Source organism: Hetaerina americana, unplaced genomic scaffold, assembly GCF_022747635.1.
Source record: "Hetaerina americana unplaced genomic scaffold, ioHetAmer1.1.p SCAF_7, whole genome shotgun sequence".
Classification (NCBI taxonomy): Eukaryota; Metazoa; Arthropoda; class Insecta; order Odonata; family Calopterygidae; genus Hetaerina; species Hetaerina americana.
Window position 1 is genome coordinate 80,486,031 of NW_027287316.1, and position 72,089 is coordinate 80,558,119.

General features: G+C 38.0%; 3 protein-coding genes and 1 long non-coding RNA gene across 5 annotated transcripts in view; 3 read left to right on the forward strand and 1 right to left on the reverse strand.

Moving 5' to 3' along the window:
* Positions 1 to 316: 316 nt before the first annotated feature.
* muc (dihydrolipoamide S-acetyltransferase muc) lies at positions 317 to 16,939 on the reverse strand. The gene is made up of 9 exons (XM_071595824.1): positions 16,752 to 16,939; positions 15,839 to 16,017; positions 13,415 to 13,551; positions 12,376 to 12,645; positions 11,046 to 11,228; positions 9,313 to 9,545; positions 6,833 to 6,995; positions 4,028 to 4,167; positions 317 to 2,888 (listed from the first exon to the last, which is right to left on the reverse strand). Exons 1-9 carry the CDS (start codon positions 16,871 to 16,873, stop codon positions 2,759 to 2,761), a joined length of 1,557 nt encoding a protein of 518 aa, XP_071451925.1. The 5' UTR covers positions 16,874 to 16,939; the 3' UTR covers positions 317 to 2,758.
* Positions 16,940 to 19,937: 2,998 nt separating this feature from the next.
* LOC139696390 (radial spoke head 1 homolog) lies at positions 19,938 to 28,574 on the forward strand. 2 transcript variants are annotated; one of them, XR_011702613.1, is made up of 3 exons: positions 19,938 to 20,095; positions 22,760 to 22,906; positions 27,603 to 28,570. XR_011702613.1 is itself a non-coding variant. In XM_071595137.1 (3 exons), the coding sequence occupies exons 1-3, from the start codon at positions 22,127 to 22,129 to the stop codon at positions 27,959 to 27,961; spliced, it is 693 nt and encodes a 230-aa protein (XP_071451238.1). In that variant the 5' UTR covers positions 22,021 to 22,126; the 3' UTR covers positions 27,962 to 28,574. The 2 variants fall into 2 exon arrangements, 1 of the variants encoding a protein (XP_071451238.1); XM_071595137.1 differs by lacking the exon at positions 19,938 to 20,095 and adding an exon at positions 22,021 to 22,313 and having other exon boundaries at positions 27,603 to 28,574.
* An 11,526-nt stretch (positions 28,575 to 40,100) lies between these two features.
* LOC139696391 (uncharacterized) lies at positions 40,101 to 46,372 on the forward strand. Its single transcript, XR_011702614.1, has 3 exons — positions 40,101 to 40,164; positions 44,592 to 44,670; positions 45,567 to 46,372. It is a non-coding gene; the product is annotated as an uncharacterized lncRNA (long non-coding RNA).
* Positions 46,373 to 54,009: 7,637 nt separating this feature from the next.
* The window catches only part of LOC139696884 (coiled-coil domain-containing protein 39-like), a 35,479-nt gene continuing 17,399 nt past the window's right edge, over positions 54,010 to 72,089 (forward strand). Inside the window, exons 1-11 of the mRNA XM_071595765.1 lie at positions 54,010 to 54,108; positions 57,986 to 58,105; positions 60,399 to 60,545; positions 63,681 to 63,839; positions 65,176 to 65,397; positions 67,527 to 67,718; positions 68,173 to 68,388; positions 68,676 to 68,891; positions 69,518 to 69,682; positions 69,816 to 70,070; positions 70,632 to 70,771. Coding sequence (XP_071451866.1) covers positions 54,010 to 54,108; positions 57,986 to 58,105; positions 60,399 to 60,545; positions 63,681 to 63,839; positions 65,176 to 65,397; positions 67,527 to 67,718; positions 68,173 to 68,388; positions 68,676 to 68,891; positions 69,518 to 69,682; positions 69,816 to 70,070; positions 70,632 to 70,771 — 1,931 coding nt within the window. The remainder of the gene's footprint in view (positions 54,109 to 57,985; positions 58,106 to 60,398; positions 60,546 to 63,680; positions 63,840 to 65,175; positions 65,398 to 67,526; positions 67,719 to 68,172; positions 68,389 to 68,675; positions 68,892 to 69,517; positions 69,683 to 69,815; positions 70,071 to 70,631; positions 70,772 to 72,089) is intronic.

The window sequence follows — 72,089 nt, forward strand, 5'->3', positions numbered from 1 at the left end:
ATTCAAACAGATTGGTTTAATGTAAACATATTATTATTCTAAATTATTGAACTGCTGATAAATTTCTTCCGGTAAATGAGAAAAACAGTGAACAATTTTGTAATTTACAGTAATGCACTGGTGATGGGTATTCATTGTTTGTGTGCACAAATAAAAGATTATTTCAAAACAGTACTTTTATATACATTTCTACTACAATATAGTTCCAAGTTGCTTACTTGGGCCTTCCATTGCACCCAATCAACTGCAACCCAGGAATAAATAATGACTACGAATACACAAGACATTCGTTTGAAAAAAATAGGCAATTTGAAAATTCTTTACATCTATAAACTTTAACGAGCAATTTGTTTTTAGGACATTAGGCATACCATACATCTTTCAACACTTCCCCGGAGATAACATCATGATGTTCATACACCAATAAAATAACAATTTCCGTTTCTTCCATATAATCTCTTTGGGCTTATTTTGTGATGTGACATTTCAGTCTTCCACATTCCATCAGTAATGAACTTAGACTTCAAAAACAGATGACTATTTTAATTTCACCAAACATTGTAATTCACTGTAACACAAGAGGGGTTTGATAGGGTTAATTTTAAAATAAAAATTAAGTGGAATTTATAAGAAAAATATTTCTATAGTAAAAAAAATGGCCATGATGATCAAATGAAGCTCCTCGTAATACTGTCATGATTTGAGTAGTTTTTTTTAATTAATAAACTTGACTTTCAATAAATTATTGAGATGAATGAATTAAGAAACAAATTATTCCATCTCACTCAGCTGTCCTATGCATTAAAATTAATAAAACTAGGTGTCACAAAAAACACTAAAAAATATTTTAAATACCACCTGAGAGCAGTTACCTCCCTTACGTCTCTCCCTGCATTAGGCAAGGTTGAATTTTCCATCGATTCTACTATGGATGCAATGATTATGAATACACACTTCCTTCACTTGCAAAGGCTTTCCCTAATCAATAGCCGGTCATTTTCACTGACCTCTGGCAGCTGGATGTCTTAAGCCATACAGTTTAAAGGAAAGAGACAATACCAAAAGGTTTTCAAAACTCATGTCCTACAGAGATCCAGTTTTACTCAAACTCAAGAAAGGAGTCTCAGATTTGAGACTGGCTTCAGAAACAGTAATAATCAGAAATTGTACACAGAGTATGATTTTATCCACACAACATATGTTCAACTCTTGGATCCAAAGAAATCACATTCTACACAGCAGGACGGGTGGCATAAATAAAATCTATTCCTAAATTTTGCCTTCATTAACAAAATTAATTTCTTCATGCTGACGGGGGATTGAGGAATAAGAGAAACAATTGGGTATGACATATCTCTGAGACATGAATAAAATTTTAAATTCTACCGAGTTACTTATGTGGAAATGCCCTTTCTTCGGTTGACTGTTGGAAAAGAGTAAACGAAGCTTTTAATATGGCAGTGGTACAACTTGTTTCAGTAAGATTTTACATATCTTAGAAAACTTCCAAATTCATCAAACATGAACAATGATGAAACAACTTCCACCCCTTTTCCTCAGAATAAAATCATTAAGACTTCAACCCAAAATTCAATTAATAGCATATTCCCAACAACGAGCGAGCTCTTTAGTGATAGCTCACATCCAACGAGACACTTTTACATCACTAAGATGAAGTGCCAATGATAAATAAATGAAAAGGAAAAATCAACATTCTCATACCATTTTATACAAAGGGCAAGCACTTTAAGGATAGCTCACATCCTTTCCATTTTGCCATGACTAAAATTGGGCATAAATGATAAATAAATTTAAAATAATTAACACAGTCTGCATATAAAAAAATCAACCCATTTGTGGAAATTTTGCCAAAAACAGTTAAACAAGGTTCATTTGTCAACAAAAAAAAAACACAAATGGATTCAAAATCTACCATTCCAAATGATGATCACAGGGAAGGGTACAAGTCATCTTTGACAAAACCTGACCACCTTTAATAGATACTTCATTCCATAAACTTTCATCCCTAATTTGGGTACTCCATTGAAATTGACATTGTCACTTTTATAAGTTGCAGAACACTTAGGAGTCGCAACTGAGTCTTAGAAAATTCACTTTGTATTCATACTCGCATGGCAATGGTGAATTAACAAAACAACGTAATTACAACAACATAATTTAATGACAACACAACCTGCTATGATCAAAGTGTACTCTTTTATGTGCTTAATGGATTCTCAGGATGTGAATTAAAGGATGCTTTACATCTTTCTCTCAGGGGAAGGATGACTGGCTTTCTGCACAATGAATAACTTGGCATTTAGGGAATTGCATCTTTCTTTCAGGGGAAGGGTGACTTGACTTTCAGCAAAATGCTGTATCCACTCCTCTCAGTCAACTGATTTCAAATTTTCTGCATGCCCAATCAAGCTGGGCTCCTCTAAAATGTGCATAGCCCTTCAACAATTGCGGGTGAAGTTGTCTACGGATGCATAGAGAGAGCCAACTGTCCAAGTGAACTGTCAGCTGACACCAAAAGGACCTTGATCCCTCAGACATAAACATTTCACCTCTGGAGATGGCGAGCATGGGCCCGCACACCCCTCCCTACCCTCAGAGCACCAGAACCAATTCCCAAAAAGCGCACCACACTCAAAACAGCTCCTCCGAGTGAACAAACAAGGAAGCCACTGGGGTCTCCTCTCTCCCTTGCTCTGACGCCACTGGCCAGTCAGCCAGGGAAGGGTGAGCTCGCTCATTAGAGGAGCATGGTGTGTGGCTTCTCGAGCAGTGAGCGGAATGCTGCAAGCCACTGCGCTCCCACTGCCCCATCTACCACCCTGTGGTCACAGCTCAGCGTCACGCTTAGCACCTGTGAAACCTTGTGCCTGCAAGAGAAACAACAGCCATCACACAGGCATGCGTAGTACACCAACAATTGCTGTAGCAATGAGAGGACGTGTCCTCCCACGGACATTCACAGTGGTGACAACTACCACTGATCAAATAGTGGCACCTAATTCTGAACAACTGGAAAGATTATAATTGAAAAAAATACATATAATGGCTATCAATCATCAAAAATACTAATGAAAAAATTGCGGCTTTCAGAAAATAATCGAACACAATGTGCTCTTTCCAACTTTCACGGGCCTAAAAAGTTTCCACTAGCTACTACATAATTTCCTGATTAAAAATGAGGGGAAACTAGCATCTACAAGATTCGGACACAAATGTAGGGCACCTGCTAGGAAGTTTCAAATTGACAATTCAATAATAAGCTCAGTAGAAAAGAGGAAACAGCACTCCATAAACGGGAACACTCACCAAAATCAACAAAAAGCTAGTTTTAATTACTATCTCATTTTGCTGTAATGTTCAACATGCATGACAACACTATCGCAACTGCAATAATAATTGAAATTAAAATATTCACACAGGGGCAATAAATCCTAATTATTTTCAATTTACCATCCCTAACAAATGCTTTTATCATGTAAAAATTTACATTATGGGGTATTATTATTGTCTTAAGACTTAATAAGTAGTCAGCCACCAAAAAGCATTGCCAGCCAAATAAATACTGATAGCACAACAAGTGATAATAGCAGGAAAAGTTGAAAATCTTTCTATTTTCCCTCAAGGACGTCAATAGTTTGGAAATCATAGTTTTTTTTTAGGCTCCGCATGAGATACTATATTTTTACTTGCCTCTCTTCCCTTTTCATCTTAGTTAAATGATTTCCATATTAGTGCGTTATACTCATTGAAAATTGAAAGCTATTATTTCTGAGCTTCAATACTATGTTATGCTCCATTATTAGTATTAGGAAGTTTTTTTTAAACCATTGCATTGTTGCTTTGGCATGTTTTCTCATTAACCAACAGAAGGTATTACCAAAGAAAGCTCCTTTATTCCTAAAATTATTTTTGCTTTAATTAATATGATAATTAATTTAATCTAGATGGACAGGAAGCAATTGAAGAGGACGAATACAAGTAGTATTCGAACTCGTGGTCCACTCACCCACTCTCAGCAGATTCATCCGGGATAAGCCTCTTTTCGGTGCTGCCAACAGCCAAAATGCACGCCTGTGGAGGGTTGATGATGGCAGAGAAGTTTTTCACCCCAAACATCCCGAGGTTGGATATGGAGAAGGTGCCACCCTGCAGAGCAAATGGAAAGTTTAGCCGCAATGGACAACCTAACGGTGTGTAAAGCACAAAGATTTGTAGCACTGAGATTGACGACAGTCACCCAACGTCAATATAATACCAAGCCAAAGTCTTGGCATTTGCATTGTCTCATCAAATATTGCCCTAAGCTACCAAGGATTAATTGATCAAAAAGACAATTTTTCCATTACAATTCTGGAGACAATCAGCAATATATCACATAATTGAATATTTTCAGGGCGAATCTCATTGACTTGAGGATGAACCAAGGCTAATTAAATGAAAAAAACTGGTTTTTACAATTTTGTCACTATTTAAAATAAACTGTGCAAATATCCGTTAAAGCATATGTTCTACTCTGCTGATAAATATCTGCAACTATAATTTGGAGTTGTGTATTTTCTATGATGTGCCCTATATTTGTGCAATAAATCCTTGGACAAAAACTAAATTAAATTGATTGATATCAACTTCACAGCTTCCAAAAAATTTCCTGTATGCTTCCAAGATTTTTATAATTGCATTTTTATGTTCTCATACCACACCTTCTATTGGAAATTTAACATTGAAAACACATTTTTGTGCATCATTCTGTTGAGAAACATAAAGGCACTGAATTCTAACACTAGTTTATTCCCAGGTGGCTTTAAAATCAAAAATTGAAATACCTATTATTAGCTTGCAGTCACTTAGTCTCTAAATTAACAACATTGCTGGCCATTTTAGTACTTCAACATTCGCATAATTTGTATCCACCCATGATGACCAAAGAGCCCTTGCTGTGCCATACGACCAAATAAATCTGATAAAAATTCAATGCTGTCATCATAACAAGGATCCAACCCCACCCTTTCTCAGTCTAACTTATACATTTAATCTGTCAATGGGAAAACACTTTTAAACTGGGAAGCTTACAAAAATACCATTTGTGCCAATGTTACCAATTTAATGTTGCATTTTTCTTTTTTAATTAAAACCAGAAATAATCTCCCGAGCTACAGAATTATTCTAATTTTACAAAGAATGATAAATGCAGAAATTTCACAGCATAAAAATCATTCACATTAACCAGGATACAAACTGAGATCCCCTCAATGCCTAGCCAAGTGCTCTCACCAATTAAGCTACAGTGGCATCCTCTTAACACTTTGGATTTCAACGGGGCTTAAAGGAACAAGGTCTCGTGATGAAATATCACACGTACAATATCTCAAGCAATCATAAATGTGTGCACTGTGCCACAGTCTACGAAGTTTTATGCCAGCGTTTAAACCAAAGGGTGCTTTTCTTTGGCAAATTTAAAGAGTTACAAGGAGATGCAAGAGACAGTTACTTTAACAGAGACAACCACTGATGAGCACTGAAATGCACTCGTATGAAAATCGAGGGGAAATGCGTTTAGTCTCGCTCAAGGCAAATGATTTTTTAACTGTGGAATTCCTGCGTTTCAATGCACATCAACAGATGACTCGAAAGTAACCGTCATACCATCCCCTACAATTCTTTGAATTCGAACATGCAATCTGTGCTAGGGCTTATGTTAAGGCCCTCTGGATGCAGAAATCTTTTTAAAATCTAAGTCTCTTAACACTGGCATCAAAATACAGGATCAATGTCATTTAAAACTGGAGCAGTCTCCACTAAGTTGTTTGACCCAAATCCACATTTCATATAGCTTTTGTTGGTGCTTATCTTCGGTTGCTATTGATTTTTCTTTGATACTACGGAAATAAATCAACACATTATGGAGTAGAAAGTGAGGGAAGTTGGTCATGTGTGGTTTCGGGAGTAGAAAGAAAGATATTAATCATTTGGTAATAGTTTCACTTGGTAAAACCCAACACTAAGCCACCACTGAGACTGATCTAAAAACACACAAGACCATGAGATACCACTATGAATCATGATTTCGGGCAGCTGACATTGTACCCGTCCAGGGTGGCACAACAAATTCTGTGGAATTCCCATTCTTTTCGACATTTACCAACGTTAATACTATTGTCCTCTTTCCTAATTTTTCCCACAAGTGTTCAAAAACAGATTGTGGGTTTTTTTATGAGGAACATAACTTCACAGTGACACTGATATCACTTAAGACCACATATAGCTTCAGCTTTTGCCAAGGCCTGCACGCACAATGGCCTATGTATGGCTAGCATGAACTGTTCTAACAACTAGAAGGAACATCATACTCAAGGTGAATTACAATGTCATACTCCAGACTCAAATATTAAATTCCATTCTTTATCAAATAAATCTGGCCATTCTCCTCATCTTTCCTCACATTTTTGAAGAAACAGCAAGGTCTAAACTTTTCTGAATCTCCCCTAATAGAGGGGCAGCCACTCAACTGGTTTGAGTCCACACTGCATGATTCAACAAAATGTCCTGTCATCTCAAAGCAGTTGAAAAATACATTTTCAAAATCTGTATCAAAAGATAAGTATCCCCACTACTCCACCAAGGGGCAGGTATCCTCATACACAATCACATTCAGGAGTTAGATTATTAACCTTATTGTAAAGGGTACCAACAATGAGCCTACATCGTGTAAAAAAGATCCTTTGACTACCAGCAAACATTTGAACATTTAAAGTGGTCTTAAGGTATCAAAAATATTCTCCATGTGTAGCCCTTCAATATTATTTGTGGTCACCTGGAATTCATTTGGCTGGAGTTTCCCAGCCCTTGCCTTTGCTGCTAGTGTCTGCACATCCCTGCAGATGTCAGCTAGGCCCTTTCTCTCCGCACCGAACACAATGGGTGTGATAAGGCCTCGGGGGGTCGATACTGCTACACTTATGTCCACGGTGTGAAACCTGGAAACAAAACAGTTGCCCTTCTGGAGAGGGAGTGTGGGCGCCAACACTGAAGGTCATGCCATTTTATTTCTTCCACGTTAACTGATTGAATATTGTCTTTTAATGTTTACCATGGAAACGGGCATTCATAGGTGATTGAAGCTTCACAAAATTACCTTTTGGAATGACAATGTTCAAGAAAACCATGCTTACTTAAGAAAAGCGTGTTACAATGAAAGTTAAAGAGCATATTGTGTAGCAAAGTATAACTAAAACTCTTCTTATGCTTACTTACACTCTTAAAAATTTTTAAGTCCTAGATTAAAAATGATAGGACTTCAACATATTAGGCATTGAAATTGAACTACTACATAGTTATAAAAAGTGTTTGTGATCCCTCATTTGGACAGTGAAACTATAATACTGCTTCATCTGCACATTAAGACATTAAACATAGTGACCTGGCAAGTGTACCATTATCTATTATGCTATGAATTTCAAATTCATTTAACTATATAAATGTATATATGTGTATATGTATATATATATATATATATATATATATATATATATATATATATATATATATATATATATATGTGTGTATGTATGTATATATATATATATATATGTGTGTGTGTGTGTGTGTGTGTGTGTATCTATATATATGTGTATATATATATGTGTGAGGGTCGCGGTAGTCTGGCTAGTAGTACTGGCCCCCCTACCCTGATGTGTGAATTTTCACATGCCGTATAGGGCTTAGTACTGGGTGATCTCTACCATCACCTACTAAACCGACCTTCGAGTTGATTACTGTGTTTATGGTTTATATATATATATATAAAAAATTATATATATATATATATATAATATATATATGTATGTACATATATATATATATATATATATATATATATATATATATATATATATATATATATATATATATATATATATATATGTGTGTGTGTGTGTGTGTGTATTTGTATAAATTCATAGTAAAATAGATAATGGTACACTTGCCAGGTCACTATGTTTAATGTCTTAATGTGCAGATGAAGCAGTATTATAGTTTCACTGTCCAAATGAGGGATCACAAACACTTTTTATAACTATGTAGTTGTTCAATACCATCATCACAATAATCACCCTGATAGCCGGTTTGGTGAGTGAGGTTTGAGTTCACCCAGTATTAAGCCCAAAGGCATGTAAAATACACACATCAGGGTAGGGGGGCCAGTTCCTTTCCTAGCACCAGTTACGGTTTCCCAGGAAGATCTGGTACCCAAAAAATTACAAAGCTTGGGTGGAGCTCAGGGTGCCCAGAGAGGCTTGTCTGGGAATTGAACCCAGGCCCTCCGATCAGTAGTTCAATGCTCTATCCCTGGACTACCATGACCCACACTTGTTATAGATGAAAGCTATTTTTTTTAGAGATAACCGAGGCCGATACTTAGAGGTGACTATTGAAATGCATGAAGGAAAAATTAAAAACACTTTCCACAGCATTTCCACAGGAAAGAATTTATTCCTGTCAACAGTAATAAATTCTTTCCAGAGGATTAAAAGGTACCTTTTGCAGGCATTTTCATCCATAATTTAGTTTGTTTCATTAAATTATATGCAAACAAATCCTCTCCTTAAAAGTGTTCCATACAAAAATAAACAGCCATTTTTTTGATTTTGCCTTTTTTCTGCAAGGGACAAACTAAAATATGACTCTGCTCTTTTGCAATTAAGAGTTTGACTTTGATTTATGATGAACTGTCTGTTAAAATAAAAGTTTAAAATCAGTGAGACAAAATACTTTGATGTGCAAACATATTCCAAAGTATGATACAAGGACTAGAAGAGATTGAATGGTAGAAGGAAGAATTTTAAAGTCTCTCTTAAAGTGAGAGCCCCTCCCTCATTAGCTTTTTGAATATCTTTCCCAACATTAATGCCCACACTTGATCTCATTTACACGGCTTTCCAGCTATCTTGAGTTTTAATTCAGTGCATAACTGTCAAATGCACACTTTCCTTGCAATTGGGATGCAATCAGAGACACCATCCAAATCAAGTGACTCTCAGGTGAGTGGAAGGAGCCGGATTGTGTCAAAGTTATGTTGGGGAGAGGAAATGAAAAGCATCAATTGAAAACTATAAAGCACATACCTAAAGTCGGTACGTTCAGACACCACAACACTCACCCCAAATTTTGGGAAGTGGATAAAGTTTGCATTTGGTCTTGAATAAAGATTAACGATTGGCATTAATGTGTTCCTTTTACAATAGGTATTACAATGATGAGTATCAGCACAGCATCTTTTGAGAGGAGCACACTCACTCGCGGATGACGCTGCCCAGCCAGGAAGAGTTGGCCTCTGGCACCTTCCTGCAGGAAAGGGCCGCAGCCTTAATGATGAAATCATTGACGCTCAGCTTAGTGGGCCTGCTCTCCTCCCCCTCCGTCTTCGGGGCCTTCTTGTGTGCGGCTGCAAGCTGTTCATTCAACTCTTGCCGAAGACTCATCACCCGATCCATGTTGATGTCCACCGAGAGGTAATAATGAGGGATATTCTGCGCACATCAAGGCAAGGGGTCATGTTACAACATGTCACTGCTTGTGCTCAGTGCAGCACCACTTCCCTCATTTCATTTCGACCCACAAGCCCAGCTCGTGCCAAATGCAAGAGCTGAACATGTGTTTGGAGTTAACATGAACTCACGCTCTTTCAATATTAACTGTGTGTTCCACATTAACCAAGTTAACTCAACCAAAAAAAAGATGCAGCATCTCTCACAATGATTTATAGGAATGCCGCCATTAATGTGATCGTTCCGATTGCAATTTACTGTCTCCACTTTACGGCATTACTTTAATTACAAGCGAAAGGTTAGAAATACAATAGTCCAATAAAATAAAGGGGTTTAGAGCTGTTATAGCATTTATGATTATTAAAATTCTGAGAAAACCCTAAAAGACCATTATTTTGGAGATTGTGTTATGCCAATCTGTTCTTTTCTAACCTCACATACGGTACACGTCACCTTGTGGCATATGCGTGCAGGGTCACAATCACTGGTGACAGAGGCCTTGTCAGAGAATGCTGCAAGGGGAACCCTTCAATGGGTAAGGTTAGAAAATAACAGGCTACATAACACAATCTCCACAACAGTTCTTTAATTGATTTTGGACACCTTTTCATTTGTATAGGCACACATTTCATTAATCAGATACCATACTAATAGCATTGCCCTTAAAAAATCATGGGACAAAGCGTCTTGGACTTAAAACATCAACACGATTGAGGAGCACTTCAGAGTTTCAGCTCTTGAGATGGGACGTGAATGCTTCCGCCATCACCAATTCTAGCTCAATTTCACGTTGAATGACAGAGCTGTTCAAGGGCCTCTGGTCCCAATCATGGGTCAGCCAACCTAGGTTTTCTGTGTGCAGGAGTTGTTTTTCAGGTGGGATCAAAGGATGGGGGGGCAGGATCAGTGATTTTACTAATTCCTTCCGCCACTACAGAACCTCTCAAATCTGCTTTCCAAATTCTTATAAAGCCTTCTCTCAAAGACGTTTCTCAAGGATTGGGAGATAAATGTGATATTTTATTCCTATTTTATCTAAACTTTCAAAAGTGAATATCATTCACCACAGTGACTGAAGAACAAACTACTCATAAAAAGGTGGCCAATGATGGTGACTCGGGAAGTTAATGTAATGGAGATAATTATCTAAATATTTAAATTAAATGAATTGAAAATGGAGAAGAGGGCGAAAGAAATCTGAAGTCAATGCCTAGGAACCTATCCTCTCATCATGACATTCTGTGGCATTTTGGCTGGCATCATCTTGTAGCACAGATAAACAATAAATTTTAGTGTCTTTTTCACTTTTTAGTAAGATTTTTGAAAACAGGGGCCCAGTCACCACAGAAAACGGATCTTTTGGGAACCCTATCATCAAGCCAACTGAGCAGTTGAACTTTTTATGCTTTCCAATGGAAAAATTCCATTCTCTAAACAAATAACTGATATCATTTCCAATTATTTACTCATTCATTTACTAACCTGCTTTGACTCAGACAACCTCTGGGCGATGACAGCACGAATATTCGAAACTGGAAGATCTGTAAAAGCAGCACCAGGCACTCTGGAAGGGGCAGCCATTGGCGCTGCAGCACCAGCTGCTGGAGCAGATGCTAGGTCTGCAGCCGTTATTGAGGCATACATGCCAGAGCCAGACCCCAATCCCTGTTCCAAGAGGGAGGTCAACAATGATTTACAAGATATCAGTACATTGAAATTGCCAAAAAAAATATTATATTGTTATTATTTCCACTCCGCTAGAATTTTTGGAAATTCTTCCACTCCTAATTATAGTTTTTAACAGAGGAGTAAAAAAATCCTAAAATATTTTTCTACCACAAATGAGAGAGAAATAGACATGGAAAAATTTGCAAAATCACCAAATGAAAAAAAATAAGTGCAACTAATTAAATCTGCAATAAATAGTCGTCCACTTTGTCATTTGTCAAAGGTTAATCAAATTTCTCTGAATAGGCAATTTTTTTTAAAATTACCATACGAAAATTCAGTTGACGTATGAAATGGTAAATTAACTGCACTAATACTGCCAGTAAACACAAATTCAACAACACAATTATCCCATATACTTTGTACTGATGAAAGTATAACAGAAATGCATCTTCATGCTTCCCCATGATTGCAAAACTATTTCACCTTGCAGTATTCATATTCATCAATCATAACATCAATAGTGAATCGTTTCATACTTTTAATGCTGATCTCTTAAGGGTTCTGTGTTTTAAGATTTCTAGAGGCACTACATCTACATCTACATAATACCCCGCAAGCCGCCGCAAGGGCGGGTGGCGGGGGGTGTTAGGTCACCAACCATAAAAAGGAAAAACACCACATGCAAAACAACAACGTGGAAAATTACACCCACAGCAGCGCACACACTCATGCAAAAATCCCTTCATCCAATACTCATGCAAACACATATACCGCAAAACAACTAAAAAACCTCACCCCATGATGCAGCACGAAAGCCATCCTACAACACGGAAGCCAGGACACAACAAGCAAGAATGTGAAACATCACTACCACATGAAAATGCACCACGAAACACTCTACCCCCAAAGAGTCTGTAAAAGGCAGGGAATGCGACCTAACAATGCAGGTAGCAGGAATTTGCCCCCGCCGAGAGGGACGAGGGATTGAAAGGGAAACTTAAAAACAGATGAACAGAACACGAATGAGGTCATTCGGAAAGAATGGGTTATTATAACAAAACACACAAGGTTAGTGGGTACACTAATGGGTTCACCCTTTCACAAAAGCCCAATGAGAGGGTCAAGAGGTCAAATCACTTACTCCAAGGTCAATTCCCTTCTCGGCCGCCAGCTTCCTAGCCAGCGGAGTGGCAAACACCCTTCCTCCCCCTCCTGTGGGTGCGGCAGGTTGCGGGGGTGGTGGCGGAGCGCTGGAGATGGGTGGAGGGGGTGGGGGCATCACTGGTGTGGGGGGGGACGGAGCCGATGGGGCCTTGGGTGGTGCTGGCGATGGCGCACCCTCAGGTGCCATGTCCTTGTACTCCTTGAAGGCTGCCACATCCTCTTCATTCTCCACTATTATGCACACCAACTGCCATCAATGGGCAAATGGAACATTAATAGCAGTTTTCATGGGAGGCGAGCTACAGCTAAGGTCATTTGCACCAATTAGGGATGGATGGGAAAGGAGGAAGGGTCGAGAGAAACCCAGCCTCCTCCTGTCAAAAGGTGCCAAGGGGTCAGCAGTTTAATGTCCCATTCTATGGACGTTGTACTCACTCTAAGTGCTCACCACAAAGCACCTCAATTAGGGATCCAGATATCACTGAAAAATATTTGTTGCATCCAGGATTTGAACCTGAGCCCTCTTGGTGGGAAGCCTGTATTGGTGCCATGATCAATATTCCCCAGAATATTGATCATGGCACACAGCCATGGATTATGTCAATCATGGATTATTCTGCTTTGACTCATCCCCAAAATTATTTAACTGCAACAGAATTTCATTAAATCATTTGGTTGAATCAATCTTCCCGATTATGTCTGTACTATGAGCATTCTAATTCACGGGCATTGAGGCATTTGCATGTACGAATGTTCACAAAGTGAGAACATTGTAGTAAATATTTCAATTCCAATGATATTTTACCACTTACAATGAAACCATATTTGATCAACTAGGCCGGTGGAAAACCAGGCCACCTTAAGTTGCAAATGCACTGACTTACATTTAAGAAGGTTTACGCAAGGCAGGAGAAAATAGAACAACGTTGCCAGGGGAAATTTGAAGAAGAAGGCGGGATATAAGTAGATGATGAGAGAGGAACTGAATGGACTAATGAGGATTGTATGTTTCTAACCTTTCCAATCTGAACATCTTTGGAGCCAGCAGGAATAAGAATTTTGGCCAAATATCCTTCTTCTGGAGTTTCAAATCCCATAGTAGCCTTATCAGTTTCTATTTCTGCAAGCAGATCTCCTTCATTCAGTTTGTCTCCTGAAATGTTGACAAAAAGAAAATTAAATAAATGTGTAGTTGAATAGTTATGAATAGGAATGAGGCATTTTATAGAGGGTTATTCAACTGCACAATGGGTCAAACAAATCTCCGACTAAGAGAGAGGAATTTTTATGCTAAAAAAAATCTTACACTGGTTCTATCCAAAACTAAAGTGAATCTTAGGTACATGCAGTCATCATATACAATGTTTGCAAAACAAAACACATTTTCTCAATAGTTTCCTCCTAACTAATCAATATGATATTCTATGTTTCAATGAACTGAGCCATCACTCTTCTGTGGGTTGACTGCAGAAACAATTATCTCATTACTTGTAATGAAAATCAGAGTCAAAGAATTTGTTGCACAGGGAGGCTATTTGAAATTTTGGCGGTATGAGCCATGGCACCATCCTGTTGAAACCAAAAGGCTTCTGGGTCACATTCCTCACCATACTCTTCCATTTTGGGGAGTAAAAAGTCCTCCAGCATCTCACAATTGTGTACAGAGTTCACAGTAACAGTTGAACCTCGAGATTCAAAATATTAAGGCCAAATAATGCCTATAGAGGACACAGCACACCAAACTGTCACTTTGGATCTATGAAGAGGTCTTGGGTGAAGTTCGCGAGGGTTGTCAGTCGCCTAATAACGAAAAGTTCGCTTATTTGCTGAGCCGGAGAGATGAAAATGCCCTTCATCGCGAGACCACGGAATAGTGTCGGGTTGCACAAAGACTAAGATTGCCTTGCACGCATCTTTGCGTTTCACCATGTCTTCTGAACTCAATTCTTGAACAACCATCATCTTGTAGCGGTGTAAGTGAAGGTCAGGGTATAAAATACGACTTGCCGTTCAGGGCGATATTCCAAGAGCAGCAGCACGTTTCTGCGAAGAGCGCGATGGACGCTCTCACTGCCACGATATTTTCAGGTGTCCGCACACTTTTAGGTCGCCCAGATGGTCTTCTATGAAGTGCAGATCTTGTCACCCGTACACTAGTAATCCATTTTCTCATGATTTTACCATCATGAACCCAGTCATGACGAGTCAAACCCTAACGCCTACGAAAAGCCCTCTGCGTCGCCACCACACTTCATTGTTTTTATAGAACATTTCTACGACAATGCTCACCAGACCACTGCATGGTGACTTCTGCAATTGGAATCGTTTCCCCCAACTAACGCCAGTACTCCCACTCCGCTAATTCACCTGCTCGCTATTCAGTGATTTTTTCAAAACTAGGGAGTCCATTCTGCCGCACCCTATACTAACGTTCTCTTCAATACCCAACTCGATTATGGCCGGGGAAATTGGGGCCATGCCCCCGATATAAATATATTTTAATTCTGTCAACATAGTCTAATGAGACATCAACTCATGACTACTGTAGACCTCTGTTCATTAGAATTAAAATTTTGACAATATATATTACAAATGTTAATAACTTACTGATATTACAGATAATCTCCACTGATTTCATAAAAGACATAAATCACATGGTTATAACACAAGGAAAAAACTGCTTACCTGTTAAACCAATGTAGATCAACAAAATTCCATTAATACATGACTAATATGGGAATCAAATTATTTAGTCGCCTGCAAGTATCAGCAAAATTTACTAGTTCCGCCAATTCAAAATATTTATACGCATATGGCTAGCATCTAGTTCTAAGAATTCACTTGATGAATATACATCTCATACTGCTACTGATTTCATCATTTGATGTGTGATGTATATTTCTGCATGTTTTGTCCTGCTTCTCGGCAAAGTCCACTGTATTAGTACTTAATGATCAATTAAATATTATTGTTATATCAATGAATTGCTTTGTTTAAACCTAGGCTCATAACAAGGTTCCAGGCATATATTGAACAATGAGCTACAACGACCGTAAATGCACTTGGTGGGTGGGTCATAGCCATCCATTGTGGTTTCTCACCAAAAACAACTATATGATTTTCTTAGACTCTTACTAGAGTATCCTAAGGAACAAAAATCCAAGGAAACACTTCACCTATCAGTTACAGCATATAGGCTTGATAGAAATAACGATAAATCATAATTTCCCTAACGACAAGTATTAAATAAATACATCATAAAAGGCAGATCGTCACAGTAACTAAGCTTCATGATGTGTTTTGTTATCTTTGTTACGTCTTGAATAGTGTTATGCACAGTGGAATATTTTAATGAAATAGATATGAACTGAAAAGTTTACACGATATATTTTAAATTTCATTTAACACAACTGAAAACATAATTAACACCAAAATTTCACCTTCTTTTTTCTCCCAGCTGATGATTGTTCCTTTTTCCATAGTCGGAGACAAGGCCGGCAGAAGAACCTTTTGATGGGTTGGGAAATCGCTATCAGATGCATAATATCTTTGTCTACAGGACAAATTTGTGGCATTTAGGCGACGACTTGCCGAAAGTAGATGGGATGGCACAGGAGCCCTACATGAATTTGGTAAAAATATCTTTGAAAGAATGTCACACTGGAATGGTATTATGAATTGAAATATGAAACATTGATCGAGATAATATGCACAAGGAATTAGAACACAAAGATTGGAAATGTCTGGGTACTACAAGTTAAGGCTGGAGTTTAATGTACAATATCCCTCGGCTGCAAAACATGCCCGATGATCCCTCTGAGGAGCTTCTGCACTCAACGTTTCGGACGTAAATTAGGCATTCATTACATCTAATTTAATTGTAAAAAGCCCATCATAATTATTAAACAATCAATTTTTAATGCAAATTCTTAATCACACACAAAGAAATCCGTCAAAAACGTACACATACGTGCAAACTTCACTACACAGAATCACACTGTGTCACAAGCGAAATGAATACACTCAAATTTAATTACACTGCAAACTCAACATTATACAACCTTATGAGAATTTTAAAAGACATCTAAACACATCAGGGAAGGTGTTTTTGCAAAGGGCCGAGGATGAAGAACAATTTAAATTATGAGTTGCGGACGCCCTTTCCGATACAAAATCCCCATCCCATCACCTACATACGAAGTATATCACTTATATCCCTTAGGAGCGAGGCAGAGAAAACTACAACTACTACGAATTGCATTAATCGACTGTTAAACTGGGTTCAATATTTAAACAAACCTTTACACAAGTTCCGGTAAGTGTGGGGGTTACAACTCAAATAAGAACCATCACCTGTTAAAATGCTTTCCTTTGGGACATTCAGAACTGAGACACCTCGACACATTACTACGAGGCAATTGTTTAGTAGTAGACCTTACAAGGCTGCTTCGGAAAAGATAGGTCGTTCGTAACATTGTTGTTCGCTGTCCTATGATCTAACCTTCACAAGCCGTCTGCGGTCGTCTGCCACAAGATGGCTTAGAAGGGAAGGGGGAGGTGGGGTAGGCTTAGTTGAAACATTTACCTGGTGGTGGTAGCACAAGAGCTTTGGTGCCTTAGGGTTTCCCGTTTCTATGGTAACCAAGCCGGTGGCAATGGTCGGCCCATTATTTGGGCTTATTCCGAGTCACCTATGAGCGGGAATTAGAACTAAGAGATGCCGACAGACCTCCCCCCTCCTAAATAAGGAGGTGTGGGAGGATAGCGTTTTCCCGGGAAAGGATGCAGTGGCGTTTAAAACAATCTCGCTGGCTTCGATTCTGTGATTTTTGCCAGATGATTATCTATAAATCAGCAATGCACTTAGAAGATGATACGTGCTCGGCTGTGACTCAAGAGGAGGAAAACGAATCAATCTTCCAAGGGTAAATAAGAGGTTAGCAATAAGATTCATACCTAACGAAGTCACGCACACATGTTGCCAATCAATGATGGAATTACTGTTTGCTTTAATAATCTTGGAAAGTTATTTATATAGGTAGGGTAACTATATACTACTAACTATGAAGAATTGATGCTACTTGCCTCGGTTAGTGAAATACTGGATGTACCTACAGAATATTCGGAAATTGTGACCATACCTTTACTTTTCCATTGAAATGTGTGTATTTTGAGCTACATGTTGGCGTAGTTAGTGATATTGATTGAATTGCCATTGGAAATGTTTACATTTGTCTAAATTTTAGTTCATTTACATGAACCGATAGTTTGCACTGACCGCCACCTAGTAATAGCAGTTTTGGAGCATTGATTATTTTTTTATGAGTTAACCACGCGATTTAAATAAGATTTGAAAAAGTTGATCACTTCACACGGCAACCTTTTTTACAATATCATGGTTCGAAATTGATTTTTTAGATTACCTGTTTCCTTTGTTCTTATCATCTGATTGACAATCATAAAATAGTGTGTCATGTAATTATTATTATTATTATCATGTTTCGTTTATTTAGACTCTATAACCTCACAGAGGCTGATTTGTCCCCAACATCATTCCAGAAAATGCATGTAAAATTAGCGGCTCAAGTTTTTAGTAATCATACTGCTGGAGTGTTTTGGACATTGATGGGCTGGCTACAGCACAATTCCTGATGGGATGGGATTGTACTTTTGGCAGCTTAAATGGGGTAATGGACGGCCAATACAAGAAAACCTTGAAAATCAGGTCATGGGAGTTCCTGGGAAAGAAAAAGGTAATCCACCTGCCTTCGCAGGATGGGTGGTTAACAACCATAAGAGTAATATTGTTGTGGGCTGAACTGAAAACAAAGTAGTTCTGGCTACACAAAACAAGAAGGTAAAGATCCTATAGAAAATATTTCACTATTAATTGGCAAAACTGGGACCGGACCTAAAGAAATACCATGGGTGATGGCTCTGATCTTTTGACTGACTTATTCTCTCTTTTTCATGATCATTATCAATACCATACAGGTGACCCAGCTGATGATGAAGAAGAGTTGATGTTAGGCCACAAAAAATAGGTTCAGTTGCATATGTGGGTGTTCATGTGATTCAGGCATTTCTCAAGGCTCACCCTCTGTCACCAATGCAGAGCAACCCTTAAAACAGAACCTTATTTACTAAAGGATGCCTTTTCATGATTTGTTTGACCAACAAAACTTAACCCGTATCTCTGAAGAACTTCTTTCTGCTATTGGCCAATGCATCACTGCAGCTAGGAGTGCGGTCACTCAACTAGATCACAGGAAAAATTTGTTCAGTTTAATAACCGCAATACTGTCAGAGGCAGTTGATTTTCAATTTTTCAGATGTCAATCCCGTACAATTAACTTTGAGAATTTTTTCCTATCAGTTATTATTGAAGTACCCATTAAGCGGTTTTGTACAGAGATGAATAAAATTAACTAATTAATTATTTTTACATTAAATGAAACAGTTTCTGGCATGACTCGGTGGAAATTCTTCATATTGAAATTAAATTTAAAATACTTCGCCCTTCCACATAAAAAATTTTTTTTGGGTAAAGGCGAAGTATTTTAAATTTAATTTCAATATTTTTACATTGCCTGCCTTTAATAACCCTGGGATTTAATTCACTCTTTGTTTCTAATTCTTCAGATTGTATTCATGTATTTACTTTCACATATTATAAAGACAGGATATGAATAATATTGGCCTATATTTTTTGCAGTTGATTTATTTTTTTGTGCTGTGTCTTTCACATTATTCAATCTGTGCACAATGAACAGGAACTACTTGGGTCTCTCACATGCCTCTTGGGGATATCTTTTCCACGTGGGTTTTTTTATGAAATAAGAGAAATGCTGCCATCATCTTGAGTGGTAGAAGAATATTCAGCCATAATAATTATTTTTTTATTATGTTTTGTGATTCCATGGTCTTAAATAACTTTAATACTGATTTCATGCACATTTCTCTTAAGAGCACAATTCCTAGCAAACTGCCACAATTTCAAAATAATTCTTTTTCTTAATGCAGAGCCAGGTACATGGAAACATCATTAGAAAACTTTTGTGCTGCCAACCAAAAATTGGCGTTACTAATGTAGAGATTTGTAGTTAATATAGGAATTTAAATGTGAGGTCCATTTTTTATTCATAATATGTGATTTTTGAATTGAAATTGTTTTTCCGTTCAATAAATATAATGGCCAATGAAATGTTTATCTTTCCTGTGAACATCACCCAAGCCTAATGTCGGAGCTTCGTTTTTGTATGGAAAAAAGTTAATAATTGGAAAAATGATTATTATGTCGAAGGTGGTATTTAAAATACGGAGAATAAATTTAAGAAAGAATGAGAGCCTAGGCGCGCATTAAGGTCACGCCAGCGCTACCTATTGCCCAAAATGTAACTACGTCGTGGTCCAATTGTAAAACAACACCCTCTTTGAGCGGAGGTTCTAAATAAAGTTGAGTTAAATTTCTTATCATGAGAGTGGGCCATGGTAACCATATAAAGAGAGCAAACATTCATAAGACTATTACGAACTAGAGAGTCGAGTCACTCCGTCAGGCGGAGTTTGCTGATGCCACAATTTGTAACTCCGCCTGCAATTATTAGGAGTGAGCGGTCTGGAGTCTGACCGTCCATCTCTGTTTCCTTAAGGGGTCGGAGTGTTATTTGCAACCGCCAGCTTCGTATATGGTACAGGTATGTATGAAAATTATCGCGTTCTGACGGTCCAAAAATTTAGCGAACACTAGCGAATAGTGATACGCCGTTCAAGAAGCAGACGAAATGGTGCACGGGAACCTCTCAAGAAATAGGTATATGAATATTTATTATAACGAATACGAATTTATCATGAGTAAATTCGTTTATTAATGGACGCGGTGTAGAAGAGCTTTGACTTCTTAGACGAGAAAATATAGACTTATCATTCTTTTTCTGACGAAAGAACCCACTAAGGTAAGGTGAACTATTATCCCACAGCGTCAGTTGTCACTTTTATGGTTCATCATATAAATTTCACCTAAAAGAATTTTTCTGGAGAAAATAGGTCATGTTATTTAAGTTTATCGACTGACACGACGTTCCGCTGATCTCTGAATCAAGGAACGCAACGATGGTTCATGAAAGATTATTACACACTTTTTGGCCTTATGATTCATTTATCTATGCAGAGCAAACTTCGTGTCGATGTGAGAGGACGGCGGGAAAAATGACGTTAAATCGTCCACCAATTCTGAAAGCTTATATGACTGGTTTTATGCTTTATCTGAGGGAGAGGCCGGATTTCGAACATATCTTATCGTAGATGTTTAATAAACAGGTTTGATGAGCATTAGACAATTTTCAGTTTATTTAATTAAAAAAATAGTCACCTAGATTTTACAAAGATATATCAATAATTGCCTAATAAATAAAACTGTTGAGAATGCAAGTGGGGAACTAAAATCATTTATACGTATAAGGCTGAATACGGAAAAAAGGACAGAATTAAGTACTCATGGGCTACCCTCAGCTCTTATGGAGGATCCAAGGTAGATGTCTTGGAATAATGCATAAAATAATAAAATTCAAAAGGAAACGGACGAATGTAATGATATACAGGCTGTAGCAAATTATAAAGAAATTATAAATTATTATTATTCAGGGTAAGATTAAAACACTTTGATGGTATAATTACAAACAGTATTATGGAAAAAATAAAGAACATTTTAATTGAAAAGTGTTACTATTCAATACAGGAATTTTTTTAAGGTAATTGATGTTAAAATATTGTATATTATGTATTTGTATGTATGTTTTTGTAATTTGTTGTTCTATTTTTAAACGTGTTGGACAAGGCACCTATTTGCGGGTAGCTGCCAGCTACCGAAACTTAGTAAATGTAATGTGCTAATAAATGATTTGATTTGATAAACATAAGAAATGAGGAAAATTGACTGAGGGCAAATGTAGAGATATTGAGAAAATTATGCTTCAGAGAAACACTGAAAAAGCTCCCTACATAACCTGGAAGACATTCATAACCTCACAATCCTTTGGGATAGAAAAATGAAGACATAATAATTGGTGGATAGGAATTTGCATTAAGTTGGAACGAATTGTGTAAGGAAAAATACATACAGAGCAATTTTATTCTGGATTTGTAAACAGGACAGTTGGGAAATGATATCGTGGAGGAAGAGCAAACAGTTTCAGATGAAGATATTACATAAATTTCTATCATTGCTGAAGAGCATTTTCTTTTTCAAAGATGTATTGATAACAGAACAGAAGAAATAGTGATGATATATATATACACACACACATATATATTTATTTATATATATACATTCAAACACAAAATCCCGCCAAACGGCGAACAAATACTCATTTATATTGAAACAGATATAAGGAAAAGGGATAGGAACACACAAAGGACGAACACAGGAGAGGGGGAAGGCGGAATCAAGCAGATCACGAATTTAATATGATCCTATCCCTTTTAATAAATATGTTCCTATCCCATTTCCATATATATAATGTATATATATATATACATATATATATATAATTTTTTTAATAGGTCGAACAGCTTTTTCTTTAAATCAGGTACTTTTGTTGTGTCACATATGATTACATGGGAACGTTTATTGAATAGCTTCATTGCGGTGAATTTCTTTTAGGGAAGATTCAACTAAAACAATCAGAAGAAAAAAATTGTTTCTACCATTCAAATTCTAATGACAAAAGATGGATAACAATTCCTTAACGAATAATGAGGATTCAAATAGCTCCATGGATGCGAAGGTTTTCAACAAATTTGACGTTACATTTGATCCTAATTGTGGCATTGGAAGTGGGCATTTTACATTTTATAATGGAGACACATATACGGGGTTATTCAAGGCCTTAAAAACTGGTATAATTTATCGAGAAGGTTAGTCTATTCCTTTATTCATGTTAATAGAAAAGAATATACATTGAAAAATGTATAAGAACATTCATTTATAAACTCTTAAGTATTTTATTCTATTGTTTCAGGCTTCACTTCGTGGAAGTATTTAATGTCCATCCTAAAAAGAAAGACTTGTACTTTTCTACAGATTTAAAATTTTCATTAGTAGTCCACTGGTAATTTTGAGCTGGCAAAATCTGTGGAAAAGTACTAGTCTTTCTTTTTGGCATGGATCTTAATTAATTTATCATTTTTTTATGATTACCTACATAATTATTGTTTTATGTTAAGTTAAATAGTTTTATATCCTCATGTCATGTGTGTGTATTATATTTTTATTGTCATTGATTGGTCTTGGAATTTTTGGAGAATCCTGATGGGATGATATTATATAGCCGCTGGTAATGGTGAACTATTAATTGCAACAGGGAATGGAGTTTACACCTCATTTGATGGACATGTGTATGATGGCTCTTGGGCGTCTGATATTCTTGATTGCAATAAGGCCCAAGTACAGTTTCCAGATGGTTCCAGTTACTCTGGCTTTCTTAAAAGTATGAAATACAATGGACCAGGTGAGAACCCTACAATAACAGTGATGGCAAAAATACTGATGCTTCATTGTCCAAAATGGTCAAAAGACAAAGTAATCATCAGTATTGGACTATTTACATGAATGCAAAGGGAAAAAATACATGAAAGATGACAAAATAAAAACAGTTACAATAATGTCCATATTGAATTAGTTTGTAATTTTTGACAGACTTTATTTTAACAACAATTTCACTGACTTGCAGCATCACCAGGTACAAATTAAACATACGGCTGTTGAATATATACCCTTTGGACAGAGGAGAGGGGGGGGGAAGTTGAAGGTGGGAGGGGGGTCGGGTTTTGTGGGACTTCAAAGATGGTGGCCGTGGTTTTTTCAGTTAAGGGAAGGAGGGCCCAGTGGCGCCTTGCTTATGATTAAGCATTGGGTCTGGTCTGAGTTTAAGATGGGGGGGAGGCTTAGAACCCTTGGATTTGTTTACCCTCGAGGAGAGGGGTGGCTGGTGTTGGGTCGGTGGGTTTTCGGAAGTTAAAGTCAGTGGTCAAGGAAAAAGAAAACAAAATGGAAGAACGGCAGGGTCTTGGCTATGATGCTGCATAGGGTCTGGTCAAGGCATAGATGCAACTGAGTACGTTGAACCGTTGGATATGTTTACCCTTGAGGTCAGTTTTTTGGAAATGAGAGGGAGGGATTGGCATATAATGGCTCATTAAAAAGTATTGCAATGGGATCTGCCAAGTGCCTTCGAGTCTCAATTAGCTCTAGTGTCCATTTTTAATCTTTTAGGGAGGATATGTAGTATTTCTGGGACAAATTTTCTATTATGTTTACGAGATAAGAGGTGCTTTGCATAGAGGGAATTGGTGTTTTGCTTTTTGTGACTCCTGGCATGATCTTAGGCTTCTGGGTGTGCAGGAGACAGTTGATCTTCGAGTGCAGGGATGCATATTTGTGCAAAAAATGGTTGGTGAAATAATTGGAAATTATATGATCGATGTATGTGGGTTTCCTGAAAATAGAGTCCTCTATTTTCTTTAATGGTGATTGCCAGGTCTAAGAAATTAATTGTGCCATTAACTTCTTTTTCTATGGAAAAGAAAATATAAGGATGGATCATGTTGAGGTAATTGCAGAAGGAATCTAACTGGCGGTTTGACCCTGTCCACAGGCAGAGAATGTCATCTATGTAGCAGAACCAATACTACACTTTTTCTCGGTGTTTATTGGCAGTACTGAACGAAGATTCTTCTAGCAAATTAAGGAATATTTTGGCTAGGAGGGGGGAAGTGGGAAACCCATAACTAGACCATCTGCTTAGATATAACAATTTGGGTTAGGTATAATAATTTTGATTAACTGCCATTTTTATGAGAACGATTAATTCATTTGAAATATTTGGGGCAATGTTGGAGTCTTTGAGTACATTTTTAGCAATAAGTAAGGCTTCGGATTTGGGGACATGAGTGAACAGGTTATTAATATCAAAAGAAACTAGTGTTGTTTTACCCGGAACATAAATTTCTTTAGGCTTTTTGGCTTGTTCAATTGAAATTTGAACTGCATATTTGGGCTTGAATCATGAGTAGTGTTGGAGCATAATGTTTAATTAGTGTGACAGAAGGCGTGCGGGGGTAGTCACCGCTGAAACCACGGGTCCAATTGGCACCGCCTATTTATGTATTTTGGGTGGTCTATACAACCTGGGAGTAGAGGGGTTCATTTGTATTATGGACGATATTTCTCTAGCATTAAACAAATCAGAGTTAAACCCTGCATGTTTCACTTCACTTCAAAAAGTCATGGTTCGGTCTTTTGATACAAGAGTGATCGATTCGTTTTCAATGAACTTCCAGCACTTTTGCCTGCACCCACTTTTGTCCAACGCTGCTTCCTTAGTTCCCTTCTGGATGATGAGGTCTTCCTTCATAATGGTGTTCCTCATCTGTCAGAGGGTGGATGCGTGCTGTTGGAGGCTGGGAGCACAGGAAGTTAAGGCACTGCTTTGTCCAACAAAGTCATGATGATTTTGGAGACTTGTTGTTTGATGGTCAGAGATTTGTTCCGCAGTGCAACCTCACAATTGGTGGCTAAATTCTTTATGTTGGATTCAGAGACTTTTTTGGGGAACAAGCTTTAAACCTGTCTTGAAGATAATCATCTCCTCTTTAGTGAACGTATGGTGACTTAGGTTGATAACTCTTGCGTCCGGAATAAAGTTTGATGCCATTCGATAACTGTTATGCAATGTAACCGAAGGATATTTTTGTGGTGAATTTGTTAAAATAATACCTAGTTTTTTCCTCTGGGATTCAAATTTATGAGAGGAGATTTTACTCTCTGGTCCTTTTACGTCATCCGCAAAAGTTGTCCACCCTGCCAGATGTAGCTTGGAGCAAAGTTTTAGGTGCAGGCAATGTAAATGATATGAGTAAGAATCTCTAATGACATACCACAGTTCCAGCTCTTCCCTTAACCACTGGACTTTTGCATTGCATCTTGCTCTCTTGGCCGTTATGGACAAAGATATGGTGCGGCTCTGTATGTATGCTGCTTCCTTCTTGAGGCACTTACTATTGAAGAGAATGTTCAACAATGCACTGCTCTATTTTATGGAAAGTTTTAAGTAGAGTTTTTCCTGTGCTGCTATACTAGCTTCACAATTATACTTTACACTTTATGCAGGTGCATGGAGATGATAAGCAATATTATAGATATGTAATGATAGATTAAAATACACATTGTGGGTTTGTCAGCAAAGAACTCATCCATGCTGCAATACTGCAAACACTTCCTCCGAAACAGTTAACACACTTTCATTTCGAGGTAGTGGGGGAAATAATCAATTTAAAAGGGGATTAAATGGGAATTACTTCTTTGTTTTTTTTTCATTATTGACGATCTTTGAATGAAAAGAGAAAATGAATTGTCCAGGAGGAATAGATGGAGACTATTTCACATTTGCAATGATGCCACGTACTTTGGGAGGCTGCTTCACTCATGCATCCAACTGAGAGAGTTCCAGGGTAAATTATTGGTCAACTAATGACCGTTTGAACCTGATTTTATCAAGTAGCATTATTTAAGGAGTTATAACTAAAAATAATAGCGATGCGAGTGAGGACATGTAAAATATAATTACTTTGTGTTAGTCATGTTTTTGTTAACTTTTTGAAATGTTAATTCAAATAAAAGTCAAAACCAACCTAGTCATCAAGTCTCATAGTTCTGTAAGCTACATCAAATTTTCTTTTAAATATGTCAAGTAGCACTTTTTCACATGGTTCTTCATATATTTTGTGGCTTTTTTTTATTTTTCATATCTCCCCATATTTAACATTCCAACAAAGTAATAAAGATAACAATTTCATCAGGATCAAAGATGGTGAGAGATTTATTCTAAATCTTTTTGTTTAAAATGAAATGATCCCTCACAGATTTTTCTCATGCACGCTGGGCTAGGAGGTCTGAATGGTGGGCTAGTTGACCTCGTCAATATTAGACTCATGAGGGCTCTAACACACCAATTGTTTCACAAAGTAAAATGTGGAAAGAAGAATTGTTCAACTGATCCGCGAGATTTTGAGTAGTGTGTTGGTTTCGTATTTCCTTCTTCTTCAATGTGAATTAGCTGCCAAAATAATTTCGACCACATGTGGTGACATTAATGCTGAAGTACCAACCACCAGGGCCCCAACCGTCACTTGTATAAAGAAGGCCCGCTGCCACCTCCATCAGGCAATAGATGGTAGCGTATTGTTTGGCAGCAGCCACAAAATCAATTCTTCACCTATTTAGGTATTGGTAGGATTTCTCTGCCAACTTACCCAACAAGGATCTCTTACGGTCATCAAATGAAGAACATATTTTTACCCCTCCAACCTCCCTCTCTGACCAACCCCCCCCTCCTATGATCAGAAGGTATATATAGCCAGCGTGCTTCTATGAGGACCACCTGATGATGACGTTCAACGTCGAAACCTGGGTCGTGTTTTTAAATAAAGTGTGTGGAATTACAAAGTCAATTATTTCATCACATTTCAATATGTTATGCAAATTCCACAAAGTTATGCCTGAGACAACAAATTTAATATTTCCACCGTTCTTTATTTACGTACATGGAAATATGCATTGTTTTTCATTTGATGAACACAAGCACCCCCAAAGTTGAGCCTGGAACAATTTAATACATCTCTTATGGTCACTGAATGCTGCTAATTATTGGTCACTTATTTACCATCCATATCTGGATGTTGAATCACCATCTGCAATCCTGCGGATATATTTTATGGCTTAAAGCCCACATTTAATTTGGCATGCTGAGCTGGCTGGATATAATGGGAAATTTCACAGTGATCACTCGATTGTTTTGGTGTGCAAGTCAAGGGTTTACTTCAATTACGTGCATAAACATTGGAACTCAATCGCCGAAAGGTTTGCTATCCTTGATTGAGGCAATAGATAATTCATGATTGCAAACACAGGAATCAAGTTACCATGTAAATACCCTTTTCTCTCTTTAAATAAAAAAATAATTACTAGTTCGCACATAATTTGCATATGAAATATCCAAAGTTCCAGACTGAGACATGTGACTCTGTCTGGAACTGATCATGGCATATTTTTTCAGAAGTAATTTTGTGTGAAATTTTAAAATATTTATGGCACAAGTGTCAAGTGAGGGTTCTTTCAAGCAAAATGAATTTGTTTCCATGCCACAGGGCGTTATACCTTCCCTGACTCCACATTCATTGATGCAGTGTTCTTGGATAACCATCTCAAAGAAGGTGAGGATTCATCACCCCACTTGAGTTTTGTTGACAGATGTGGGGGTAAATGGTTTGGTGAGACAAGCAGCAGCCATCTTACAATGCTTCCTGTCCACCATTTCATCCCGAGGGAATGGAAGGTCACTGGGAAACACATCCCGCGAGTTACAACGGCAAGTGCTGAGGCCAGCATTCCTCTCAAGGTCGCCATACCTAAGTTCTCTTTTCCCATTCTATCAAGAGAGAAATCACCAGAAAAGAACACACAAGCAACACTCAAGGATGATGATGTTCAACATCTTGGAAATTGAGAAACTTTTCATTAACATGGAAACTCGGCAGCTATTTTCATATAATAATAATGAAACATCAACATTTTTTAAGTTTCTTAATTCATTTATATTTTTATTCTACATTGATTTAATTGATTAAATCAATTGCCCTCAGTACATTACTTTCGTTTCACTTATCAATCAGTCTGTACACAGTGAGTGCATGGGACTCTTTTCTGTTACTTGGGCTCAGCTAACTATATTGAACAGCAAGTGCTTCCATAATGTATATATTCAATACAATTTATGTTCATATTTTGTTTCAAAATATTGTAACTCAAAGAAATTGGTACTGGGCAACCAAAACAGTCATTCCTCTGAGATATGAAATTCCTTGATAATGCATTTGTTTCATTGACTCATTTTATATTTATTTACCCTACCCCCTCTCCTCTCCCTTACTCCCCCTACCCTACCCCCTCTCCTCTCCCTTACTCCCCCTACCCTACCCCCTCTCCTCTCCCTTACTCCCCTCTTGGAGCCGGACTATATAAGTTGAAAAAATGTTGATGTATGCTACCTGATGATGATGTGCAGCATGTTATTTAGCATTATTGTGTCAGTGTAAAGTTTCTTTTTACCCTCATAATGAAGGAAATCCACAAAGTTAAACCTAAAACTGTTATGTTTTTCAAATCTAACAGGAACAGATTTCATCAAAGTTTATAGAAATCCTGGTATTGAACTTTTACCTTCATACAGTTTTGAGGGTAGTCTGAAAGGTTCTTGGAATCACCACCAGATGAAAGTGCTAGCCAAATGAGTTTCATCGGGTTCAAATCCCGGCGGTGTTGAATATTTTTCAGAGGTATCTCGATCCCTACTTGAGGTGCTTTGTGGAGGGCACTTTGAGTGAGTACGCCGACCATCAGATGGGACGTTAAGCTGTGGACCCCTTGGCACCTTTCATAAAGAGTAGGCTAATGCCGACGCCGGATTTCTCTCCACCTTTCATCCTTTCCTGTCCATCCCCTGTGGCGCAAATGACCTCAGCTGTCGGTCGCCTCCCCTTATTACTACTACTACCCACGAGTTTCCAGCGCAGTAATATTTTATGAGTCAACATGTCAGTGCTCTGGGAAGATATCTGTAGTGCAGATGCCTCTCTGTTGTTCCCGTGCAGTGATTTGTGAAGATGGAAAAAATTGAGATTCGAGCAGTGATTAAATACTTTGTAAAGAAAGGTATGAAAGCAAAGATCATTCAAGCAGACTTTCAGAAGACTTAGATGGTTCTGCTCTTTCACATTTAACTGCTGCACAAAGTGGACAAATGAGTACATTATTGTACCTAGGGAGAATATATTGAAAAATACAAAAGTTTTACTTGAAGCCAGAAGCTACTCAATTTGTTGAGTAAACCGTTTATCTCTATTTTATTCCAAGAAATTTTCAAATCCTCCTTTTCCTTGGTCAAATGATACTACCTGTGGGCTCCATGTATTCAATTTACATTGCATACTTGCTGCCTAATGAGTGATAGGGTGCACATGCATTGGCGATGTAATGTTCAGTGTTGGAGATGAGTGCGGGTCTTCTTTTCTCATTTCAGTCCATCGGTGCACAATTTATATTATTTGTATTCCCTCCGAAAATAACATTAATACGAGTTTGAAAATGGCATTTAAATAAATAAAACATCACCTGTTCATGAGATTTCTAATCCCATCAGGAACACTATCATATCCTCATTCTCTGCTTTTAATGTGCACCCAAAAATATGTCATCCAAACATTGTCCCACCATAGTGTTCATAATTTTACTTTGGCGAAACTAGTACCCATATTTTCTCCTACATTGCTTCTCCCTCAGTTTTCGGTCCCAAAATATGCCCTTGCCCACAAACTTTCATGCAAGGTTCGTTTTTCTGTCCCACTGCATCAAATGCACAGCAAATTAATGGAATTATCAACAATGTGGTTATTTGTCATTTCATCTGGACTCTTTGAACAAATGTCATTACATAATTTTTCCCCAACTTTCTTAGTCTTAAATTAAACTACCCCTTCCACATTAAGTCACTCCTGCCTCTCATCCCTTGGCACCTCGAAGCCTATTCCTCTCTAAACCTCCACTTCCTCCTCTCCATGCACCATCCACAATTAAACAGTACCCTTCAAATTAATTCATTCTTCTTCTGCTGATGTGTCAAAAATTTTGACAAAATCCCTCACTACCTTTGATCTTGATAAAATTATCTTCATAACTTTTTTGAAGTGTGAAGTATTAGACATGAAAAAGCCACTTAAAATGTATGAAACTGTGCGAAGAAGTCCTGCTTGACATGATCCAAAGAAAATTTGAAGACTAGATTGGTTTTGACTTTAAATTGAAATTTCAAAACATTAACAAAACCATGACTACCACACAGTAATTATTTTTTTACATGTCCTTACTCGTATAACTATTATTTTTAGTAACACCACCTTCAATAATGCTACTTGTTAAAATCAGTTTGGAAATGTCATTATTTGATCAATAATTTACCCTGGAACTCTCTCAGTTGAAAGCATGAGTGAAGCAACCTCCCAAAGTATACAAGTTAACCTGGAGGTTTCAAATGGAAAAATGTAGTAAAAAATTATGTTCAGCCCTTTTCCTTTTAAAAAATCTGCCAACTATTGTAATACAGAAGTATTAATCCCAGTATATCATGGTATATTTGAGTCCATAGCTCGATATGGCATTGTCTGCTGGGGGATTTCAGCACATGGAAACATCAATAGAATACTCACACTTCAAAAACGTGCGTTAAGGGTTATATTTAAACTAAATGCAAGAAAATCCTGCAGGGAGTATTTCAAATGTCACAAAATCATGACCATTCCCAGTATATATATGTATAATGTGATATTGTATGCCTGCACGAAAACACCTTCACTGATCAGAAATAGGGACGTTCACAAGTACGACACCAGGGGCAAGGAAAATCTTCATAATGGCCATTGCAGAGTAGCAGTACTAAAAAAAACCCCAGAAGTTTCAGGAAGACTACTGTTTAATCGGCTTCCTGAAGAGTTAAAACGAATACTCCCCCAAGAAAATAAATTCAAAAAAATATTAAAACATTTCTTTTTAAATAATGTTTTTTATAGCGTCCAAGAGTACACAGAAAGAGCCAATGTAGGAAATTCAACTTTTTTAAATCCTTAATACTCATATATGTCATGTACATTATTATTCCTAAGAACCTGTATACAATTGATGTAATTGAATTTTTGACGAATCCCATACAATTATGTATTGTTCTATGGCGAATAAAACTATCTATCTATATGGCATCATTGCAAATTTGAAACAGTCGCGATGTATTCCTCCTGGACAATTAATTTTCCCTTTTCATTCAGAGAACATCAATTATGAAAAAATCAAAGAAGTATTTCCCATTTCCTTTTAAATTGATTATCTCACCCCCCCCCCTTCCTTGAAATGGAAGTGTGTTAACTGTTATGCAGGAAGTGGCATTGCAGTGTGGAATCATTAGGAAACAGTACTTGGGCCTCACTGCAATCATTGGTCAACTCCACATTGAGGCAGCAACCAGGTGTCCTTCAGTTTGTTTGGGATCTGGCTGTTGACTTGACGGATTCAAATCAACAAAAACAATGGTTGATTAACAGTTTCAGCCAAAATTTTAGGGAGGAAGTTGGATTTGATTTCCATGAATTCATTTCAAACCTTGCTAGGGATAAGCTTATTGCAGATACTGAATTACTTCAACTATTCGTACGTGAATATGGAAATGAGAAGCCATGCCCCCGAGAATATTATCCAATGGGATTGTACAATGCTGTGGTACCCCTCTGCAATCTACTTCAAGAATATGATTTGCTCAAGGTTTTTACTGCAGTGAGTGGCTATCAAAACTAAATGAACCTGCTAATTCGTACAAAAATCTTTGGGAGGTGGTGGACCAGACAATTGAGGAAGTCAAATCTCAGGACATATACAACCTGGGGGATCATCTTCAGCCTGACAAAGATGGTTTGGTTGGTGGATTTTATGGTTCTAAGATTCCTGTGAATAAGTTAAAGCATTTCTTTGCAGCCTTTCACAAGCAGGTTGAGCTAGATAGAGACCAATTGAGTTTAAGCGGCCTGTTGGATTGTCTGGAGGGAAAAGTGATTGACTTTATAATAATTTCACCTAATATGCTGCATTTCATGGAGTATTACAGCAATACTTTGCTCGTGGGATACATGCTCAATATTCTGGTGCATTTCTTACCCAAGGAACATATCCACAAACTTCTATTTGCCCCTAATCAAGTAGGAAACTCGGTGTTTCATGTGACAATAAGAGAAGCTGCTGAAATATGGGGGAAATTTTATGATGTAGCAAGAGTACTCTTAGGTGAGGATGCTCTATATCTGGTTCATTCCCAAGCAAATCACTCTCAGGAGTATGTGCAGCATTTGTATCTAAATAACGAGGCATTATTCTAACAATTTTACATATCCATCTTCTGGTCAACCACAGAAACAAATCAACACCCTAATTTCTATTGTATGTTGTTAACTGTGAACATATCCTAAATGAAAGTTCTTAAGTAATAATGGCAAAGGGAAATGTAAAACCCTCTGAAATTATTTCATTTTGGATGTTCTGTCATTCACCACCATTGGAATCAAGATTTAAGGCATGATATTAAATTCATGAAACCGTGAAAAATACGGCTGCGGTAGCTTTAAATATAGTCATCCGCTAATCTGCATTTCAATGCAACAATATCAGAGAACAAAAATCATTTGCCTTGACCAGGACCGTAATTACCATTTTATATTGTAAACTGTGAACATATCCTAAATGAGTTCTTAAGTCATGATGACAAAAGCAAATGTATTACCCTCTGAACTGCATTTTGGATTCTGAATCATTCATCATCTTCGGAATTAAGATTTTGGGTACATTTTGAATTTCACGAAAAGTGCTAAAGATATTCATGCAATCAAAAAAGGTATTTCTGATGGAGAAAATAGTATTTGAAATGCTGTACATTTATTATTTGTCCTGTCTCCAATCTTATTATACCATTATTTGTTTTACTAAATGTACAATGGTTACTTACAGTTATTTCAATTAACTATACACATATTTTGGGGTGAAATGTTTAAAAATGACAGATAAAAAATGTGTGATGTGCAAATATGAATATTTTATATTCATAATCAATGATTCTATTTACTCATTGTTAATTTAAATCACTTTTTTCTGTTACTTACCAAGTGCAGTCGTTGTAGTCATTAGCGAATGATAAGTAGTTAAATACCATGTTTTGTATTGTAAACTATGTTTAATAAAGGGAATTGAGTCCATCAGAAAAATTTAATGTTAAAAATTACAATAAGCCTTCTCATAATATTTACTTGTATTAATCAAATTATGATATACGAGTAGGTAACATTAAGAGCCCCTAAAATGTTAATGATTTTAATAAATATATGATGTAATTTCACTCTATACCATGAGATAATATTTTTTTTATGTTATTGTATTGTACAAATTTTAAATAATAATTTTGGCATCAAAAGGATCATCCTTGTTGAGAATAAATTATGGAGGTTATTTTTTAATCATATATTATTCGATATGACATTTTTTCATGGGGTTAATTTGAATTCAATTAAACTACCTTCAAATAAGTTATTAATATATACAGAAACAAGGCACAACATTGATTCAGGAATTTCTGTTTCTATGGGATGCAACAAGAACGATGAGTTCTGATGATATGCTGAACACAAATAGGGTATTTGTGTCAGTATTTGGAAAGGAATCTCCCTTCTTACTTCTCAATCACTTCTTTCTTTCAACTTCAATTAATGTCATTGTATGAATAACAAAGTACGCAGATAAAGGTCTTCAGAGATCTTTTATGGGCAAAATTGAGGCCAAATGGCTGTTGTGTACATGTTATACAAGGTGTGATCAAAGAAAGACCAGACTGGTTTTATGACTTGTTTATTTCGATTGATACAGCTTAATCGAACTTGTCATCAGTTAAAGGCAATTTTTGACAAATGAATTTAATAATCGCTAGATACTGGTTTGTACTGCACTCTCTGGGCGGTTATTGTCATGGTTATATGCGCTAACCATTTAGCATTTCTGAGCACAAGCTGCATCTGAATAAGAAATAAACAAATTATTGCTAATGTAGATGTATTGCATCTAACCAGTAGGTTCTCATCTCGCATTCTACAGCGAGAAGCAACGCTATTTTTTCCATCAAATGAAGGGGAAATCATTTTGACTGAGACTTACTTATTGGACAGTATATACAAATTGCAGCTGCAGAATTGTAAATTCAAAAAAGCATAAGTCAGCAAGAATTTCAAGATCATTTTTACATTCAATGATGAGTGTTCATCACGAAGGTGATTTACGGGTTCATTCGTAGACAAAAGAAATATTTCAATGCAACATACATGATCTTATGAACTGTGATGTGGGTTTAACTGTGTACTTAAATCAATGGAATATCATTCCACAAAACATTGACAAATGCTTGCATATTTTGTTGCACCAGCTGTCCATTTCCAATACATTTTCCTGTTGATTTCTCGATTCGGAACAATTTCCCAATCCTAGCGATCGGATAGCCCAAGTCATAATCTTTCTTATTTTCCATGATGGAAATAAGATACGAAAGAAAAAGCTACATTGTCAATAACAAGATGTACAGAATACTAGAGTAATACGGGAGAATGGGTGTGCAGCTACGGGAACAATAATTTTAGTGACACTAATGCCTTGACGTGCCTAGTCATATTTAAAGCCTTAACGTGTCCTATACTATGTGTACAATTTTTTGTATGATGCAGTCTCTGGACAAATAAACTTATTATTATTATTACAATATTTACTTTTTTTCGTAGAAAACAAAGAATAGCGCAATGCGTTCTGTAAACTCATTTTGAAAAAGGCGGGGGTTGTAGGGTAGTGTGTTGCAAGGGCAGTGGTTGGGGTTGCGTTAGTTGGAGGGAGGGTTATTTCGAAGCGAGCCCAGAAGGGGCAACAACTACGGAATACTAGCATCAATCAGCCTGGTTTAGAGGTAAGAAAGCTTCTATATAACATTCATGCCGAACTAAAGCATTGCCAATGAATCACTCTTTGCATTGATAGCCATTAAATGTTATTTGATATGTAAACAAACCTTGAATCATGCGTGTGGAAGGCGAAAAATCACAATTTGTTTCTACTTGCAAAATGTTAGGGAATTGTTGTAACACAGCTGCTTATTCTTAATGATTCACATTGGCCCACTTAGTGTTTTAAATGATATTTAATGGGATTCTTTTTAACATTCCCTAACGTTTAAGTCGTCCACCGTGACATGATGGTTTATTTTTTTAGTTACAATCTGAGTATTAAACCTTAAAAATCGCTGTTTATTTTAAGTCATGGCAGCGGTTCATGGCATAGCATTAATTGTAAAAACTTGCCTGTATATGTGTTCATTCTTCCGTGTTTTTGGATTTTTAATGGGGTGTTTCAGTTGAGTAACTTGTCATTTTCTGCGTAAATGAACCGATATAATGCTCTTAAAAAACGCAGTTGGCTGGTTACGTATAATAATATTCAGTGGTTGCCACCAAATAACTAGCAGTTTAGGAGTTCCCTATATTTCTTTTTGAGACAACCCCGGTGTCACTACAAGGCGTTTCATTTCTTCTTAACCTTCCCCCAGTCCTCTTCTGAGAATTCCCCTCTTATCCCGGGCCCTGGTTTTTCCATTTTCGCCTACGCAGCTCGCTAAGGGGGCCCTCGGCGACCTTTCGTTTTAATCCCCTTTTATGGCCCTCTCTCTCCCCAAACCCTCTTTTGCAGGTTTAGCCATGCGCACCGTACGCGAACCTTTCTTGACCGTGCCGAGAAATCAAGGCATCGCAAGGCAATCGTGAAGTTTTCTTCTTGAAATATAAGTCTAATTCAATTGTATCGCATTCTTTGGAAATTTCGTTTTAGCCTCTTTGTTTTCTTATGAATTTCAAAACGTTTGTGTATTATTTGAAGGTCTCTCAATCCGGAGAATATGCAGTTCGTAAAATGGAGTAGTCATTTTTTATCTTCCCAAAACGTAATGCATACCTCTTAGAATACCTGGAAGGAGGCTAATGTTGTTTTCTGTTTTTAAATAATCAGTTTTGTTTTAATCCGTAGTTGAGCTGGTGTATGTTTTAAATTGCGGTAGTATCTTTATAATAGTCAGTAAAAACTTGGCACACACTGGTAGCAATGAGGCTGGCATGTCTGAGTGTGCATTTATTTATGCTGTAATGAGGTTTATGTTAGTTTTTGCGTAAAAGTAAGCAATTCTACCATGCATTAATGTCCAACGCACGAAGAAAGAATGTAATATCTCGCGTTTCCACAGGACAGATCGGTATCAACCATCCTACAGAAAAAGAGTAAATTTGCTTCTATATTTTTATTATTTCTTGTAGCCACTATACCAACGTTATTTTATTGCACACGAGCTTCGCGCAATGATGTATGCACTAATACGAAGAGTGTTATAATGCTAAGTACTTGCAGTACTCGTGAGGCCTTTTGAAATGACGATTACCATTTATTTGGCCCAACAGGGTTGGGCACAGTCAAAAATTGTCTTGTAAGACAGAAATGATCCCCTCCACGGAAATCTTTAATAACATTTATTAATAATAAATATTTTGTATAAAACCTAGCATGCTTAGCCAGAAATACATACCTCATTTCACCCTCCATACGGAGGACATGAGGAACAGACAATAAATATGCATACAAAAACAATATTATATTCAAACAAAACAGTTAATCAATGTCAGTCGTTGTGGCCACGTCGCAGTCGTACTGCCTTTGCCCGGACACGTGCTCACAGTAGATGTCCCGCGACCATTTCACAGCCGCGGAGACCATCTTCTTCCGCAGCGTGGCGACGCGACCCCGGTGGATTCGCAGTCGGGACAGGATTCGCTCGTTCTCCTTGTCCCAGCTGCCGAGGGAACCAACGACGAGAGCGCCCAGGTGAACCTCCTGCTTAAACTGGAGGCGGCAGCGGAGTCTCGCGGCCAGATCGTCGTACTTGGCCATTTTGGCCGCCCTGGCTGCGTGCAACGCCTCCAGTCGGTTCTCGAACGGGACAGTGACATCGATGATGTGCACCGTCCCGCCGGGCACCTCAGTCACGACGAGATCAGGTCGCAGGCGAGAGTGGTCACCCTCCACCTTTTGGTCCACCCTGGCCTTCCACTTGGGAGGCAGTGCGTCCCGTAGGAGCGACAAGATCTCGTCGTGTCTCCGTTTCCACGCAGCAGAGTGGCTCGCACAGTGGTTGAGGACGTGCGGCAGGGTTTCATCCTCGGTGCGGCACCTCCTGCACTTCCTGCTGGCATTCAGCACACCTCTGCGTGCGCCGTTCAGCGGAAGTACGTTTAGGCGGGCTCGGTGGATGAAGCGCCAGTCGCAGAAACGGGTGAAGCGGCCAGTGGACAAGAAGTGGCTGCTGTCCCAGGAGTTGGTGACAGCTTCCATCGCCTTCCCCTGGTCCTTCTTCGCCACCAGCCTTCGCCGGTAGGCTTCCCCGATCGCCCTACGGATCAAGCCGCACGCTCTGTGGCGGGATGTCGAGGGGATGATGAGGGTCTCCGAGTGGGGCGTCGGATTGCTCAGCCGCAGGGAGATATCGTGGCGGAAGACGCTCCACTCCCATCGCAGCCCGCACAGCCTTTGAAGGTCCCGGGTGGCTCTCCTCGCGCGGGACCATAGGGATGCCGTGGCCCCGGCCGTGGACCCTGCCGTAATCTCAGCGTCCCCGGACAGGTATCCGCATAACACACTCTTCTCAGGCGGCGCTCCGATTTTCCCCAGTCTCTGGTGGACCGCCTCCTGTAGGGAGTACCAGGCTGTCTTGCGGACGAATGGGTCCTTGCACGTTAGCATGCGGAACGCCTGCGTCACGACAAGACAGTCCTTGAGTACTGGGAGTGGTGTGTAACCCCCGCCGCCAAGGTGTGAGGGGAGGTGGATTATTTCCCTGCTGGCCCTCTGTGGAAGGTATAGCCACTCCTTCACTGCCCCATAGACCACGGTGTCGGTGCGGGCAAGTGACTTTTTCGTGGTGGCCGTGACTCGCAGCGGGAAGTGGAGCCTCGGCAAAAGGAAAGTATGCAGAGCATCTATCTTCTGCCAAGGCGCCAGCTCGCTACTCCCCACCGAGTCGAGATCCTTCCGCAGTTTGGCCAGCAGGTCACCCAGTTGGTCTCCTGCCCTGAGACCAATAGGGGATCCCAGGTATTTGTAGGATTCCCCCTCCCCCAGCCGCTTCATGTCACCTCCCTGGATGGAGAAGGCCGTGTCTCTGACACCCTGGCGTCCACCCCTGAAGTCCAGGTGCAGGGAGGCGCATTTCTTGGCGTTGAAGCGGAGGCCACACCAGTCCGCTGACTGCTTGACTATGTGCAGCAGTGCCCTCAGCGATCCCGAGTCTCTGGCGACGAGCAGCAGATCATCGGCATATGCCAGCAGGCATACAGATGTGGGACCGAGGGGATAGGCGGCGAGGGCTCGCTGGGCGAGGACCGACCTGATCAGGGGTTCCAAGGCCAGGTTAAAAAGCAGGGGAGACAGAGGGTCTCCCTGCCGCACCCCACACCTAATTGGAAATGGCTCAGATTCGCCCCGCTCCACGACGACCGAAGCCGTTGCCCCAGTGTACAGGTCGGAGATGAGGTCCAGCAGCTGCTTTGGCATCCCCATTTCCGCGAGTACACGGATTATGTGGGGGTGGGGAATCGACCCGAAGGCATCCGCCAAGTCAAGCCACGCTAGTGCGATCTCAGTCCCCTTCCCCTTGGCAGTATCTATGGCTGCTTGAGCAATGAAGTTGTGCTCAAAGCAGCCCTCGGTGGCGGGAACGAAGCCTTTCTGGTAGGGGAAGGAAAGCCTCTTCCCCTTATAGGCCCAGGCCGAGATGCGGTCCGCCAGTATTCCCGTGAAGACTTTGGCAATGGTCGGACTGAGGGCAATTGGTCGCCAATTCCCGATGTCCCCCTTCTCCCCTCCCTTGTGAAGGAGGACGATCCTTGAATGCTTCCACGATGCCGGGACTCTTGTCACCTGGAAGCATCTGTTGAATATGGCGGCTAGCAGCATGCCATCCAAGGCGAAAGATTTATTCGCTTGAAGGGAATCCAGTCTGACTTGATGGAGTAAACTGAACAAGGCGGTTTTAAATAGACCTTATGTACAACGTGTGAAGTAAATACTATGTGAAATTAAAAATTTATTCCACTATTTTGGACAATTATATAATATAAATTGAATAAATTACTGTATAACGTGTTTAATTGTGTGTTACATTGCTTAATACGCCATTCCACACTTGAATTAACATTAAGAAAAGCACTTCTTGGAGACGAATTTTGCGAACGCCATCTAATAGCAATGCACGAACTTCCAAGAAATGACATTTTCGCGCACGGTTGATTTAATTGCAAATCTGATGGATGTGCAGATTTACACACTTATATTATCAACTGCACAAAGTCTGTACATATCTACGTACCGTAATGATTAACTAGTGTCCTACTCCAATAGCATTGTTTTATAACTTAAATCTCTTTAATAATTTCCTTCACGTTATGATCAATTTTAAGACTTCGGGTATAGCTACTAACTGGCAGCTTCATTATCATTCATAATTTGCTTGAGAGATATGCTTAATTTAGTTCCTTCGAACAATCTGCGTGCTTCGTTTAGAGTGAAACATTCCCGTCTTTTGCAATGGTGCATAATGTGAAAATTTCTTTTTATGATACATTAAAATGTTGTAAACAGTGTTTAATTGGTCTTAATTGATTGGGTTTAATGAGTCTTTTTACAGCTGAAGGAAAGGAAAATGTTTGCATATCCATGCTTTTTCATTCAAAAATTCTTTTCTCCTTTTAGCTCAACGTACTATTTACGATTACATTACGGCAATTTTTGTTTTGGTGCCATGTTGATTCCCTTGTTCTAATAACAGCGGAACGTGGATTAAGGAATGGATTCCACCAACCTGTTTTGAAAAGTAGCGCGTCTCTCAATTCTTTGCTTAGAGGTTGTATTATTTCTATTTTACCAGAAATTATGAAGGAAATAATATATTTCAATTGCATAAATAAACTTGTGGAGAAGAGAAAAAGAAGACCTTAAAAGGTAACTGTTTATTTCACATATCAGAAATGCCATTCATTTTCCTTAATATGTAATCGTAATCTAAATGTTGATTCGCAGTGTATCATTTCTACAGTAATTATTAAGAAGACCATTTCCCTGTTCGATAAGAACGCCTTTTTAACCAAAGTAATTTCATGGGTGAAAAATTGAAATGGGAATAAACTTTTTTTTAGAATGACCGTAAATTTTAGCAATTGGGAAACTTCTTTCCATGTAAATTATGCATGGACCATGAATTATGTTTTACAGGTAGTATGTTTATATTAATTTTTTTATTTTATTTTTAGCTAGGATTTAATTTATATTTTTCACGTTTTTACCATCTGCAAGTATTTGCTTTCTGTCTCCTCATAGATTACAAGGTCAGTCGTCATTTACATTGTTTACGATTTATAATTTTATCTTTTAACCGGTATCGTGAACTTACTTGAGGTACTCCCTTTGGACTTTCCAATCCATCCTTAATAGCGTAACTGTCATAAGCTGTCGGCCACTTGCGTTGAAACTACTCCTGGAAAACATTTCTTAATAGAGGAGCCATGGAATCTCACAGATCAAAGTTTATTGCAATCAGCTAAATTAACGAAATGCTTTTTCACACCAGCAAACTGCTCGTTTTTGAACCAACCCTTTTAAATGAGCCAAGTCACTTGATTCTATTTGGAAAGAACACAGTAAGACCGGGAAGACTATTGCCTGTGACACATTAATTCGAGATCTACGAAGAACCCAGCACTCTTGTAAGCCAAGTGTCTGGCCAGAGCCCTCACTGAATTAAATATGTTGAAACTTTCAAATTCAGTAATTTATTCATATATGTTTCGTGGAAGCACGAAATCAATCACAGTAACACCCAACTACAAGGATGTTTACAAATGTTCGGCTGCAGAAGCTGTGAGGAAGGAGGAAGAATCGGAAGAAGGGACTGAAGCCGCCCCTTAATCTGCCGGGAGAGGAGCTGGGCCAACCAAGGTGGACCTTCTGACCAGGGAGCCAATCCGATGATCAAAATGACCAGCTAGCATGCAACACACTCAGGTGAGTCACCAGGGCCATGCAATTATCGGTGAACTAATAGTCAAAAAGAGTCTATCGCAGTGATACCGTTTGTCAAAGGAAGTGAGCTGGTGTATGCAGTTTCACTAACGAAGGTCTCCGTAAATTCTCCAGAATATAAAGATGCAAAGGAGAAGGAAAGAATACGTCAGGCAAAGCCAGAAGGGACCAGAAAGATTTTTATAATCCGTTCTTTTGGAATCGGGCAGTATTCTGAAGCCAATAAAATAAAAGATGCTAAGTTATTTACTGTAAGTAAACATTATATGGTACACATAGTTATTTGAAATATTTGTTAGTTAGTTTTGGTGGAATACTATTTGGTAAAACCCAAATCATTTTCTTTTCGAGAGAGGTCCTTTATTTGTGAGGATACAGGGAGGATCATGAAATGATTATGGGGGGAGTGCTTATCTTATGGGTCCATACAATATGGGTAGGGAGAGTAAAAAAACAAATTAAAACTTAACGTAATGTACGAGCAATTTGAGAGATGAATGAAATTGAAATGGGAATGAGGAGAGGGAGAGTCTGATAAGGGGAGAAGTGCTGTGAAGGGAGGGATAGGGGACCAGTCACAGGCGAGATAAGGACAAGGTTATTAAAACTCTACTTTAAATAAAATAAGGATTCAAATTCGATTCTTTGAATAAATGGCGGAATGTGGGGAAATGAGAATGAGCGGAGCCTTAACCAGATGGGGTTACCTTGATATTAATACAATGTATTAATTTCTTATTTAATTAGTAGCCGCTGTCGAAAAAGTAATAACAAAATTACAATGTAGTTATACCTGAGCCTCTAAAATGGGAAAACACTTATGGCAAGTAGACAAGGTAACGGTACCAAGTAACCTGTACTGGTGCAACAATCCAAGGCACCAGTATCTCGAAAGGGAATCACAAGCATTCAGTGGATAGAGATGGGTTTAAAGGAGAGGCGTGAGGCTATGAAGGACCATGAAGGGTAGAAAGGGGGAAAAGGTTGGTGATTCAGAGGGCAGCTGGAGGGTTGGATGAACGGTATGCCCATGGAGGGGAGAGGATGTGGTAAAGGGAAATTTAATTGTATAGATTAAAATAGAGAAATGGGCAAAGTGGGCAGTCTTGACAAAAGCAGTATCAGGACTGCATAAAGGTAATGCAAAAATTTTTAGTGAAGTAATAACCCAGGAAAAGCGAGTAGCCCAAGATTTTATAATCCACACAATGTTTACTGTCTATCAGAGGATACAATACTGTGTTCTTCTGCAGGGAAACATTTGATAGTGATTTCAACAATTTCCGCAAAGTAAATAACTTATACTACCTTGATCAAAAATTTCCCGGAATTTATTCAGAAAATTAAAAATACAAGTTTATTCATCTAAATCTATATTGTCCCCTTCAAAGTAATCCCCATCGACTGCAACACACTTATGCCAGCGCTTGATCCAATCCTCGAAACATTTTTTATATTCAGTTTTCGGTATGTCCATCAGTGCTTCCTGCGATTTTTCCATTACTTCCTCTCGGCTGCTAAAACGCGTTCCCCGTAATGGTTTTTTAACTCGATTGAACAGAAAGAAGTCACAGGGAGCCAAATCAGGTGAATTCGGTGGCTGTTGGATGGTATTTGTTGCATTTTTCGTCAAAAAATTACGAATAATGATAGCACTGTGCGACGGTGCGTTATCATGGTGCAAAATCCACGAGTTTTCTGCCCACATTTCTGGTCTCTTTCGGCGAATTGCTTCACGCAAACGTCTCATAACGCCCAAATAATACTCTTTGTTTACTGTCTGGCCTTCTGGCAAAAATTCATGATGCACTACACCGTTGTAATCCATGAAAACCGTCAGCATTGCCTTCTTTTTTGACTGAAAACGACGTGGTTTTTTTGGTCTCGGCTCATTTGGTGAACGCCATTCACTTGCCTGATGTCTGGATTGCGTGTCGTACTCATAAACCCACGTCTCGTCTCCAGTAATGATCCTTTTGATGAATGTGGGATCGGATTCAGCCTCGCAAATCATGTCTTTTGCGACGTCAACACGGTCTCTTTTTTGCATGAAATTGAGGTCTTTTGGCACCAACTTTGCTGCTACACGACGGAAACCCAAATCATTAACCACAATGTCTTGGGCGGATCCATAGGCAATGTTCAAGTCCTCCGCTATTTCTCTGATGGTTAATTTGCGGTTATTGACCAACATTTCTTTTACTTTATCAATTTTTTCACCGACTTTCGATGTCGATGGTCTGCCACTGCGTTCATCATCTTCGATTGACTCACGACCACTTCTGAACCGCTCGTGCCACTGGTAAACGACCGTTTTTTTAGAGAATCGTTGCCGAAACACTTTTCCAACATTTCCAACGTCCGTGCGCCACTAAATCCGTTTTTTACGCAAAATTTAATACAAGTTCGTTGTTGCAAATTTAAATCAATTTCTGAAATTGTAAAAAATCGCCAACACACACAGGGATAGATGTACTCTTGGCTACGTAACTTTTGCAAATGTCAAGTTATGATACTAAGATTTAAAGGGAATATCAACAACAGATGTACCAAATTAACAAAAAAAACAGAACTCAAATCGGAACGATGGGAGCGCCACACGGTGGTTATTCCGGGAACTTTTTGATCAAGGTAGTATTACAAAAATATATATACATGTACACATAAATTTAATTTTTCCTTTTTTCATTTGAAAAATGTTTCCATTTAAAGTATAAATTCTCATATTACTGTTAATATTTTAATGAATTCCATAGAGATTGACAACAATGGCCTTGTTTATTTTGACAACGGTCCAGTTTGTGCTTAATCATTGATTATTAACAGTGTTACAGACCTTTCTGAGTGACAGTTTTTTCTTCTTTGGAGGAAAGTTCTAAATATACGATGGGTACGTTCTGTTTTGACATTTAGGGCAATAAAGGAGTGTTGCCTGCTAACTGTTAGATATTTTCCAAATGTTAATCTGGTGTTAAAAATATAGCATTCAGAATTAGATTTACGACAACATATTGCTACAATTAAAATTAATCTATTGCTACTACTGAATCTTAAAATTTGGCAGAAAACAAAAATATCTCTTTCTGTAGTTTTACAAAGGCAATAAATACGTAAATGCAGATCATGGAAGCACATTTCAGGAGAAAATGTCCCAAATAAGTTCCAGGCTCCATAATCATTGATCCAAAGCAAATAACATGGATGTTAGATCAGAGCCCAATAAAATGACTTGGGGTCAATGCAAATTTTCATCCGATGAGAAATCGGTAAAATAAATTCACTCTTTACCATAACTGTCATCTGTGCTCACCAATCCATTGGTACACTGATTTCCCTTTGACTTATTTCAGTTTTCTTCCCCCGCAGTTTTGAGGAAAATACTGAATGTATTCTGGAAATACGGTCTCACCCTTGCGGAGAGATAATTTGGTAAGTAAAACATTGCATTTCTTTTAATCAATATGATGTTTTTATTCGCTTCTTGGATGAAAAAACTAAATATAAATTAAATTAAAAATTATTATGCAAGTCCCCTTGGAGGCAAAAGCAATGGCTCATCGATTCCCAGAAGCTGTGGACAGAAATTTATATTGTCCTCATAGGGGGATGTCAATTCCAAGGGGCCCTCCTGGATATTGACACTCCTTCACTGCTTTTTATCCCACTCTCAAAATTGCTCTTCACTTTTCTTCCACACTCTTTGTTCTTTGATTTCATTTAACAGTTGTAGTTGTCTTCGCGTGTGAAGTCACTTGCCTTGATTAGCCATTATAAACTGTGATGAAATAAACTTCGGGAATATTTTTTCTATTCCTAGAGTACAGTTCAAGCAACTTTAATTTGAAATGTATTATGAAATTGAATCAACACGTAATTGGAAATGTATGAAATGCTTGAGGAATGATTGCCACCTAATGATGACTGAATTACATTCTGAAGGGGTGCTTGCTGGTAGTGAATGTACAAGGCTAAGTTTTCGCGTGAATTCATGGTCGACCAATAATCACCAAAATAATAAATCTACTAATTGCATTGCAAAAGCGTTTATTTGATTTCTTCTTTCTTGGACACATTTAACTCTTCCTTGGGAGCAATATTATTCTGGGTCACACATTGTCAATGGAGGGTACGATGTCTATAAGAGACCCGGGAACCTCTCAAACGAAAGGTACCCATCTGTCTGAATGACTGTGTCCCCCATTGGTAATTTAGCGATCCAGAACATTATTAGTTTTATTAAGTGCGCATATTAAGGGATTCTCTAAGAAAGTATCTTAAAACAATTTTCTCAAATTAACACAATGTGGACTTTATTAATATTTCAGATGCAGATATATGCAGAGAAAGAGCCATGCCCATTTTAGAGGATGCTATAGTGAGAGGTGTATGTATGTTGTTTTTCTTGCATCACCTTGACCAATAGGAAACAATAGAACAACTATTGCAAGTATGTTCACTCATAGAGTGACGCGGAGACAGAAAAAATAAAAGTTACTCCAGAAGTATGCCAACCCTCCCAAGCCAATTGACCAGTCATAATGAGCCTGGGCATTCACCGAATGGGGACGATGAAGTATTTCCATTTCAAACAATCCTCTAATGCGAATCGAGTTTACGCCATTTGTGGAAATTTAATGAGTTCTGAAGGGCTTATATTTGCTTGATGGTGTGTTCTGCTAGGAGTCTTAAAATATTTATTTGGTACTTTTGTCCATCCAAAACCTACCTTAAATTGTAGATTAAATAATGATAATATATTATCAACATACATTGCTCTCTAAAAATAAGCACTAGGGTGTATAGCACGGGGTGATTACACCTCAAACTACTCTTGTCACAAAATAATTTTCTCCCTCAGTGGGTTTTTAATATTGTAATTATGTTCTGTTGTAGTTCCAGAGAAAAAAAACATAGTAATTAAAATGGTTCGTATCAAAAGTGAATCTCACTGATGTTATCTCCTACTACAGTGCAATGGTGACATTGATATATTTCCAACATCTCAATGTATTATAAAGGCATGGGTGCCTACTTGCAGGCTGGCTATCAAGTAAGTATATTACAGCATTCTTTGTTAAATGGAATAATTTGTAATTAAATAGTGTATAAGATACCGTACAAAGTAATGGAAGTCTTTATTTAATGTTCTTGTTATGTAGTATTAAAGTAAGATTGTCAGGTTAAATGGAAAACATATTTCTTCAAAATATTTTCTATTATCGAATTGATCAATAGTTTTTTCGAACTTCAAGGACTTCTAAAAAATAAAATAGTGAATGGAGTAACAAAATCAAGTGGTAGGGAATTACTCGGGATAGGACATGAGCATTAATTTATATATTCTAACTAAGGTTATCTTTGCCATAATGGAGCATACATCTATTACAAAATGAGCTCGTAACTCTTTAATATTGAAGTTTTACAATAGCAATTTTAAGGTAACTGCACATTCGAGACACGGCGGGCTGATTCCACATCGCACTATTCTTGTTTGAAATGTGTTCCAGTTCAGAATTCACCCGAGTATTTAAGGAATAATGGCGGTAAATGAAAGGAAATAGAAAGTAATGCTTTAATCATGGTAAATATATCTTTCCTACTTTATTGACTTTCTCTGCATTCAATTTTTAGAAATGAGGAACACAGTCCAGGATTGGGATAACCGCAGCTCAACGAGGAAGAAGACATTATAAGATAACTGTTTAGATGAATATTGTAAATTGCATTGTTATCTCCTTAATAAGTAATCATATTCTAATAAGCAAAGCCCTTTATATCTTCTCTTCTGTAACAATGCAGTCTTAACTATCCTGTATAGTGTAGATGGTGTTACCTTGATATTAATTCAATGTATTCATTTCTTGTTTAATTAGTAGCTGCCATAGAAAAAGTAATTACAAAATTACAATCCATGAATACGTAGGCTCTAAAATGGGAAGAAACTAATGGCAAGAACACAAGGTAACGGTACCAAGGTAGCTGGTGCAATAATCCAAGGAACCAGTATATAGAGCAAGAATAATAGGCATTCGGCAGATAAAGAGGGGTTTAACGGAGGGACAAGAGGCGTGAGGTTATGACGAACGAAGAAAGGGGATCAAAAGGGGTTGTTTAGAGGGCAGCGGGAGGGTTGGATGAACGGTATGTTGATGGAGAGGGGGGCTGAAGGGATATTTATGGGTATTGATTAAAAAAGAAAAATGGGCAAATTATTTTTCCTAAGTATTTGGAAACTACAGACTTGCTAGCTATGCTGCCCTTGACAAAAGCATTATCAAGGCTGCATAAAGTCGATGCAAACATTTTCAAGTGAACTAATATCACAGAAAAAGCGAGTATTATATGATTTTAAAATCCGCACAAAGCTAATGATATAGATTTGTGATATCAACTATTTGAATTTCTTGGAAATTCCACTCTGAAATTCTGTGCGACATCGTAAGAAAATAAAATCAACGGGAAGAAGTGTAACGGCTGTGAGTGATTATTATTTCACATTTAAAACTCTGCAACAGCTATGCCGAGCATAATTATAAAATGTTCGTAAATTTAAAAATAAATTTGCAATTCAAGATATAAATTACGGAATGAAGCCCTAACGATGGAAAATCAATAGGTGAGGTAGGATTATGTCAAGTTGAGCAGACAATTTCCATTGATCAAGACCTTTTAAATGGTTAAATACGTCCATAAAATTACACAAATTGGTAATTAGCCAATCATAATTTGCATTAACTACACGTGCTGAAGTCCTTATTACAATACTACTCACTTTCTCCTTCCTTATTCCTGGGAGTAAATACTCCACGGTCAATTTAAGAGATAATCCCTCTCTCCATTTTCATATATTGCACGAAAGAATATTTTCCCCTGACAAATCTGATGATGCCTAGCATCCGACAACTTTAACAAAGCGCTCCCATCTTTCCTATCTCGCAGCTATATAGCATGCAAGGTGAAGTATCCAATTCCGATGGCTTTGGTCTGCACACGCGCCACTCATATACGCCATGGTTTAGTCTCAACTGGGTAACATCGCGTGTGCTGTCGAACGCATTGGACTGGGGTTCAAGTGCCTTAACGTTTGCCATTCCCTTCCCCCGGCATTTAGAGGACCAATCTGTGGCGTTTTTAACCGAATTTGGATTTCAAACAAATCGTTCACGACTGCCATCCCAATGGGGTTCATTTGTTCAACTGCAGTGGGCTTCGTGTGGCATTAGGTGAACTCCGGTAGAAGGGCGCCCTCTCAAATTAACATCTGTGAAGCCGTATTTGGGACCTCAATTGCATCGCTTTGCAAAATCGTACTGTGAAGTTATTACCGAGGGATGATTAAGAGGGGAGACGAGGAAGCCGAAAAGCAGACCCCGCCGCTTATAACAATGAGACGAGGGTTGGTGAGGTAACGTATGCGGAACCGACCCCCACCCCTCGGACTCTGTCTAATCCCTAACTGGACGACGAAGGGAATGAGAGAGTACTGCGAACAAAATTACTTCCATCCATTAACCCTTTTTAAGCTACGATCTGCCGTCTGATTCTTAGCAACACGGAAGATATATTCATGCAACACGTTACCCTCTCCTTGGTTGCTTAACTAATTCTAATTTATGCCATTGGCAACACAAGGGAGCGAAATCCAATACAAAACTACCTCAGCACCGAGAGTAATATGGTGAAGCACCTTCAAATCTTGGGGTTGGACTGTATCCAGAATTAGGGCTGGGTGTCCGATCATTCAAGCATGGTTCAAAATATAGCACAGATCTTCAAAATATAGCACATCAATGTTTTTTTTAGTTCTTTACAAAATTCTACCGACTATCATTCGATAGATAAAAGTAAAATTCTACTTGGAAATTATCCTGATGAAGAGCCTAAAACGTCTTAGTCTGGATCATTCTTCACGCTTCTTCAATTCTCATTAGACCATATTAACATTATTTAAATTATACCCATACTACAGACCAAAAAAATTATAATTTTAAAAAGCACATATTGATTTGGTCAACCATCTCACTGATTGGTAGATGAGCTTCTAAGTATTTTGGGATCGTAGAATAAATGCCTCTTGAGGGATAAATCTTCTACTGTAGTCTCAGTAACAAGATCGAGTTGGAAACTAATGACTTCCTTTTTACTTTACGAGAGGGAGGAAGGAAGATGACTCGACGAGGTGAAAATGTTAGGCGGAGTATTTGGGAAAGATAACTGCACTTACGGCAGACACCACCTCTAATCGGATTCATACCAACGCTTGTTGATGTTTCTATGTTTGTGTCCTTATATGTTGCTGTTATATGTGTCACTATAAATTGGCAATCCTGCTGTATGTGCACAATTTTTACTAAATAAATAAATAAATAAAATCACTTAATCAGTAATGATAAGCTTTTTTTAATATTTCTCATTGAGCGAGAATGTGCCAGGGTTACTTGAAGGGCCAAGAATTTGAATCACACTGTGAATTCAGGCCTTCAAAATTGACTGTGAATTAAGTTATTGTTTATTGTAATCATGGGATCCATAACATTTCTAATCATGAAATGGCAATCGGCATATAAAAATATATCACTATAAGACGTATAATAGTTTCCTTTCGGCTTTGCTGGAAAAAAGCAGCTGCACTTCATGAAGGCAAAAATGTTTCATTCCCAAGTATGAATTTTATAAATATATATTACCAGAATTTATTTTTAATGGAGCCAATTTTAATATCTTATGGTCCGTGATGCTTTCACAATGTAATACGGCAGAAGCTATCTCCAAATTAACAGTAAGGCTACTGATTCACAGAGTAATTTCTCTGTGAACTCTAAATGCTCCATAATTCATTACCTTGTATTAAATACATTTTACACAACCACCCATACAGATTTTTTCTGCATAACTTCTGACACAGGTGATGTCACAGGAAAGCATACATCCCAAACCCAATTGTAAAAGCCCACCTGCAAAGGATATGCCCTTCCTTATATTTTTATGATATATATCTGTAAAACATGATATCTCATACTGCAGTACCATGGGCTAATAATGCCTCTTTAATATTTTTGCTTAAGAGACCTTCCAAATTATGCTAGAGGTTAAAATCTGTAATTTAATTCTCTCTGAGAGTGATTCCCAACCTAGCTCTAATAATTTTGATATGCTATGGTCCGATGATACTTCCCTACAGAACGCATGAAGTGGCTTCTACTGCATTAGAGCTAACACCATCTTTGACTGCATTTTATACGAGACATTTCAAAAAGTCTTTCATCCAGTCCAGAATATTTTTATCCATGCCATACACTTCTAGCTTTGGAAGTAGTTAATTAGAAGGTTCTTTGTTGCAAGCTTTTTTAAAATCTAGAATAACCACCTCAACTGAAACATTGACCTCTCTCAGACCAAGGATATCATAGGTAATCTACTGATCAAGGTATGCTTTTGGATGGCACAACTACCAAATAAATATCTTCTCTCCACCAACAAAACAACCCAACATCCTACTCTAAAACAGAGTTTCTCTTCATCTAATTATGCTTCCTCCATTCCATCCAACATCCCTATCCTATTCCTGCCCCTTCCTAGTTTGCATAATTTTCCCTCACTCAATTGCGGTAAGACACCTTTGCCGCTGCATCACTGAGGAACAGGCGCTGCGTGAACTACTTTTCATCTGGCTCCTAACGTTCCATCTATCTGGCATTGGTGACCCTACCAGTAGCCATTATCAATGCTCCCACTAGCACAGCTCTAGGGATCATTGGATTGCACAAGCCCTTCCACTACTCCAAGGTTGTAGTCAATGGGAGGGGAAAACAAGAACAAAAAGCACAAATTGTGTCTTGCAGGATTAACTCTTTAAGAAATAGTGTTGGTTTTTCATTAATAACTCTTGGCTACCTAGGTGTCTAGCAATTGAACTAACAATTATATTGATTATAACTTTTTCAGCTTTATTGTATTTGACTAAAGCCTTATTTTCCTGAATCTCTCTGACATATGGTCAAATTGCTTTTGGATTCTCCCTGAAATTTTCAAATAATCCTTTCCTTTTGAACTCGCTAAACACTTAAATAACTGCCTTTCTTAAAATATTCAAAAGAACTGTGTAACACCGGCTTTAAACAATTACAGTCCCCTTTTTATAAACAAGTATTATTTTGGTTTTCTTATTTCGAACCCCATAGAGGTGAAACAGTATTTACTGCCCCATTGTATCTCATTTCTTCAATAATGTCTATATTTAAGATGGATTTGGGTATGTCCAATTCTAACAAAAAAAGATAGTATCTATACTAGTTGGTAAAGTGACAGGTTTACACATGGAGTTCAACATAAAGGAATGTAATAGTGGCTCACAAGTGTCTTTGTCTTTCCCCTATTTTAAAACTATATGTGCTACAATAAAAAGAAGAGACTTTGGCAACTCCATGGATGATAATATCTCCATGGCTACTTTGGGATGAGCAACTTTTCATTTGTTGGTCTAGTTCTACTATTGAATTAACTTTGTCATCCAGCGGCCTGTAAAATGCTGATACATAGATTCTTTTGGAGTAAAAACTTTTAATTAATCACCAAACACTTTCCAAACCATCACGTGGGTTCACTAAAGATCTGGAAACGCATGAGTTATTAACTACAATAAGGAAACCACCCCTGATTCTATTTCTCCTGTCATTTCTGTAAACAGAAAAGAATTTTGTGAAACTTTTACTGCTGGTAAAATCAGTGGATAATCAGCTTTAAGTTCCAGTAATTACCGTGTTTTCCCATTGATAACGCGCACCCAGAACTTGGTAGTTCTCATGAATTTATATAGATGCCGTGTGCCCAGGGCTCCATAGTTATCTTGAACGTGTATAGATGCCGTGTATCTGTATTTACATATATATGTATATGTATATATATATAAATATTATGTATATATAAATAAATATATATATATAAATATTATGTATATATATATATAAATATTATGTATATATATATATATATATGTGCACCTAAATATTATATACAGTGTGTGTAAAAATACGTGTACATCAGATGTGCGAGTGTAGTAGTAGTAGAAAAAATGGACGCATTTAAGAATATATTTCCAAGTAATTACACCAGAAAATCAATTAAATGATTAGTGCTACGGGACCAGAAGAACATCAAAGAAAAAAATTACAAGAAATAGAAACTGCATAACTGTCTGTTTTGAGTGTGTCCCTGCATAGAGGAAAACGAGGGAAAATATTTGGCTCTTCAGGTTGAAGAGAAATGAGGAGAAAGGATTACAATAGTTTAAGAGCGAGTCCAGCGGTACTAGGCTGTACCCGGAAAGAGAATGTTCATCAAATGCAAACTTATGCACCCAGACACAAACAATCAAAACATTCAGGAGCCTCCAAATAATTAGCTAAGATGATCTGCGCCTGCATCAGGCGGGTGGCACGGGCAGATTTCCGCATTGTCTGACAGATGACCTGAGCGTTATATAATCATGGGGTTGGGGCATGATGCAGACCGACAATTGGTACATAAACTAAATAATCTTTGAATATTTTTGAAGCTCCCACAGAATGTATTTGTAAACATTTGTTACATATACAGCAGATTCAACGCCAATACTGGAAATTCGGCATTTATAATACAATAATTTATTGTTAAAATTGCATGGAATGAAAGCCAGGGTTTCGATGAAAGATTTACAAGGACTCTATGGTGCACTGCGTATTAAATTGAGTTTGACAAGGAAACTCACCCCAATGACATTGAGCTAATGCAGTTATTGGAAGACATGAAATGCATTTTAGATGAAACTCTGCTACGTCATGATACTTTCCATGATGACTACAAAATATTAATTCTTCAAAATTCTAAATTTGGGTATGAGAGTATGGGAAGCGTTTCTAACCATTTCACCTCCTGGAATGAAATCCACGAATTAAAATTTACGCAAGCACATGCGTATTCCTGCCATCGAAAGAATATCCAAGTAGCCTAAATCTTCAGATTATGTTTTTGGGTATGTAACCACTGTCGAAGATCAGATCAAATGTCAGGAATTACGAGTGATAAGCATCATATGTAAACAAACCATCTGTCACATTTTCCTGGAGTATGTGACTCATGGATTCCAGAAATCCGGAAAAATTACACCGTACTAACGAAATTATAAGACACTGACCATTTAAAAACGAGGCCATTAAGTTGTTGCTCGCAAAATTTAATGCAGGTCCTCTTAATTTTCTTCTTACTCATGTTGCCTGTGAGAAATTTGTATACATCTCTCATTACACCGATAGTTATAACAATATACTGAATGATATTATTATTTGTCACACAAGTACAATAAGCAGAGCGGCAAAGATGGGGAAATATTGCGCGCCTAGCGAATATTTTCAAGTAATAACTCGCAAATAACAAACAATTTGAAAGTAGCAGACGGGCTAAACAAAACATAAGCCCACAATCGAACCTACTCTCGAATAAGAATGCTAACCATTTTCATTGGCAAATCGTTCTCATGTGATAGATCGAAGTTGCCATAACAAAGTTTGTCGTAAACAGCCGCGAACTCAAAACACGGTAAACAGTACAGTACGTAGGTTATGACGGCTGTCCACTCCTCCAATCATCTTTCCGAATTTCTCAGTGTTTAACCGCTTATCATAGGCTTCACATGAATTCTGTCTTTATTTTTTACTTTCTCTACGCAAATACTTGAGAACAAAAGCTGTTTCGGCTAGTTTGAATATAGCCTGCAAAAAGTGACAGTTCAAAATGGCGAGTAAGCTCGATGAAATTCTTAAAGTAATTGGATGGACGGATGGCTACCATATTCCAGTTCTTAATGAAGAGAATGAAAAACTTTCAAAAAAGGTTGGTCATGGCAAACCGTTATAGCTCTTACTTACATAGGTATCCCGTAAAAAAATTAAACAAGGCACAAAACTGAATCTTAATTCCTAGCATGCATATATATTTAATATATTTTCATTTTTATTGCGGACCCAGAAGGTATGATATAATTCAGTTTTACTTAGATTGTTAATAATTAAGACAATTGAATGTCTTGGGTCTGGATGAGGACGTGAAAATGCATTACATAAATTCTGCTACATAATTCTCATAGTCTGTTTCGTTACCGAATGTTTTATTACGGCTCTATTAAATTGTTTTCAGACGCTCTTTCTCAATATCTTTGGGAAGGTAGTTTATCCCGTCATATCCCTTACAGCAATCTAATATTATTTTGCCTAAGAGAAGGACATGTTTTCTCTTCACTCATTCTTTTTAACAGCCTTATAATACATTTCGTTGGTTCCATTCTATCATTTTGAAAAAGCGCTGCTATTTGGCAATTTTCCCAATGAATTATTTGAAATTTGAGAGAAAAAATTATAAAAAAGAAATAATTCACTCTCAATGAAACCTTTATCTCTTTTAATAATTGAATATTTTATTCAGAGTGTGCAATCTTACTTTTCAAAAGGAAGGCATGTGTACACCTCCAAAAAGTTATTAAAATCCACTCCTATTGTTTTATCATTCATATTTATCCTCTATTTATATTTCGAACTTAATTAATCTCATATTCTTATTTAATAATCCACATTTTAAATATCTATTCCCTGTTCAACAATTTTTGTATTCTCATGCTTAGTATGTGTCCAGGTTACTTATCTTTTTGTTTAATTTTTCGCTCACCAATATGGATTTTCTTATCTGGCATGCAGTTTAGATTTTGAACTAATTAGAAAAATTCAATGTTGCAAAGATTTCTTTTTCCCTACGTTCTTATGAAAAATATATAATACACTTTTATTCTTAAAATCAAATTGCTCAACACTTCCATTTTTATATAGCTTAATTCTATTTCTTTTTTCGATGAAATGTAAATAAAACTAATAAATTTTAGTGAGTTCATTCTATCACTATTGATTGGACAATGTTACAAGAAATCATGAATAGGGTGGTGCCATATTAAAGAGCCAAGAGAGATGGAAGGAATATATAGAAGAACTGTATAATAAAGAACTTAGACCAACGTAGTTAGACATAGAAAAGGAACATGACGTAGAGGAAGATAGCTTAGGTGCAGGCATATTCGACCATGAGATAGAAAGGGCACTAAGGGAGATGAAACTAAATAAGGCCGTGGGGGTGGATAACATTCCAGCAGAACTACTGAAAGGTTGAGGAGAATGTGGGAGGAAGAGGCTATATGAGCTGATGAGTAGTATCTATGAGGAAGGAATCTGGCCGGAAGACTTTGTGAGATCAGTTTTAGTTCCTATTCCGAAAAAGCTGAAGGCTACATCATGTGAAGACTACAGAACAATAAGTTTGATATCCCATGCAGCTAAAGTTTTTCTCAGGATCATAAACAAAAGGATAGAGAGTAGGGCAAATGATTACTTAGGCAATAATCAGTTTGGGTTTAGGAAGGGGAGAGGTAGGTGTAAACCCATTGCGGTAATGAGATAACTAATCGAGAGGAATAGAGAATACAATCGGGACGTATTTGCCTGTTTCGTAGATTTCAAAAAAGCATTTGATAGAGTTAATCGGGAAAAACTAATGAGTATATTACTGAACATAAGAATAGATTGGGGGGACAGGAGGGACACAACCTGTACATTTCTCAGACTGTTCAGGTGTGAGTGGGGAACAGAGAGTTTGGATGGGCTTTGTTAGGAAGACGTGTAAGGCAGGGTTACCCATTATCACCGGTGCTGTTCAACCTGTATGTGGAGGAAATAATTAAAGAGGCATGGAAAGAACTGGAAGTAGGAATGAAAGTGGGCGGGGAATTCGTAAAATCAGTTAGGTTTGCTGATGACCAAGCTTTAGTTTGTCAGTTAGCCAAGGGGCTGCAAGCATTGCTTAGTGAATTGGAAATTCAGTGCGACAGGTATGGGATGAGAATCAATATTAATAAAACAAAGGTTATGCGATTTTCCAGAAAGGATAAGGCTAAGCTAAACATTAAAATAGGAGGGCAAAAACTTGAGTAGGTAGAACAGTTTACGTATCTCGGTAGTGTTTTGGACCAACACGGTCAAAGTAGTAGGGACGTAAGGAGAAGAATTGCGCTAGGCAAAGAGGCTTTCACAAGAAGGAGGGAGTTGATGACGGGGACGTTGAGAAAGGATGTTCAGAAAAGACTCGTAAAAACTTTGATATGGAGCATAGCTATGTACGGTGCGGAAACGTGGTCATTGAAGCAGGAGGATAGACATAGACTGGAGGCTTTTGAAATGTGGGTGTGGAGAAGAATGGAGAAGATGAAATGGACAGAGATGAAAACAATTGAGGAAGTTCTTGATATGGTGGGCGGAGAGAGGGGTTTGTTGGGAGCAATCCTATGGAGGCCCAAAAAGTTGAAGATGGTATTGACGGGAGGGGGTATTGACTGGCAGTGGGATGTTGAAGACTGTAATAGAGGGGAGAATGTGAGGCAAATGAGGAAAGGGCTGGAGCAGGATAGGGATGTTCACGGGATGAAGGGAAGAAGAAAGTACTGAGAGATGGACTTGATCTAGAGTAGGTTGCTGGATTATGTTTTGTTAGGAGTCACAAAGTATTTAATTGGTAATTATGTCCATCCAAAAACCTACCTTAACCGGTACATTACCCAATAATAATAAACCATATTAAAGAATTGCCATGTTTGGATTCCAAAGAAACTGTGGGAGATGTGGCCACAGTAACTTTCAATGGAGTCATAGGCTAATATGCATTTCAATGCAACAATTTCAGAGTGTAAAAATCATTCGCCTTGTTCCTTTAAAGCCCTCAAAATTTCAGAGTTTAAGAGGATGCCTTGATAGCTTAACTGGCTAAAGCACTCGACCAGACATTGAGGGATCCGGGTTTGAATCCCGGTCAAGGCGAATGATTTTTACACTCTGAAATTGTTGCATTGACCATCTTTGGATATTATAAACCACTGAGATATGCTAAAGCGTAAACTTTATGTTAAATGGCCTTGAATTTGGGTTGAATGGGAATGATTACTTGGGAATAGGAATAACAGCTGTGGCCCTGACATGCATCATCTTATTTGAGTAATAGGCAGCAGGTTGTCAGGTATATAGGTTGTATAAGACCGCCTGCATGTCTTTATCAGGTAAGCCTGAACCTCTGAGAACAAAATCTGGTGTTCATCAGATTTTACTCTGGGACCACCTTTGTAGTTGATGGTTAGCTGACATTTCAATTGATTACACTAATCTAGTGTAGTTTCTGATTTATCCCTCAAGGTAGGTTGTCCTCTATACTATTCCTAAAAGTTTGAATATTACCATTCCCAGGAGACATGCAGGTGATTACAATCTATGAAATCTACAGAAACTGATTAATGGATCACCTACAAAATTCAGTAACTTGAAAACTTAGTTATTCAAAACAAAAATGTAACTTAGAGTTACATGTATATTTAAGAAGTTTAAAAATGCGGAATTATGTTGCAATAAATCTATTCCTATATTTTTCTAGAGCAAAAATAATGAACAATATAGTTTCTTAGAATTATATTTTTATTTCTCAGACGCCCTATTCTGTTGTGGTATGGAAATTGTGTCATTTACATTTATATGGCATTCTCAGCAACCTTTGGAATTTTAGTAAATGAGATTGGCAATTTATTAAGTCTGCAGCAACAAAATTTGCATTGGTAACCTACTGAATGCATTGGAATGACAATATAAAGCAATCAAAGGACTAACGTTTACATATTTGCATCCAAATACAGATTGAAGGAATGCTGAAAGAAAAGGCAGCTTATATTATACATTCCGAAGATTTGACAAACAGAGTGAAAGCCATAGAAAAACACATCAAGGATGTACATCTGCATCGCCAGCAGATCCAGGTAAGTGTGAATTGAAACTACCTTATGGCTAATTAAATTTGGTAGTGTGCATTATTTGGATTATAAATCATGAAAATCAGACACAGCGGAGGTTACTAAGTGAAATTCCATGAAAAATAACATAAAATTCTCCAAAATTAGTATACAAGTCAATATTTTCATAAATTAGATGAAATATTAGTATCATATCTTCATTGTGAAGCCCCCAAAATCTCGGAGTGTATGAGGATGTGTAAGAGTAGCTTAACTAGGTAAATCACCCGGCTGGGCATCAAGGGATCTGCATTCGAATCTCAGTCAAGGCAAATTATTTTTAGACTCTGAAATTGTTGCATTGTAATTTCCTAAGTATTATCTTCAAAAGTGTATTTCCTCTACTGATAAATCGTGGGTTTTGATCAGTACCTAATGGCTATATCTATGTATCATGAAACATTCCTCTCTTTGGCCATACATTATTTCTTTCTTCATGTCTGCATAAGTTTTGCCTTCCTTCCTGCTGTCTGAAGCACTGTCACTCTCTATTCCTCTCTCTACCCCACTCGTCCCCACACACTCTCCCTTCTACCCTATGCCCTTCAGCGACCCACTACCTTTCAATGTGCCCTCCATCAGCTCTCTCTGTCTTTTCAAATTGCTCTGAGCAATTTCCTCTCTTTGCCCACCACCTCTATCTTCTCCATTATTCTTTGCATACACCCACATCTTCAAATCCTCTTATCTATGCTTATCCTCTTACCTTAAAGATCAGGTTTCCCATCCATCAAGTGCTATCCTCCACATTAAAGTCTTCACTAATCTTTTCTTCACATATGTACTGATATTCTTTTTCTTCCTTCTTGTGAATACTTATTCTGCTGATATAATTCTTCTCCTAATGTTCCTGCTACTATGTCCATTTTCCTCTTAACCCTTTTAGTGAGCGGGCTGGTTATCAGCTTTTGTATGCTGGGCAAAAGTGCGGTAGGCTGATATATCAGTTCAAATGTAAGCTAAGCCATTGTTCATGAATAGTAGACTAAAAGAATTTCAATTATTTTTTAAGGTGATGTACAATTCATTCATTAATATTACCTAATTCAGTTGATATACAATAAAAAAACTGCATGTATATATCTTTAAAAATGACTTGAAAATATTTTTTTTCGTCAAATGATACATTTGATTAGATTACCCTCTGTACTTTTTGCTAGTACTGCTGGCAGGATGCAGCATTTACAGGGTTAAATACCTTCAAACACCTGAATTGCCTCAGCGGCTCTAGTTTATTCACTCATACTTAAGCGTTTAACTTAGCTTTCCTACTTCTCAAGAATATCATTACTTTTCCTTTCTTGTGGTTAATCTTCATTATTTACTATGTATCTTTTATATTTCACCATCGATGGGCATTATGATAACCCACTTAGTTGATCTCTTTCTCCACAAATGTATTTTAAAAGTTTCACAGCACTAATATACATTATCATAGGAACTGTTTAATAAACTTTGAGAGGTAATAAGAGGATGAAGCTAGTGTTTGGAAATATTTAGGACTTTCTAGGTTTTTGGCATATAACCATGAATTAAACTTGAAAGAGTTGTTTGTGTATTTGCATACTTTTGTTAAACTCCTGTTAATACGAATTCCATGTATTATTCCTCTCCAGGTCTCTTTGAAAAGTTTACACATATCCATATGTGATTGTTATCACCCAGGTCCATTCTTTAAATGAAAATATGTATGTATTTACTCAGTGTCTTAAATGAATGCTGTGTATTTCATTTGGGAATTTCATCTGCTTGTAATGTTAATGAAAACATGATAAACATTGTGCATGGGTGAAATCCTAAAGAGAAGTATATTCATCAATACCACTCCATGTTCGTAGTGTCTTAAATCATGATTTACAGCTGGTTTTCCATTAACTGTAATAGATGTACCTAAAATAAACCTTTGGGAATGTGAATATACAATGATAAATTCCAAAGAAACTGCGGGAGATGCCGCAACAGTAACTTTTAACGGAGTCATCCGCTAATGTGCATTTCAATGCAACAATTTCAGAGCGTAAAAATCATTCGCCTTGACTGGGACTCGAACCCAGATCCCTCAATATCCGGTCGAGTGCTTTAGCCACTTAAGCTACCGAGGCGTCCTCGAGGGACGCCTCGGTAGCTTAAGTGGCTAAAGCACTCGACCGGATATTGAGGGATCTGGGTTCAAGTCCCAGTCAAGGCGAATGATTTTTACGCTCTGAAATTGTTGCATTGGAATATACAATGATTACATAAAAAACATATTGAATTTCAGGCTTTAATTTATTCTTCCCGGAAATGCACAGACTCAGAGGACCACATGACCAAAGTAGCCATAAGGGATGAGGAAAAGATTTCCCAAGATATTCAGAAGTTCTCCAGACAGTACGTGGAATACTGCCAAAGAAATGAAGCAATTGAGGTGATCTAATTACATTTGAAGATATGTTAATTATATTTTATTGACCTGACAACCAAAATAATGGTAGATGAGAGGTTACAAGGTATTCATCTGTGTATGACTCAACTACACACCGTACAAAAATCAATTCTGTTTCACTGCCCCCTTTGTAGCATAGATGGTTGATAGATCCCTAGGTACTGATTAAGCTAGTGTGGAAACTGTTTCATGGAAAATGTTAGAACCAATGCAAACATTTTATGTCCAAATTTCATTCTATCATTTTTTCTGCCGCATTCAGTAACTTAGAAAGGAATGTATATAATATATTGTCCTGAAAAATGTATTTTTACAATTGAAAAGTAATTTATTAAACCAATAAACACACCCAATTATTTACCTTGCGAGTCAGGAATTTTAAAAATTTCATAACATTTTTTTTTATAATGTCCCCCTTCAATGGTGGGCTCATGGAGGGGCTCAGTTGGGGCTTTGGTCTTTAGAGAACAACTCCACTTAGAAACTTTTGGCATTGACATTTCCAACCAAAGTTGACATTTGTGCTAACAGAAGATATTTTCAGGGATTTAATTTATGAGGAGTGAAAATTATTTTTTTATTCACTATTGTTATCAAGTTAACCATTTAATCTAAAATCCAACTAATACATTGAAAACTAAAGGAGCTAACCATGATGGACCACACATGCATTTCATGTTATCCATTTTAAGGTTAAATAGTTTCCTTGTAAAATAGTATTGCTTTACTAAGTACCATATGGCAACAAATGCCATTAAATGAGAAAACATCAGAACAAATTATGTTCCAATGTGTTATATCAAGTGTTATTATACGAGAAACTTGTCACACGTTATGACAAATGCCTTAATTTGCTTGGAGATTATGTTGAGAAGTAGTTTAAAGTATCCTCTTTCAAATAAAATTTTTTATGTTTGTTAATATTTACTTTTGTGTCTTTATTTCACGAACGGGTACTACTTTCCGGATGAACCTCGTAATTAAAGGAAATTGTAATGAGTTGATATTTTTCCTGGTGGTAACATTCAATGAGCAATTATTCATAAAATGTCACATGTATACATTCAATTTTCATATAAATTTTTGTCCATATTTTCTTAAATATATTTACATTGTTTGAGAAGAGCTTAAACAGTTCTAGCTCTGCAGGTAGACTGTTTAGCCTATGATTGTCATTGTGATAAAAACAAAATATGCACTGTTACACAGATTAATTTGTAATGCACAACGTGTTTCAGTTCATCGAACCATCTTCAGGTAAAAGATTCTTGATGTCCACTTGGGGAATCATCAAGGCAACTTCTCTGCTGGTTAAGTCCCCTGCTCACACAGACCTGCTTTCATTGCTAAGATAAGCCCCTGCCCATGACAAGGAAGTCATCCAAGAGTTAACTGTTCCATTTATGTTGCGACCTCAGCATAAGCCTAGTGACCACGAGGAGAGACTCTCCTCGTGAGGTACTGGTTTCCTCCCACATGAGATTTCCATGTTTTACAAAAGGCATTATCAAGTGGTAGTCTTCACCAGTGCAGCCAAAATATAGGACACATGGTTGAGCTTAGAATACATGTGTACTCTTAATGAATACAAGGCGTAGATGGCTGCACCAGGCACTGGTTTCATGTAGCTTCCACTAGAGGGAAACATAGTTAATACTTAAAATGGCATCAATTAGTGTAACTGAATAGCATAATCATACTTTTTTCTTAATTTGCATGGTTCAACGTCCATTGCAATTCATCGTCAATTGAGTGAGACATGCAGTGATGGTGCTATGGATGTGAAAAATGTGTGCTCTTGTGGTTTTGACAAGAAGGTTTAACATCGTGGGACCACAAATCCAAGAGGCCAGCTGGTTTTTCCACTGGGCGAAAGGGGCACCAACAGAAGTTTTCTCAGCAGTTACATTGTCTGCGTTGTAAAAAAAAATGTTTACATCCACAGAGAGATTATGTTGAGAAGTAACAGTAATTTCAGCTTTTTGGTGCGAGTAGTTTGACAGAAAAAATAGGAGACCTAAGAACTCAAAAGCACTTTGTGTGTTGGGAAAATGCTATAGTTTCTATTTTCATTTTGGATTCCTTCCATCACATCAAGCCTTGAAACTGTGAATCGACTAGGCAGATGTAAAGCTAATTATTATTAATTTTTCAATTAGCTATTAGACTGATGCTTTATTTCCTGGGCACACGCTACCCAGTAATGTCATTTACATAATAAGGTTCAATTTAGTAATACAAATGCTTGTACCTGCTTGCAGCTATGAATATTTTTATAAATCATTGGTGAAAATGATGCCTGAAATAATTTTTTTTTTGGATTGGCAAAGGGCAACAGCTAGTGCACCAAATTCACACACTGAGAATGTCAGATCTGAATCCCTGAAGTAGATTTCCCAATGGTTAGTAGACATTTCGGCAACAACTTGCGCTCTGTGTGGGGAGAAGTCACAATTTGGCGCATGTCTAGAGTCAATTCATGCTAACCTAAACTCAGTGAGGTTGCAAAAGAAAGGAAATAAGTGTTGGAGATGGCATTTGAGAAGCTAGATGCCATGCACAGAGACTGGTAGTTAGTTCCGATGAGTCCAAGTTTGGAACGCTGTCCCCCATCAAGGGGAATGTGAGTAGAGGTATAGATATAAGGAGAAGGAATCAAGCTCACCTACTCTTGGGTGTAGAAGTGGAATTGGACTCCCCTACTCCCTGTATACTCTTCCCCTATCAGGATCGATGCTGGCACAAACCTCCCCTCCAAGGGAAGTTTGTGCCAGCACCTCATCACCTCGCATATCATCCAAGGGGGATTGAGCCTACCAGCACAAATGACTAACGAGAGTTGACCAGCTTATCCTGAGTTGACACCACTTCACTGAGTGAAATTTTGGAAAATGTGGACCTCGAAAAGTGCTGTTGCTACTTTATTTCTGTTTGGTGGATAGTTTCTCTTTTTCCAAAAATCCACATAACTCCTGCCTCTGCCCTAACTGACCCAACCATTCATAAAATATGATGGGCTTCCCTCTCCTGACACCTAATATACTACGGCTTGCAGCATAGAGTTAAAATACATGGTTGATGATAAACTACCGTAATTTTTTAAATTTATTTTTCAAGTGTGAAATCAAGCAGCTGAGACTGAACATAGAAGCCATGAAGAGAGATGCACAGTTTGACCAGGAGACTTTGGAATTATGGGAGGAGGAAATCCTGCGTAAAGAGAAAGAGAATCAAGTCATAGAGTGCTACTTCCACATGGATGATATGAAAGTCAAGGTGGGTACCCACATCACGGATATAATTAATTTAATTTGGAGAGGGGTCTACATTTCCCTTCGGCGTGCCATCATGACAAAGAGGGTGTAAGAATATTGAAGTCCCCTGGTTTAAGATGCTTGAATTACCATTGGGTCCTCTTTGATGGTTAGAGTGACAAAATATTATTTCATATATGTATCTACTTGTTCTGGTACTCTTCATTTACAGTGGTATATATCATCATGAGTAAAGACACCTTTTATGACCTATACCTGATTCAGGCAGAGGCGATCTTAAAATTCCAAATGTGACACCCCAACTCACAATCAGAATGTCTGTACATTAATATTCATAAGTATATCTAACTGATGTACTAAAATTTATGCAATGCATCCCTTGAGTATTCAGTTGCAGAGGTCCTGGGGGCACCGAAAGGATCAGATCCACTGTTGATTCGGCATATCACCTCCATGTGCATTGGCCTCATCATTGCACAACTATTTTAAAAATGATTGCTGTTCACGGCTATTCTGGGGGATTTATTCACAGATCACTACACGCGTCCCTGTATTTTGCTTCTGCTTAACTTCAAGCAAAAGTGGCCAATGAATGGTCAAAGGGGAGGGGTGGGGTGGATCTGATGAAGTGAACTGAAGTCACAATCATGTGAGCATTGCTACAGGAAAATGTTATTCCTCATTCATTCATTTTCTCTCCATAATGGGACCAATCCTACACAGCTCCAAAGGTGGTCATAGACGTTGCATCACTTGCTCTAGCATCCAGCTAATACATTTCATATTTGTATATTATGAAATTGCCATGAATTGGCAAGAGTATTGTCATTTGGCATTGAATTGGTAGATGAACACTTGCCTCGAGGTGATGGCAGGGAAATTCACTCACCTCCTGATTCAAAGGTTACTGGTTCGATCACAACCTAAATGGATTTCCCTCCACTTGGGGCTTGGTTGTTCATGATTGTTTGATAATCTCATGTAAAAACCAACCTGGCTGTTTTTGGATTAGTTGTTAACTAAAGCAATAAGTCCACACACGTTTCATTTCATACAAATGGAGATAGTTAACTCAAAATTCTCCCTCCCATGCATGCAGAAAAATCTTTTACCATTCAAGTAACAAATGCCTCATTGAGGAAGAAAAACAGATTTTCGGGACAAAGGAAACGTTTTGTAATCACGGCACATGGTATAAACTCATTCAGTAATCCTACAAAGTGTTTTCAATGAGTTTCAAAAATCTGAATTTAGCCTCACACTGTCTACGCTCATGCTCAATGTGAGCACTCCAATGCGACCGAAACAGAGCATCTGAAATGTTTTCACCGTTGCAGGAGCAAAACCGTCAGCTCGAAAGCCTTCAAATGGAGATGATTGCCAAGCAGCAGAAAATGGAAAAGCTTGATGGTGACATCCAGTCCCAGGAGATCACGCTCGAGAACATGCGCACCTTGTTCCGCAAGATGCACGCCAACCGGCAGTCCCTCATAGAGCAGTGGGAGTCTTGTGTTTCGTACATGGGGAAGCGTGACGAAGAGATAACTGTCGCCCGCCACGTGAGTAAACGTCATCATCATTGACCTGTGAGGTCACCATGCCAATCTTGTGAATCGGAATACTTCATCTCTAAAATTTCTGCTTGCCATTGACCCAGGCATTTCAAGAGATTTTAGAGTTAATGTTCACAAAATGCCTCTGATACATATCCAAATCATATTTTCTTAATTAGCTAAGTTTAAATTGTACAGTAATCTAAAGCAACTTTCAAAAGTTATTTCTGACTCAATAGTTTTAGTCCAAGGAAGGTAGAAGGAAGTTTTGATTGTTAGCAATTTGTGCTCACCACATTCTGAAGCCATCTGGGGATATTCAGGATACCTGACACCAAAATCAGGTGGGCTCTAAAAATGTATGACATCAATGATGCAAAAGCAAAACAATAATCTTACTTCCACCTCAAATACTATGGAGACACACGAATAAAATATGAATATTCATTTTCCCAATTTAAAAATCAGGAATGCATACCCAGGTATGTGCCGAAGATGAAATTCTTTTTTGGTGTGGCTGTCCTGTCCTGTTGTTAAAACGGAGGCTGGCGTGTGGTGCAGATAAAGTGATTCAATGCCTAAAGAGTGTACCACAAGAAAGGTTTACAGCCTTAAATTTGCACACTTCACTAATATTTGAAATTTTGCAAAGAAAATATTTTGTTTCACATTCCCATAAATACATGCATATTGTTCTCAACATCATGTCTATGTCCTATCACATCTAAATTATCTCAAAATCATGATTCTTTCCATTATTGCTCCTTTTGTCTGTAGTTTTGTTCAGTAATTTCAACAAACCATGAGTCAAGGAGTAGTTCTGCCACTCCATTTTCATTTTCCCATTTAACATTTCAAGTCTTCCTTTTTGGTTCTCCTTGGCATAAGAACACCACATTGTTAATACATTGTGTCCTCACAGCAGCAAGCTGGCTTAAGAATTGGAAATGAAGAGAGGCCAAATCACTGCGATGGAAATGCGGAGGCCTCACACCCATCTCATCTTCTCATAGTAGTCCAGGTGTATCATTGGCTCATGACTGATCTGATGTGAATGCTGACAACAGCTGGCTGCTGGTTACTCTATGCTATGATGCAGGCACTCTCTGAAGGATATATTTTTCATCCTGTGGTCTTTTTGAATATTCCATGGGGAAAATTGGCTCTGAAGTCAGTGTTTCATAAGATATTTCATTGGAAAACTGTTTGGATGATCCATTCAGGAAAGGCAAGTAATAGGAAAACAGCAGATTTCATATCATTTCAATCAATGCAAAAGGCCCAGAGGCAAAAAATAGGCATCCATAAATATTTCTAGCATTGCTACTTCTGCATTGATATCAATATCAGTATTTAAATAGAATGCCCTCAAATATAACTGATGGTAAACTATTTCAGAATTATTTCATCCTTTTCTCACCTTTGATTCAAGCCAACAGCCCAAAAATAAAGAATCAGAGAGAGAGAGAGACAATGATGCCAGAATCATAGAGGAAGCATTAAACATTTTTTTACCAGCTGAAACCATTTTGTCCCCAATCACTGAGTAATTGACAAATGCTTGATCCCTCACATTTTTACTGTCAAGGTGAATACTGAATCCATATTTTATAATTTCTTAAGGGAAAAAAGGCTTTAGAATCTTAAAAACAAGAAAATACTAAAATGGGAATAGAAGGATTTTGTTTAGCCAGTAGTGTAATGATAGAAAATATGTAGTAATAACTATTAACATGAATACTACAATGATTAAATGAATATTCCTTTTTCAATTCTTCTATTAGAGCTGAAGTAGTTAAATGGAATGGGCCTTATGAACAGTTGGTTCGTTTTGCAGTCTGGAGCAGTTGTTTTCATGCATTTTTGGATCTTGAAGAGCTATATGTATGGAGCTGATCTCCTAACATCTAGCGACTTTAAATCCACCAAAAATACCCCTGGACGGTATAATGATCTACCTGTGCATTCCCAACTGTATTCACAGGCACCCATCACTTCGCTTAGTCTCGTTCATGTGGCGGACTCACTCCCAAACTTAAACCACAGCGAAGCTGCATTCATCTGGTGCAAAATTATCTCTCACTTCTTGAAACTCACTGCATCCTACCCTTCACTGGATCCCTTGGCTTTTCCAGGAAATAAATGAGTTGCAGAGGGCAAATCTCCAGCAGAGGGAAGACCTGCAGGAAGAGGAACGCTTCCTGGAGGGACTCCAGAGGAACAACAGGGAGACGGAGATCAAGACTCAGTCATTCAACCGGGAGGGGGCCATTCTGATGAAGAGGCGGGACCATGCTGCCCACATTGTTGATGAGCTCAAGACAGAGGTATGTGAAGAGTGACGGAGCATGACACGCATTGCATTACGTGTGGGTTTATATATCTTGAAGGGAAGTTTCACAGATGTGAATAATAATATAAATAGAGAAGCGTGACGGCGCTAGGGAACAAAAATACAGAGAAACACATACAAGTGAAACGCATATTTATTCCGAATTTTTTGTGGCCCAACCACCTTCCCCTGGGAAAAATTCAGAATACATGCCAGTTTCATTTGCATGTGTTTCTCTATGTTTTTGTTTGCTAGCGCTATCTTGCTTCTCCATTTAAAGTTTATATTTTTTTTCAATCACATGAATATAGATATAATGGAAAGGAATAGGAACACACATAAAAGAGGAGTGGTGGGGAAGGTGGAATCCAGCAGTTCAAAAAACTTCTGATTAAAGTCGCTCACAGCCAACAATGTTATAATATTTTTTCTAACTCTATTGTCTCCAGATAAGCAACACCAGGAGGACTCTTGCCAATGTGGAGAAGCAGTTTGCTGGCCAGCGCTGTGCTCACAAGCACCTCATCAAGGAATGCCAGGAGTTGGAGTTCCGGCAGGAGAAAATGAGGAATGCGCTGCTCAGATTGGAAGAGCAACTGGCACATGTCCAGTCTCACCAGATGACGTCACAGGAGAGGGCCACACAGCTTGAGGAGATACTGCAGGTATGACCTGCTGATTTTGTATGCCTTTGAGGCTGGTGCACAAGGATTAGGAAGTGTTTGCACCTTTTGGGGACACTTTGGAACCTGGTCATGTCAATTGGATGAAATCTACGCTAATAGAAACGCCAAAGTTTTCAGTCAACTACACTGTGTAAAATTTTAAGCTTCAAATGAGTTAGCATGATTCATAAGGTGAGAAATGCGGAGAGGAATGTGCTGGCATATAATTAATGATATCTAATTTATTTTTTCTGGATTATCTTGCTATGGTTGTTTTTCTCTTTCAGGCTGAGGAATTGCACATGAAAGATATAGACACCGAGCTGAAATATACCCAAGGAAACATTTTTCGGAATCAGGGTAATCTACGGGAGTTGAAGGAAGCGGAGACCTCACTTTTGGTGACAATAAGAGGGATTGAGGCATCGCTAAAGATCCTGGTGGCCAAGAGGCATGCCATAACAGCTGAGCACATGCAGAAGTCTCAAATGGAATACCATTTGGTAGGTGGGAGCCATAGTGGTGACTGCAATCCGTTGCTAACTAGGCATTGATTATCTATCAATACAACTTTTTTAATTCCATGTTGTTGACTGAGTGATTTGGTATTTTATGTCATATTCAAAACAGGATCGCTTCCACTTTATGCATTTTCTAAATATTTCAACCAGCACCCAATTATCCAGCAATATTCACCCATTTGTAAAGTTGGAAATTTCTAATTGAAAGCATGTATACCAATTATTTGAACTGTGATCACTGTTCACAAGTGTGAATGCTGCTCATAAGGTATTGTTCTCTGCAGTGGTGCTGTCATTACGTTAATTGAATATAATGGAGGCATATTGATCCTCAGTCAACCAAAACACATTCAATTCAGGCCATTTACTTCGATGGATGAGTATTTCAAAGTCCTTGGGCCTATCACTCAAAGCTAAGAATAAATTTGCAAATACAAGCTGATCCAGCATGCAAAGAAATCAAATTTAAAGAATATTTATCACCGTTACATTTCACAAGATGCGGCTTATTAAGTTGTATACATAAAACGTTTATGACTGCTGTTTAAGGACTCGTTGATTGATTGTCTCATAATCTTTTACACTGTAATTTTTCTTTTATGATGCAGGACTTCCTGATACAAAAACTAGACACTCGCATTGCAAGAATGACAGGTAGAGAGGAAAGCAACCGGCAGAAAGAACTCAGCAGGAAAATTGAAGCTGTTGAGAGGGCACTGGTGGAAAAAAATGCTGAGAAAAGATTTCTCACGTGCCAAAAAACAAAGTTGGATGTAAGATAATGATATGTCATTTCTCAAGCATTAACTTTATCATAAAATTTATTTCACCTTTTTGCATTTCTCATCCGCTTTCCATCTGAATGCAGAGGGCTAATCAAATTCCTCTGGCAATACTCACGAACAGGATGAGGAGAGGCGGCTTCGGATCAGTCTAGAGAGCCACAGGCAGGAGCTGGAGCGGATCGAATCCAGCAAGGCAGAGGAGAAGGTGGCTGTGAGGCTCAACACGAAGTGGCTGGAGAAACATCGCTCGGAAAACCAGAGCCTCCTGGTGGACGAGAACATCTTGAGGCTCAAGACGTCCAAGGCCGAGGGACAACTGGTGCGGGAGGGCGAGAGGGTGTTCTCGCTCAAGAAGGAGTGCCTGGAAATGGACACGGTGGGCATCTCTCCCCTGCCTCTATGCTCAACTCACGGACCCTCACTCACTGATGGCATGTCGCAAAGTACCCGAGTGGTTTATTATAATTCCTAAAGATATTATGGCCCATGTTGTTCTGCTTACCATCTTCCTCACCCTCTCCGTTGGTCTTCACTTGCACTGTTAATGCATGTTCAGGACACATCTCAGAGATGCAATTAGGTCGACATTCACTCTACCAAGATTTTAATCCCTGACCTGTTCTCCTTGAGCATAAAGTGAGTCTTTGGAGTGATCTCATTGATGAGGCCTGCTCCCGTGACTAAATCACCTCACTCAGTCAGCTCTGAAACAATAAGGGGCAAATGTGAATGGCATTGATGCACAGCAGAGCTCAGTGGGACGCCTTGGGTTGGTGGCAAAGGAACATCAACGGTGCTCGTGGCTTACTGAGGCCAATGATTCCCCAGTTGACATTCCCATCATTCAAAACTCCCAGACCGTAACTGTTTTGGGGGAAGCTGCAGGGTACATATATGATTTGGAGGTGCTTTAATGTGCTTGCGTTGTGCTTGGCAGGCACTCAAGGAGAGGCGGCTGGAGATAGGCATCGAGAGGGAGGTCCTCGAGGCCAAGAAGCGAGCCATTTCAGACGAAGTCTCCCTCCTCAAGCAGGAGGTCAAGCACATGCAGGCCAAGGTTGGACAGCTACAGAAAAGGTATTGCAGAGTAATCGAAACTGACTGGCAATTCATAAATTTTGATGGCACAGGCTCCACATGCGCTAGAGATTACGGAAGAGAATAGATGAAGTCTTTGCATACGATGGCGAAACTTAAATCTTGTGCAATAGCCATGATGGTGAGACGTAATATGAGCATTTGGAAAGTGATGTTATGAAATGTGATGCTATGTTTTTTATTAATAGATCTGTAATTAATAGAGAAAGCCCCAAGTTATCACTCAGATTCATCTAATGGTGCCATTACAACAGCCACTGAATCAACTGCATATCCTGCCACTCAATAATAATAATATTTTATCAATTTTGAAAAATTGTACAACCGTATTAAGTGTTTTCTATATAAATATTACTTAATATTTCAACATAAGTTCTTAAATGCGATGAAGATTGTCACAAAAGAATTCATAAAATGAGTGAAGTGGATGAGCAAGTAACCAGGTGTATACCATATTCTTGAAACTATGGATACAGTCCAATTTCAACTGAGTGGGCAGATAGTTATACAGTCGTATGTTCACACTATGAAATGTTTTGTAAGTTGATGACAGTCTACAATTGCAGTATTTAAATTCCCTTTACCCCTTGTGGTGTAGTTATATAAACTAAATACAGTCATGATTCCATGCCTAATAAAAAGAGGCTTCCAGGAATCATGTGGTGGTATATTATTAAGATAGCGAATAGCTCTCTTTTGTAGTAGCCAAATTTGTTTAACATGTGGGGAATGACCCCATTACTCAGCGCCATAATTCAAAATACATTACAAGAAGGCATAGTAAGGTGTTAAACAATACTCATAGCATATGAACAGCTTTACTCAGTTTATTGCAGATATGGCTGATGTGGGTCTCCCAGTTAAGTTTTATATCAATATATATTCCTAGTATTTTAGCAGTTTCAATATCAGTTATTTTTGATTTATGACTGCATATCATATGCTGGGTATTGTTAGTATTTAAGTGTAAATAATTAATATCAAACAATTCCTTAGCCTGTCTTTGCGTAGCACTAGAGCATACCTTTGCATCTTGTAGATGTTGACATCTTTTTTACAAAAGTGGTGTCATCAGCATATGAAAGATTTAGATTTCATTTTACTGGGAGAATCATTAATCATGATGATGAAAAGTACTGGGCCAAGCACAGAGCCCTGTGGGACACCACATTTTTACCTTAAGAGCGGCAGATTGATAGCCATCAAGTACAACCATTTGGTGGGGATCATCCAAATATGACTTGATTAGTTTCAGTGCAACTCCCTTAACACCGCAATATTCTAGCTTTGATAGCAA

Bases quoted from the DNA above. Each gene is read 5' to 3' on its own strand.
- muc (XM_071595824.1), bottom strand. From the start codon at position 16,873: ATGTTACGAACGACCTATCTTTTCCGAAGCAGCCTTGTAAGGTCTACT. The intron at 12,646-13,414 runs GTTAGAAACATA...CATTGATGGCAG, and splicing joins AAGATGTTCAGATTGGAAAG to TTGGTGTGCATAATAGTGGA. The intron at 11,229-12,375 runs GTAAGTGATTTG...CTCTTGGAACAG, and splicing joins AGAAGGGAATTGACCTTGGA to GGATTGGGGTCTGGCTCTGG.
- LOC139696390 (XM_071595137.1), top strand. From the start codon at position 22,127: ATGGATAACAATTCCTTAACGAATAATGAGGATTCAAATAGCTCCATG. The intron at 22,314-22,759 runs GTTAGTCTATTC...TAATTGCAACAG, and splicing joins TGGTATAATTTATCGAGAAG to GGAATGGAGTTTACACCTCA. The intron at 22,907-27,602 runs GTGAGAACCCTA...TCCATGCCACAG, and splicing joins TATGAAATACAATGGACCAG to GGCGTTATACCTTCCCTGAC.